The sequence below is a fragment of the Equus quagga genome, unplaced genomic scaffold (genome assembly GCF_021613505.1).
Source record: "Equus quagga isolate Etosha38 unplaced genomic scaffold, UCLA_HA_Equagga_1.0 208638_RagTag, whole genome shotgun sequence".
NCBI lineage: Eukaryota > Metazoa > Chordata > Mammalia > Perissodactyla > Equidae > Equus > Equus quagga.
Genome location: NW_025799058.1, coordinates 1 through 50,930, shown reverse-complemented (window position 1 = coordinate 50,930; position 50,930 = coordinate 1). Strand labels below are relative to the sequence as shown.

The following is a 50,930-nucleotide window of genomic DNA, read 5'->3' as shown; positions in this document are numbered from 1 at the left end:
GAAAATGCTTTTTTTCACCTGAAAAAAGGAAGTTGTAGGACAGTACAGAGTCCAGTAAGTACCACTGCTGAGCATATTGTCTCAATACAAGGAGAATAGATACTCAAATTTACTTTTAAAAACTGAAATCACAGGCCGGCCCCGTGGCCTAGTGGTTGGATCCACGCGATCCGCTTTGGCAGCCTGGGGTGCGTGGGTTCAGATCCTGGGTGTGGACCCACACACCACTCGTCAAGCTGTGCTGTGGCGGCATCCCACATACAAAATGGAGGAAAGATTGGCACAGATGTTACCTCAGGGACAATATTCCTCAAGCACACACAAAAAAAGAGGAAGATTGGCAACAGATGTTAGCTCAGGACCAATCTTCCTCACCAAAAAACAATAAAACAGAAATCACTACAAATGTAAGAAACAAACCAAAGAACCCAAACTGTCAGATGAATGGGACTTCAAATTCCACTCTATATCCACTATACCGGGTCACCTCAGAGAGGTTAGATTAATACAAGAAAAGCAAGACTGAAAGCACACTAGGACAAGAGGCTCCCCCCCAAACTCATACAAATCTTCCTTTGACCGCATTCAATCTCTGGGATGTTTTTTCTTCTTCCACAACTGCAGTAACTTTTGGTCCAGGCTTCAGAGGCACACTGCCAGTCACAACATTACTGCTGAAGAAGATCAACTCATCCACCATGCCACAATCACAACAGAACCCTGTCAGGACTCCCCGCACAGTTTCTAACCTGGTGTCACCTGAGAGATGGGTAAAGTAAAGGTTCCATTAGTTCATCTCAAAAGCAAATGAACATTACCAACAGGCCCTACCTGAGAAAGTTACGGTAGACGGTGATCTATTTCTAGAAACAGAATAGGCTGGGTGTGAGCTACAGATGACCCTGACAACAGAACATAGCGGTGCATGTGCAGGATTCTGGAGGCAGAACGCCGGGTTCAAGTCCTGGATGGACCGTTTCTCTGCACAGCTCTATGGCTCCACACCACAGGCCGTGGAGCGCCGGGGTTAACACTGACTCTGGAGCGAGACTGCGTCAGTTTAATCACAGGTCCTGCACTTACCATCTGTGTAACCCTGCCCACATTGCCTAACCTCTCTGACCCTATTTTCATCGTTAAACAAAAACAGTAACAAGGTCTGCCTCATAGTGTGGTTGTGAGTATTCAGTGACGCATAGAAGTCATCTGCACAGAAGTGTGAGTGCCTACACAGGTTAGAGCGTAAATGTTAGTTGTTATGGTCATATCTGCCTCTGGAGAGTCTTTGAACATTCATTATAACTATCTAACTTCATCATCCTTGCCAACGTCATTAGCAGCACCATCTAAACAGTCCTCCCTCCTTATCCACAGGGGATACGTTCCAAGTGGATGCCTGACGCCGTGGATGCTACCGAACCCTATGTATACCATGTTTGTTCCTATATATACACACCTCTGATAAAGTTCAATATCGAAAATAGGCACAGTAAGAGATTAGCAACAATACGTAATAATAAAGTACAACAATCGTAACAACAGACTGTAACCAAAGTTACTGTAGATCTTAGCAACCTCAGCGTTCGATTTCTTTCCTTATTATTTGGGAACTTTACCTTTTCACTTAAAGGAAGCACTTTATGGCTTCTCTTTGGCACATCTGAATTGCCAGCATCACTCCTCGTGTGCTTTGGGGGCATTATTAGGTAAAATAAGGGTGAGTTGAACACAAGCACTGTGATGCTGCAGCTGTGGATCTGATGACCAAGAGGCTGCAAAGTGACTGCGGAGTAGGCAGCATACACAGCGTGGACCCACTGGATGAGGGGATGATTCGTGTCCAGGGCAGAAGAGAGTGAGATGGCGAGAAATTTCGTCACACTACTCAGAATGGGGTGGCGATTTAAAACTTACGAATTGTTTATTTCTGTAACTTTATATTTAACATTTTCGGACTGCAGTTGGCCGTGGGTAACTGAAATCTCAGAAAGCAAAACCGTGGATAAGAGGGCACTACCGTGAATTCTTAAACATCTCATCACGCAAGACAATAAAGGGCATGGCGATTGAAGTCTGGCCCAAAAGTGCATCTGAGCAACCAGGGGAGTTTTTTTTTGTTTTGTTTTCTTCCTAACAAGAACAACTGATCAGTGATATTTTGGGATGGGAACCCTGGCGCTCAGCCTGCAGAATCCAAGCTTTGAACCACAACACCACAGCAGCCTAGCCACTGACTTGGGTGAATTGACAGGATGGCTGGGAAAAATCTTGATTGTACAATATTACAAACTCTGAAACCAAGGAAATTCTAATAGATTGAAATAAAATGGGTCAAATTTGTTACTTTAAATCATAGCACTGAAAAAAGAGAAATGACAAGCGAGACAACTGCCACTCAGGCACAAGAAAACTTGTCACAAGCTCTTCCATGTGGTCCCAGTGGCACAGGACCCCCCAGTGAGAGACTTCCAGTAAAAGCTAAGCAGCGGCCTTCTGTGGCAAACTTTGCTGAGACTCAGCCAGCTCTGTGGGGGTTCAGACTCGGCTGGCACAGAAGCTGCAGGGAGAGTCGGGCAGCGGGAAGGCCGGGTCTCTGCCGAGAGAATAATGCTCACCAAAGAGGCGTCTCTTCCAGAGGCCCATCCTGAGCACAGTGGGCAGTGACTCCTGTGGGAGGAAGGGCCTCTGGGGCGGGGATTGCCCAGGGCAGGAAACAGCTGCTGGGCCTCAGGGTCTGGGGGAGACTGGCCCCGTGTCCTCTCCTTCCTGCTTGTGTCTCCCTGACTCGGCTGTGAAACGGACTTGACAAGACTCTGGCTGCTCCCCTGGGAGTGTTTTGAGGATTAAATGACACGAATGCCCTTGAGGCCTCGGGCCCAGTGCTTGGCGCAGACAAGGACTCGACACACATCGGAACTGATGCGATTCAGAGCACGGATGCCATCACCCCAGCAAACCTCAGCTTTAACGGATCCCCACCCACAAAACGACGCCTTCAAAGTGTCCCCAGTCATCCACTCAGTGTCAATTCTGGGGCAGGTTTTTAGGATACAGAGGTGAGCAAGTTAAACACACCTCTGCACTCCTAGAGGTGACAGATGGATGACTGTCCACTTGGCTTCAAATACATGCACGTTTGTGACACAAAGTCAAATGCACCCTCAAATCAGGGAGAGGAGCTCTACTGGAAATATGGGGACGAATCCGCTGCAGGAGCTTCTGGGGAAATGCAGGGGAGGGGAAGTGCTCCCGCGGGCTTTTCTGCCACCTCCCTCGCCCCTTTGGACCGATTGGGGACTTTGACGCTTGGGTGGGTGCAGACCCAGCTCTTGGGGACTCAGGGACACCTCCCCCTCTCATGCACAGAAGATGAAGCTATGCCCCGCCACCCGGGCAGGGGTGGGTGAGCCCCCTGGGCAGGGTCCTTGTGTGGGAGACAAGGGAACTGAGAGGGTACCTGATGGGACCCCAGGCTGCCTTGGTCACTCTCCTACCTGGAGTCCATCCTCCTCTGGAAGAAGGCCATAGCCTTGGGCAGAAGACTGAGCATGGTCCCGTCATCACCACAGCCTGGGCACACACCACAGAGACACAGCACGAGGCCTGCCTATGTCGCAGCGGCTGCCTCACCGATGCTCTCAGGACACAGTGGCCTCTCGGGGCCCATGCCTCCTGCTTCTGTTCCACAGCTTCTGAGACCCCACCACCCCAAGGGACGCTGCTGTCACCACAGGAGCTGGCACGTGCCCCATGCTCGGTGTCTCTGAGCCCCTGTCATGCAGGGCCCGCCCCCACTGCCATGCAGCCAATGAGAGTGCAGCCGGTGTGCTCTTGCGGCCACTAAGAGGTGGTGGGCGGGGACCTTTGGTTCTTCCCATCGCTGGCGAGGGCGCAAATATGGTGGCCTTAAGGAAATGGGCTGGGGTCCGGGCCCTGGTGTGTGCTCCAGGGGACAGAGGAGCTCCTCTGTGGGGTCCCTACGAGGATAGGAGCCTGGCATGGAAGCTGTGGCCCCATCCTGCTCCAGGCTGTGCAAGCACAAAATCGGCGCTCACCATTATTCATGGTGCTTGGCTTTAGGACTGACAGCACAGTAGGTGGTCAGTAGTTCCCCCAGGCATGGAGCAGTTGGGGGGGGGTTGTGATCCTGTGGGTATGTGCCATTTTAGGCATTACAGGTACTGTCTGTTATACTCTGACTCCGTTTATGGGGCCCAATGGAAGTTTATCATAGAACTCGTTGATCATCCTTGCTACTGCTCTTTCACTGTTTACCTCATTGTGCCACATAATTTTCTGTATTTAATGCATTTTTTCAATCATTTATTAAATATTTATAGAGTAGTGACTATGAACCAGACACCAATTTAGGCTCTTGGATTGAATCAGCGGGTAAGAGGGAGAATCTTGGCCCTGTGGAGGTAATTTTTTCACCGAGGAGGGAAAGGAAGACAATAAACACAGTAAGTAATAGAATACATGATATGTTGGAAGGTAAGAAATACCGTGGGAAAATATAGCTGGAGCAGGGGGTCCCCGAGTGCTGGGAGGGGGTTGGATTGCATTTTAGAGTAGGGTGGTCCGAGTAGGCCTCGTTGGGAAGCAACAGTTGAGCCGACTCTTGAAGGAGGCGATGGGGTCACCAGGCAGCTATGTGGAGGAGGACCCATCCGGACAGAGGGAGCAGCCTGTGCGCAGATTCCAAGGCAAGAGTGTGCCTGACGAGTTCAAGGAAAAGCTAAGTGGTTGGGGCAGAGGAAGTGAGAGCTAGAGTAGCAGGAAATGTGGTCACAGAGGTAACACGGAGCCACGCTGTGTGGGCCATGTACTGTATCTCCTAAAGTGTCCGGTTTCTCCAGAAAAAGAGAATAGTCAATGACAAAAGTTGAGTGTGTCGTGCAAGTTGCAGAAAGGTGGAGGGAAATGAATTTTGTTCTCCTTTGCACGTTATCATACCTGCATACAATGAGTGTGAAAAAGAAGCAAGGCAATGTGCTAACATTTTGCCAAAGTGGCTCACTTTTGATGGCTTGATTCTCTAAACAAAATGTTTTGTGAGTCCTTCGCTGTCAAATGGCATATTTAAGCAAATCTATTGTGGATTTCTTTCTGTTCTATGACAAATGGGTTGCAATATTCAGTCTTTATCCCTAAATAACAGGGATTCCGTATCTCTCTGTGCTTTGCACTGACTGTTATGACCCTGATTATTCAAAAACAAACAACCAAAGTTCCTCACTTCTGAAACAGCTAAGACAATTATGTTACCGTATATGTTTAAAATATTGAACTGCAATTCTGACTAATAGGAAGTTAAGCTACATCCATTCATTGGTCTCAGACTCCCGTGCTCATCTCTTGACAAGTGATCAAGTTCTTTAGATTTATGCTGGTTCTTTAGATTTTCCAGTCTGTCTGATTCCCTGTTGCTGCAGTAAGAAATCACCACAAACTCTGTGGCTTAACACGACACGAATTCATCCTCTTACAGTTCTGGAGGTCAGAAGTCCAAAGGGGATCTCACTGGGCTAAAATCAAGGTGTCAGGAGCACTGTTTGCCTTCTGGAGGTTCCAGCAAAGAAGTCATGTCCTTGCCTTTTCTGGCTTTTAGGAGCTGCTCGAATCGCTTGGCTCATCGTCCTGCATCACCCCATACTCTGCTTCCATCAGCATTTCTCTGCGTCTGTCTCTGACTCCCTTGCTCCCTCTCTTCCTTTGATAAACTTTGTGACGACATCGGGCCCACTCCCATAATCCAGGATAATCTTCCCAACTCAAGATCCCTAACTTAATCATATTTGCAAAGTCCCTTTTGCCATGTAGGGTAACAGAGTCACAACATCTGGTGGTGCGGACGTGTCCATCTCTTCAGGGTGGGTGTATTATTCTACCCAGTACGCTATGCCAAGACCACATAATAAATTCAGAGAGTAATGTCTTAAAATCCCTTTTAATCCAAAGCCTTTTTGAGATTTCTCAGAGGGCCCATAGGAATCACAAAAATGTTTTCTGTATCCTTTTATAAAAGGAGGGATAATAAAAATATTTAGGTTTGGCATGTTCCCTGTTTCTTAATTAGCTCAACCCTGCTGTAAGAGCTGCATCTGGAGAGTTATCAAATCACATCAGAAGCTTAGCCCTCCCTAGACCAATTCTGCATACGTAAAGTGTTCTTTGTGTAAATGTTTCATGCGCCTTATAGGATAAATATCTGTTCTCTGTGTACATGGATCACATACCTTATAGAACAAATTGGAGGGCCCTTGAGATTAGTTAATGTTCCCACTTTCCATACTATGGACATAACCAGGGGGGAGACAGTGATGTCTTAAGAAATTGCTATGTGTTGTACCCCAACAGAGCGTTGCACCCTCCTCCATTCTGAGACCATGAATTACTGTAAGAAATCAGCCACAACTATAGATCAGCCTCAGCGCAGTGATTTCTGCATTCCTTTGATCGTGATTGTGGGTTTTCTCAAAGCTACAGGCTTCAAGAAATAAAGACATAACCAGGGTCTTATAAAAACTACTATAACAGATACTTTTAACTATGACTCTTTCAAGAGTATACCCAAAGATACAGAGTTCAGAGATTAAAGCTGACAACATGTAGACAAGTGTCAGACAGAGGACTGACAGAGGACACAGGAACAGAGGACTGAATCAGGACTCTATCAATTTCAAAAGCAAATTTGTGAGCCATCCCTGATGGCCTGTCAGTAGCCATGCCGTAGGGGCAGCTCACATAGAAGAACCAGAAGGACTTACAACTAGAATCTACAACTATGTACTGGGCCTCTGGGGAGGAAAAAAAAGAGAGAGGAAAATTGGCAAGAGACATTAGCCTGGGGAAAATCTTTCCCAGCAAATACAATAAAAATAAAATAAAATCTAACCTGTGGCTAACGTGCAGCAGCTGGAAAATTAAAATAGCTCCAACACTTATTTTAAGAAATAATTAAAATATTAAAAGCTAATTTGCCCGTGATTTTATCTCAAAATGAGATTATTCAGGAATAGCCCAAAGAATTGCAATTCGAGATGTGCGTCCCATGGGAAATCACAGGCAACCCAGCAAACACAGGAGGGGAGCTGCCTTTACAGACAAAAAGGGGGAGTAGGGAGGGGCTGTTCTAAAGGAAAATCCAGGGGGGGAAGGTCACAGTTCAGGGCCGCAGCGGCTCCTCACTGGCTGGGCTGTTGTTTGTGGCAGAGAAATCTTCCTTCAGTAGTGAAGCGTGTTTACTTCCTGTCCAAGACGCAAGAGTCCTCTTCTGGTTGCTGTAATTGACAACGTACGCTATGGTGTGAGAGCGCCCCCTACAGGACTTCCCTGTAATGTAAACTCCCATTTAGTTGAGGTTTCTTTGATTAATTTCCAGAACTCTTTTTAGTTGAGAAGTAGGTGACTTCATGAAAGCAGGTGGCTGAAGCTACACAATGAAATAAGCAGTAATTGCATATGACTGAATGAACTGATGAGGGAAATTTCACTGAAGTAATTTGTGTTGTCGTATTTTTTAATGTTTTACTTTCTGGTGGGGATATGAGGAAACCCTTTCCTTTCTTCCCAATTTGTGTCTAACTGTCAATTTAGCAGGCTATGCTTTTGCAACCTAAAATGATTTTTTAAATAACATCTAATGCTCAATGACCTCTCAGAATACCAAAACAAGGCTTTTACTGTGTCTCATGACTTTTCAGGGCAATAAGGTGATTTGCACAAGTTCAATAAAAATATGCCCTCCTTCTTACCAGGATCTAACTGGACACAATGACTGTGAAACTAAGGCAGCCGCTCATTCCATTCCTGAGTATTCACCCAAGTGAAACAGAAGGACATGCCCTCACAAAATCCTGCACACACTCGTTCATAGCAATCTTATTTGTAATAGCCCAAACTGAGGACCACCCAGATACCCATCAACAGGGGAATAGGGAAACAAATCATGGTACATCCATAGAAAGAACACCACTCAGTAACAAGAATCAACTTTCCTTATGTGCAGCATGGATGAATCTCAAAATAATTAGGCAAAAGAGGGGCCGGCCCCATGGTGTAGTGGTTAAGTTCGTCTTTGGCGGCCTGGGTTTGCGGGTTTGGATCCCAGGCAGGGACCTATACCACTCCTCAGCCATGCTGAGGCAGCGACCCACATGCAAAATAGAGGAAGATTGGCCTAGATCTTAGCTCAGGGACAATCTTCCTCAAGAAAAAAAAAACAAGGAAGATTGGCCAGGGATGTTAGCTCAGGGCTAATGTTACTCAGCACAAACAAACAAAGAAAAATAATAATTAGGTAAAATGAAGTACATACTGCAAGATTCTAATTATGTAAAATTCTAGGAAATGGGAACTAATACATAGTGGCAGAAAGTAGGTGGGTGATGGCCTGGGAGAGGGGTGGACTGGAGGAAGGATTTCAAAGGGGCACAAGGAAACGGTTGAGGGTAATGGTTGTTTGTAGGGATGGTTTCACCGGTGTACAGGTATGTCAAAACTGATCTGATGGTAAACTTTTCATACGTGCAGTAAATAAATTAATAATATATGGGAAGGACAATAAAGTACTTGAATTACACCTCAATATTTTTTTTAGAAAAGTCTTTGTGTGATTTCTTTAGACATCAAGTTACCTTTATGCCTAAAAATTATTCAAAATTTCACTACATGCCCAAATTTTCACAAAGACGCGAATGTCTAAAGGGGAGCACACATCGCGATCTCTGTGGTCATAAATCTAGAAAAATTCTCCCCCAAAGTCACACAACTTGCAAGCAAAAGAAGAGTTAGCATGATTTCTTACCTTTTTATTATGCACAATGTATTAAATACAATTAAATTATTAATGGAATGGTAACTCACCTCATGAATGTAGACCATGTACTCAATCAAATGTTCACTGTATTTCTGACTTCTTAAAATTATTTCATCACCTAGGTAAAAAAATGCACATTAATATATGTAAAACTATTACAAAATCTCAAAATCTTGCCACTCTACAATAAAATCTAACACTTTGGAGGAGTGGAATTAGAGTCAAATAGTCCTGGGATCAACTGCTTGAATGCCAATGTGACCAGAGAAACATGCTGAAAACACTTTAAGTGGAATTCTAACCAAGAGGAAGACAAATAAATATTGTGAATTTACTGTTTCCAGATTTGAAACCTGATTGTTCTGTGATGTGATCTCTGCTGTTCTATCAACTCGATTAAAACATGACAAGTAACAAACACACCTTGGATACAAAGATGGTCTATTATCAGGTAATCCTGGGACCTCCAAGATCAAGCCCTTCGCAGTCTTCTTTCAAATGACTCCACTCATACAGAACTGTTTCATTTCCTTTCCTTCTCGAGCCTCCTCAAGCCCCAGCAGGCTTGAAACTCTCTCTTTGTAGTTTAACGTGCTCAAGGGCGGAAAACAAGATTAGCGAAAGTAGAGCAGCGTGTTGATGGCAGGCCGAGTTTATGGAGGAGGCAGTTCTAAAGAAAGAAATGCTGCTTCACCGATATGCTGTACATGACCCCCCAACTCAACCAAACGAGGCCATTTAGGGGCATAGTTTATGAAGCAAATGATTACGTTCATCCATGATGTCATAGTTCAAATGTCTCGGGAACTGTGGTGTACGAGGCCCCTGCCTTGCCTGTGGAAACGCCCCCCACCCCTCAAGCCTGGAGGAGTTTTTTCTCTACCCTTTAAGGACTGGCCACGTCTACTTCAACTATCCATGGCCCCTGGGCGCCATTGTCTCTATTCTTTTGTTATTTCTGGTCTCCAGATCTTATCAGAAGGGGACAGAGCTTGGCTTTTGCAGGCATTTGTGAAAAAGGACAGCCCCATGTGACTTACATGCCTCACAGGATAGTTGTGTGGATGAGATGAGTGACAAGGGTGGAAAGCCTTTGGAAACTTTAGCTTCATACTGACACTCAGCTGTTTTTTAAAAATCATCATCATCATGGCTGCTAGGCAAGGAATGAGGGTACTTCTTTTTCTGGTTAACTGCATCAGTTTCAGTCCTCACTGACCTGTACATTCATGAGAAACGACCTTCCAGTCCTTGCGATCATGATCCTCATCCTCATCCTCGTTATCATAGCCGTCGACATTTACTGAGTCTTTATCGAGTGCCCAGCACATGTTAACTTAGGAAGCAAGTACTCCTATCCTCCCCATTTTACAGGTGAAGAAAGTTAGTCACAATTGGCCTTAGAGTTATTTATTAATGTATTTATAAGAACAGTTTTCTGTCATGGCCTCAGATTATGATCTCAAATCAATCCTCTCGAATATTACGAGAACTTCTAAGCAATCTCTTTCTGAGGACATTTTCCAGGCACTCCCCCATCCATCCTCCACAATGCTTCCTCCCACAGTAAGTCTTCCATCGTGAAAATCCGATACCGTTAATATCCTAGGAGATGAGGGTTTTAAGCAAGCTCAGACTCCTTTGTGCTGGGTCCAGGGAACCTAAATATGTGGCTGCCTCCATCCATCCAGCCTTCCCTGCTGCCAGCTATGATGTTTCACTTGCGTCCAGTCCAGCCACACACTACTTCTAGCCCCTAAAACATCATGCCCTTCCATGTCTCTCGCTTGAGTTCTGCATCGTATTTTCTCTGCATGCAATGTCGCTTACCCCATTAGTCAGCCTCGTTCTCCAAGAACGTCAGAAAGCCCAGGGGAGTTGGCCATGCCCTCCCTTATGCCCCCGATCCCTCTTATTACAACACTGTGCAGCCCTGTGTGTCCTTCTCCTTCCTACCTCATTGGGGATCCAACACCGGCTCTTAGTCCTCCATCCCTTTAACCTCACACTCTGGCAGCCAAGGAAAGCTCCTCACACTGGCATCACTATCACTTACCCAGAGGGAGTGACCACTCTTCCTCAGGTTCAAGGACAAAAGTTTTATAATTGTGGAACCCTTCTCCTTCTGTTTCCTCCTGGGCCTTCTTCCACTTTTCTGCTGTATTTGCAACTTCGCCCTCAGCTTAAATACAAGGCTCAAGTCGAGCATCCTGGTGGAGTGAGTCATTCCCTTTGTCTCTCCCCTCTAAGTAACAACCTGTCGGACATCCGGTGACCAAAAAGGACTCCGTGCACAGCACACCAGATGCCTGAGTGATGCATGCATCTATACATCTGGAGGTGGGTGGACTGGACCTCGGGAGACAGTGGAACTAGGGGAGCAGCCCCCTCCTTCTTCCCTGACAGCAGCGATCCAGGGCATGGATGCTCACAAGGGCACGCATGCCAGCAACCACAGGCTGCAAGGGCAAACATGGCACCTGTGCCTTGGCCTCTGCTATTCCATCACCCACAGTTGGTGGTGGGTCGCTCAGTCGTCCTGAGGCTCCAGGACACAGAGTGGAGTCTGAGACCTGGGTCCTCCCCCTCCCCCGGCAGTGGTCTCGTCTACCGGCAGTGGGAACTACATCCAAGGTGTGAATTTCCCTGGCAGGGGCCCCCTGCACGGAGGTTCCAGAGCAGACCATTAGTGTGCACACTCCAGCGCCAGCAACCAGAGGCTCTGGCCCCCGCCACTCCCAGTGTTAGCAGGTGGCACACATGTCCTGAGGCTTTAGGCCACAGAGTGGTGCCAGTGACCCAGCCTCTTCCTCCCCTGGCAGTGGACTCTCCAGGAGTGGGGACAGCAACCAAATGCAGATTTCACCAGCAGGAGCAGGGTGCCCTGACCTGAGGTCTCAAAGAGCACACCAGCGGGTGTCAGTGACCAGAGACTGCAGGGCCAGCAACAGCACTTGCAGCTTAGCCCCTACTCATCCCCGAGCAGTGGCAGGTGGCAGCTGTGACCTGAGGCTTCAGGAACCACAGCAGAACCTGAGAGCCAGCCCCCAGTGGCGACACTCCTGAAACTGGCTCTACCAGCAGTTGGGGCTGCACACAAGAACCCGGCCCCTGACGGCAATAGCGACACCTGTGAACCCAGCGCCCCTGGCAGTGGTGCTGCCAGCACCCCCAGATAACCCAGGAGCAGCAGCACAGGTAGAGCACAGGGCAGCAGCACATGGATCCGTTGAGAGCCCCGGGGAGAGCAAGAGGGGGAACACAAGAGCCAGGCAACCCGGGAAGCAGCAGAGGTGCTCACAGCCTGGTGACCCTGCTGGCAGCACCTTAGACGGCAGCAACATCCAAAACGGCAAGGCGCTAGCAATGCCAGAGGCACAACTGGCACAAGAAGGGCACTGACGATGCCCGTAGCAGAGGCAGTGGAGGGTGGAAAGTGCAGGCTCTCAAATACGACCAGAAGCAGCTCAGAACCATAGTAACGAAAGCTGTACCCAGCTCAGAAAGGTGCCAACGACCACAAATGCGCCGGCAGGGCATCAAGTCATCCAACACCATGGAGAGCTACAGTCACACAGCAGAACAGAGGCAGAATGACAGCTCTCCAGAAGCCAAACGGGAAGTCACAGAAGAGTAAATCCGACTGACGGACAATTCAAAATAGCCGTCATGAAGGAACTCAACGAGTTACCAGAAAACTGAGAAGGACAGCTCAATGAGCTCAGGAATAAAATAAAATGAAGCTAACGAACAGAAGGAATACGTCACCAAACAGATTGAAGCTCTAAAAAAAACCAAACAGAAATTCTGTGAGAAGTTCCTTTTTTTCTAGAAATTATGCTCCCTCAATTTTATTTTATTGTATTTTTCATCGTGGTAACATTGGATTATAACATTATATAAATTTCAGATGCGCATAATTAGATTTTGATTCTGTGTAGAATACGTCATGGTCACCACCGAAAGACTAATTACAATCCATCCCCACACACATGTGCCTCATCACCCCTTTCACCCACCTCCCTCCCCTCTTCCCCTGTGGTAAGCACCAAACCAATCTCTGTCTCTATGTCATTGTTTGTTGTTGTTTTTATCTTTTATTGTGAGTGAGATCAAACCGTATTTGATTTTCTCCCTCTGACTTATTTTGCTTAGCACCCTCAACGTCCAGCCATATTGTACAAGATGGCCAGATTTCATCATTTCTTGCGGCTGAGTAGCATTCCTTTGTGTATATATACCACATCTTCTTTATCCATTCGCCCCTTGATGGGCACTTAGGTTGCTTCCAAGTCTTGGCTATTGTGAATAATGCTACAATGAACATAGGGGTGCATGTATCTTTATGCTTTGGGGTTTTCATGTTCTTTGGATAAATGCCAGCAGTGGAATAGCTGGATTTCATGGTAGTTCTATTCTTAATTTTTTGAGAAATCTCCATAGTGTTTTCCATAGTGGCTGCACCAGTTTACACTCCCACCAGCGGTGTATGAGAGTTCCCTTCTCTCCACATCCTCTCCCACACTTGCTGTTTCCTGTCTTGTTAATTATAGCCATTCTGATGGGCATGAGGTGATACTCATTGTAGTTTTGATTTGCATTTCCCTGATAGTTAGTGATGTTGAGCATCTTTTCATGTGCCTGTTGTCCATCTGTATATCTTCTTTGGAGAAATGTCTGTTCAGATCTTTTGCCCACTTTTTAGTTGGCTTGTTAGTTTTCTTGTTGTTGAGATGTATGAGCTCTTTATATATTTTGGATATTAACCCCTTATTAATACATGGTTTTATGCTCCCTAAAGTTTAAATTCTATTGAAGAATAGAATGAAGCATGCCGCCACAGTACCCTGGTGAGGAGGAGAAAAGAAGTGCTAAATGGCTATCCCTAATACATCTATGTTCAATGAAATAGGACCAGCGACAGGATAGCACGTACCCTGAGGGAAGCAACTGAGAGCTGAGAAGACTTTCTACCCTCAAAAATGTCTGCCTGATAGATTCAAGGCACTCTCTATCAAAATTCACACATCCTCATTTCAAACTTGCCATAAAGCTACAGTAATCAAGGTAGTGTGGTTCTGACATGAGGAGAGGCATATAGAAGTAACAGAAGCCAGGGCGCAAACACTCCTTGCTGGACGATTTCACTTATGCAAAATGCCCAGAGAGAGCAAATGTGTAGATACAGAAAACAGATTACTGATGACCCAGAGCTGTGGGCATGGAAGGCGATTGACCACGAATGACCAGGTGGGATCGTTCTGGGGTGATGGAAATGTTCTAAAACGAGACTGAGGTGATAGTTGCACAACTCTGTCAATTTACTGAAAGTCGGTGAATGGTACACCTAAATTGGGTGAATTTAATGGTAAGTAAATTATACCTCATTAAAACTCAACCGGCTTCCTGGTCTAGTGGAGAGAGACTAGGCTGGCAGCAAAGAGTATCTCCTTCTCTTTCCCTCTGACCTTGGCCTCCAAATGATGGGGCAAAGTGAAATATTAGGGTAACTGATGACTGCCGTCTCCTGGTGTGGCTGCAGACCAGAGGAGTATGAATAGTATCTGAGTATGCAATTTCAAAGTCATAAAAGAACAATAATCTCCTTTTACCGGCCTGTTTCTCTTCTTTCCCTGAAATTCACAGCTAATATATAAATGGACCAAAGTAACATCTGAATCTGAGAAGGAAGGCATCTCTACTTCTGACAGAGCGAAAAGTGAGACCTAAAAGGAAAAGTCAAATATTTCACACACAATCACGGAGGTACTGTTCCCACCTCTGCAAAAATGGCTGAAATATCAATACGTCAATGTTTTCGTCCCCACATTTTTAAGAGTCTCTGGGACGGGACAGTCTGGAAAGAATTTGCAAGTGCCCATCTCGAATGCTTTCAAAATGAAACAAACAAAAATCGTTTTAACACAGCTCTAAATTGTCCAGAACAAGCCTTTTTTACTCAACATTTTTACTTGAACATCTTTCCTTGTGATAAAAGGCCCCAGTGTATTCACTCACCAAAAAATAACTGATATGTAATAACTACTGGCGTAAGTCAGGAGTTTTCAAACTTTCACTTCAGATTTGGGGTAAATTTTTCAAACAAGATCTTACTTGGCACTCTAATACCATATGAAGCAGTTAAAGGCAGAGCTACTCCGGTTACAACAAGTAGAAAAAAGAGGCTTGGACTTTCAGGCACCTCAGCAAGCCAAGCATTTGAAAATAACGATCTTCAAGCTGTTAATTAACTGAATCCTTTTTTTTGAAACATTGGCACCTGAGCTAACATCTGTTGCCAATCTTTTTGTTGTTGTTGTTATTGTTCTTCTTCATCCTAAAGCCCCCCAGTACATAGTTGTATATTATAGTTGTGGGTCCTTCTAGTTGTGGCCTGTGGGACGCCACCTCAACATGGCCTGACGAGCGGTACCATGTCCGCACCGAGGATCCGGACCTGTGAAACCCTGGAAGTCACTGAAGTGGAGCTCACAAACTTAACCACTCGGCCACGGGGCCGGGCACTACCTGAATTCTTAACACAGTGTTTTTAATACTGATGGATGAAGATAAGAAATTATCCCCCCAAGTTCATTCTCAAAATAAGAAAATAGCTCCTCAAGCTTCCTCTGCTTGGGTCCTGCTCTCTCATTTAACTGACAGCCTGCGTTTCTCTGAAAAGGTTCACAAGTCTCAAACTCCAGATTCCGGGGGATCCTGAGAAATGACAACGGCAGAAATCTACCACATCTCTGAGACCAGCAGGATAAAGGAGACCACTGGGTACTACAGTCAACTTAAATACACTGACAGGAATTTGAGGAAAGTGAGAAACTGGGAGGAGAGAGGATCGGAAAGTGAAGAGCATTACAAAATCAAAGAGTGAAATCTGAGAAAATTTACTCGCAGTGGCCCAGGATCACAGACTGTCTACACCTCAATCAAGTAATGGGAAGAAACGAATGTGACTTTTGTCTCCCTTTTTTTTTCTTCTAACTCTTCTTTCTGGTTTACCTGTGACTAGGAAACAGAGAGAAAGTGTTTTTTCCAGTCTCCTGAGGCGTGAATTGTCACCTTCCATTTGGGAGACAGTGGAGAGAACTATACAAACAGCTCGCCTGCTCAGTGAAACGGATGTGTTTGCTCACGGCTTAGGATTGCTGATTCAGGTGCCGACACAGGGAGGGTGGTCAATAAATATTCTCCAGGGGCATAAGTGAGCATGTTTTCAGAAGGAGAGAGCAAAGACTGAGATGTTGTCTACCGGCACCTGATGGTCTCCTAGGGGTGGTACAATGGTCAGATCACCAACGTCCACATCTTTGCTGGATAGCGTCAGAAATTTTATATTTTATGTCTAATCTGAGGGAACAAACATGAGGTTCTTGGGTTCATGAAATGGATTGTCAAGAAGCAGCAGTCTCTTCTTTCTGGGAAGGCCCTATACAGCGACTATGTACTCATATTCAAAGGGAAATAACTGCCAATGGGGAATAAACACTTGTGGTTGTTCATCCGCGGATTCTCTTTCCCTCTCCGTAAGCCAAATGACAATCAGGAAGCTGCTCAGTGTGCCACTCACTCAAGCAGAAACATGGCAGTTCTTTAAAGGTTCACTCGCAACCCCTGTGGACCCTCCCTTGCCTGGCAAGGCAATGAGAGATCCTGACCTCCTTTTCTAGGCTCCATACTGACCGTCGCCCTTAAAGTTAGCAGGGACTATTGCTATTTATTGAGTGCTTGCACTAGGCCATAATTGTTACTGTTTGACATACTTCATCTCATCTGATGCTCACAACCACCATATGAGGTAAGAACTATTCTTTCCGTGTCTACATTTAAGAAATGAAGAAACTGAGGCTCAGGGAAGTTTTAAAACTTACCAAGGTCACACTACTAATTATCATTCAAACTGCAGAGCTGCCCTCTAAGCCAGTGGTTCCTTTCTGATGACAGATTTATCCTTCAGCCTGGAGCTGAGCACAGGTCCACAGTCCTAAATGAAACCACTGGGGCAAGGTGTGTCATGGTGTTCAGAATTTTCCAATAGCAGAAAAGTACTGCAGTAACACCCTCAGTGGGACATGGGGCACTATCCCATAATGAAACCCTTCAATATCAATGCAGAATGCATGAATATTCTCACACTAAATGGGATCAGTAAACTTTACAGGTATCCTCACGTCCTTTCTGATCAGGTTTCGCTCCTCGATTGTCACAACAAACTTAAGAAAAACGATCTGGTTTTGAAGAGCTTTTTCTGCTTCATGACTGCATGTGAGGAAATGTGGACATTTTTGAGATTAAACTCCAAGGAAGGATATGCATCGTCTCTACATTCCCAGCCACTGTTCTGAGTGTGTCACTGCTAGATTTCATCTGAAAAAAAAAATAAATAAAATGGATTTAAAAGTAAAACTTCATCCTTAATGCCTACTTTGTAAAAATGTTATTATTAATGAGTAAACATATCTTCAAATAACCTTCAAGCAACCAAAAAACTTTTCTGTTGTTCTGAACACAAGCTACAGTAAAACGTCTTATGTCTGATCACTGAGGACGAAGCGTTTGGCATTTCAGGTATGCCACATTTATTGAGGTTTGCTATGTGCCGGGCACTATGTCAGATGGGTTACAAAGACGAGCAAGAGGAAACCCCTTCCCTCTGGCTGGCTGTAGGGAACATGAAGGGCTGTGGCAAGAGATGAAGGCCAGGATCAGATTTTGTTCTTCTGGTCCCTAGAGATGTGGGCGCTTGTATAAGCCAGTCGCACTGTGATTTGACAGGGAAGAAGCAGCCCGGGGGAGTCGAAGGCCCATCCTAACATCAAGATTGTCACACTGCCGTGACACTTGGCACAGAGGGCTGCCTTATTCTCTACACTTTAAGAGCAATCCCTAGGCCAGGGCCTGGCATATATGGACACCTGATAAACTATACATCGGTGAATATACACTGGACATGGGCACTCAATTATACCTGGAAATCATACTCTACTTCTGTCAGACATATGCTTTCCCACAATCTGAGACTATTCTCAAAAATATAACTAGACTAGTTTAAATTACACAAGTTTTAATCACACAAGTTTCTATACTCATTAATGGAAAATTAGGAAACACAGATAAGCAGGACTTGCCTCTTATTTCTCTGAGAAACTGAAGGCCACCAGACAGGAGCTCCTAGATCAACCTCCTGTCGCCTGCCCTGGCTTTCTCTGCCTTCACTCCTAAAACAGTAAAGGGATGACCAAGCCCCAACCCAAGGCTCACTCTCCCCCTGGGCACATGGTACCATTCCCTCTGGCCTCCTTGAGGACTTTCCTCCTACAGCTATTGTTTCTCTTCCTCCTCTATCAACACTTTTTCTCTCTCTCCAGTGACTCAACATAGAAATACACTTTGTTCTCCCATCTTTTAAAATAAAATAACAGGATAAATAAATCTTCCTTGAGCTAATCTCCCCTTCAGTCTCATTTCCTTGTTACTCTCTGAATGGAAAAAATATTGACGAATATTTCCATATTTTGAAAGAAGACTATTTCAATCACTTCCTTATCTCCAGTTCCCTCCTCAACCTCCGATCAGGCTTTTAACCCAGCATGCTCCTGCAATGGCTCTCAGGATTACCAGTGATCTCCAGGCCACCATGTCCACTGAGCCATTTTCTATGCTTTCCCCACTCAACCTCTAGCGCTTGACCCACTTAATTCCTCCCTGCTTCTTGAAGCGCTTTCTTTGCTTGTCTTCTGTGTCACCATCTTCTCCCGGAGAGGCTCCTTCTCAGCCTCCTTTGCTGGAGCGTCCCCCATTGGCTACACACGACAGTGCTCCATGGCGCAGTCCCTGAACGTCTTCTCTATGCACACATCAGTCTCAAGGCTCTAAATTTCATCTAAATGCTAATGACTCCAATTTTCATAAGGACACAGAGATACAGACATGGTTGTCCCACAGGTAGCTCATGCCTAACGTTTCCAAAATTTAACATGTCCTGAATTTCCTGCAAAACTCTGCTTTCCACCCCAATCTTCTCCATCTCAGAAAATGGCAACTTTGTTCACCCAGTGACTAACACAAAACCCATGGCATAACCCCTTAATTCTCCATCACAGCTCTCACCCAACGCATCAGAAAATCCTATCAACACCTTCAAAGTGCATCTGTAATCCAATCATGTTTCACTCTCTCCAGTCCTCCCCCTCTGGTGCAAAGCACTTTCATTTGACAGCTACAATATTATGAAAGACTTCTGGCTCACCTGACTCTCTCTTTGCTCACTGGCATCCATTTTCCACATGGCAGCCAATTATTTTTAAGACACGTGAAACTTGTCTCTCTGGCTTGCAATCTTCTAATGGGCTCTCCTCTGCACTTCAGGAAATTCCATGCTCCCTGCCTCAATCCACAGGTCTCTATGAAACGCCTTCCTCTGAGCCCTGATCATCTGCTGCTCTCCCTCTGTCTCCCCACGCTCCAGCATCTCAGACCTCTTTCTGTCCCTTAAACACATTCCCTTTCAGCCTCCCTACGATCTAACTCTGATGTCAAAACTACATCCTGCCTGTACCCAGAGCCCTAACTTAAGACACCGGAGAAAATGCCGTCCGAGTGGACGGAGGAGCAGCAGATGGAGGGCTGTTCTGGGGAGGGAGCTGCAGTGGGATAAAAATGGGCACCACCTGGAGCTCAAGCTTTCAGATTCCCTGACAAGTGATTTCTGCACACCCGAGCAAGGATGCTTTGCTGTTCATGTTGGGTAGGTTTGTGGAAAATCTGACATTGGCAGGTTGACACACGATTGGAAGGGAAAGCAATGGAGACACATAACTCTCTCCAGATGCCCACCTGCAAAAGGAAAGGGGCAACTGAAGGAAAAAGGAATCTTGTAGGCTGGGAGTTGTTTATTGGGCTAAGAGTTGGGAAATTTAAATACTGATGGGTAATAGCACTTAAAGAGAAAGAACCTAAAGACTTTCGAAAAGAGGAGATAATCAGTAGTGTGCAAAAGGTGTCTGAGAAATAAAGGGAATGGGATGTGAAACACAGGTGAGTTTGGTTGGCCTTAGGAAAAGGCCACTTCCATTCTACCAAGAGGGGAGGAGGAGATGACAGGTGAGGATACGGTATCCTGGCAGGTTTTGTTGTTAAAACAAACAAACAAAAACCTAAAAATTAATAGCTGTGGAAGGAAATGAAAAGCTACTCCACCCATCCAGCCTCACCTTCCCCAGACAGACAGGCCTAAAATGGTTTTTAATCATTTATAATCTTCATAGAATACATAATTCTCACTTTTTTAAATGCACTTTATTTTTTAGAGCAGTTTTAGGTTCACAGCAAAATTGAGCAGAAGGTACAGGTTTCCCATACGCCCTGTGCTCCCCAGACATGTACAGTCTCCCACACTATCAACATCCAGCACCAGAGTAGTACGTTTGTCACAACTGAAGAACCTCCATTGTCCCATCATTATCACTCAGAGCCATAGCTTACATTACCGTTCACTTTGGTGTCATCTATCCCATGAGTCTGCACAAATGTGTAATGACATGTATCCACCATTATAGTATCATTCAGAGCAGTTTCACTGCCCTAAAAATCCTTCGCGCCCCACAATAGTTATTTTAAACTGCAAAGGAGCACAAAGAATGAAAGAAACTTTCCCCAAAACTTAGATGAAGCCAATATAAAAATGATTCCAAAAACTGACAAAGCAAGCATAAAGAGAGACAACTGTAGACCAACTCCATTTAAGAAGATGCAAAGAAAGCTAAATAAAAAATAAGCAAACAAATCCAGCAGTACATTAGAAGAATTACACATCGTGACCAGATAGGGATCATTCCCTCAGAGCGATACTGGCTCAACACTAGGAAACTGGTTCACATTGTCCCCATCTTAATTGCTCAAAGGTAAAACTACATGAAAATATTGATGATGTTGAAAAACACTTGAAAAATCTGTCGTCCCTGATTTTTACAAAATCAGTCCTTTCCCAACAAGGTATTTCCAAACAGATGTCAGTATCATGCATTCCCAAGGAAACAAGAACCAGAGAAGGGCTATAACGAGCCTGGCTTATATTTCAAGATGCTCATCTTTTATACTTTAACATTTCTGAAATACAGATGATAACCATAAGCTGTGCATTAAAATTGATGGTTGCCTTAGAAATTAGGAGATTCTGTTCTGAAAGGGTCAATCAGTATGAGATGGGCAGAAAGACTGTATTTTCTAGATTTTAAAATCTGCTTTTTAAGGTTCTGAAATCATAATATTTCTTATTGTACTTGTCAAAAATTGGCAATGGTTTATTTTTCAGTTGTAAAGGATATCTCTAAAAGAATTAATCAGAATGTGTGTATACATTACTACAATACTGATAAGAGAGAAAAAAAGAAGAAAATAGTACAATTTAGCTAACTTCCACACCTTTCGGATGCAAAGTCAATAAATACTGGTTAATATTGCAAAGCCAACAAAAGATGTAAGCATATTAGGCACCTTATCCAGGTGCCACCGGAAGAGCTAAAAATAGAAATCAGGAAAAGATCATGACTGAGGAATGTCAGTTGCGATGGAGGGCACGAAGGAAGACTTTACCTGTCATTTCATACCCTTCTAGAATTTAAATTCTTCATGTATGGTTTTTATGTATATATATATATATATATCTTTTCAAATTTAAAGTAAGTTGATATTAAATATTCAGTTGACACTTAAGTGATACCTAAATGACATTAATCAAGCACATCTCAACCATTTAAGAAAAGCAGCAGGAAGAGTTTAGTAAGTTTACTATCTACCAAGTTATATAACAGAATGAATGTTTTATTAGTTAGGAAGAAAGTTAGTTTGAAGACACAGGGCAAATTACATAGTTAATGAACATAAACATAAAATTCTTGGAAATAAGCTCACGAAGAAATGTGCACAAGCTACTAGAAGTAAACTGCAAACCAGTTCAGAAGCACGCAAGAGGAGGGACGTGCTTTGTTGGGGAAAGACTGTTGTCAGTTGATCAGTTCTCCCTAAATTAAATCTATAAGCCCAAGGTCATCCCAGGAGGAAACTCTTGATCGCTTTTCTTGTGATTGTTGCTGTTGGGAGACTGGAGAGGCCTTCATGATGATTCTAAACTTTATCCAGAAAAGCCAACTTGTCAGAATGGGTAGGAAAATTCCAAAAACAAACAAACAAACAAACAAACAAATAAGTAAATAAATAAAAGTTTAACAGTGAAACTGAGCTACCAAACCCTGGAATGTGTTCAGTAACTCAAAACTTTTGATCACACCACCAAGGTAAGACAACACAATCAATGGGACAAAATAGGAAGTCCCGTTAGATTCAAATGCTTGTGGTGATGTGGTGCAACAGAGAGATGCCATTTCAAGCCAGTGGGGAAACGTGGATTATTGAGTTAATGGTATGGAAACAACTGGGCGGCCATTAGCAAAATAAGTTCTGGATCCTTCTCTCAGTTGTTACAATTAAATAAACTCCATGCACACTGAATCATTAGACATGAAGAAGTAAGCATCCCTCGGAGGAAAATCTAAACGAATATTTGTGAAAATCACAAAGGAGAATAAGCCTCTCTAAGGAATCTTACTAAACCCAAAAGCCACACAGACAAGATGGACATATGCAAACTATAGAAAAATTACACACCCTAAAACAACTGCCTTGGAGGAAATGTTTCTAAAACCTTCACAGGATAATTTTCCTAATAAAACCCTAATTAACCTAACAAATAGTTACAATGTCCCTAATATATGAGTAGCTCTAAGAAAAGAAAAGTGGCTCTATTTTCACTAACATTTGAAGAAATGCAAAAGAAAATTGGGAGACTGCTTTTCACGTCTCAGATTGGCAACGATTTCAGATGGATGATATTCCTGTTCTTGCCGACACAGGCAAACAGGCAGTTTCACAGCCAGCTGCTGAGAGCATCAGTTAGTACAATACAGCTAAAGGAATATTGGATGATAGTCACTAAAATGGTAACTATCTGGACTGTGCTGATGGTGGAAGGACTCTGTAAACTTACTAGAAAAGAGTCATTGAATTGTACTCTTAAGACGGGAGAATGTTATTGCATGTCAATATACCTCACTAAAGCTGATTTTAAAAAGGCTTAAAGTGTATGTGCTTTGACCTAGCAATTCCACTTCTGTGAATGCACACTGTGGAACTGAAGTTCTTACGTGAAAAAGGACATTGCAGGATAATAGAATATAGTAATTCGGGGCCGGCCCGGTGGCGCAGTGGTTAAGTTTGCATGTTGCGCTTCAGTGGCCTGGGGTTCCCAGGTTTGGATCCCGGGTGTGGACCTATGCACCGCATGTAAGTCCTGCTGTAGCAGGCGTCCGACATGCAAAGTAGAGGAAGATCGGCACGGATGTCAGCTCTGGTTCAGCCTTCCTCAGCAAAAAGAGGAGGATTGGCAGCAGATGTTAGCTCAGGGATAACCTTCCTCAAAATAAATAAATAAATAAATAGAATACAGTAATTATCATTGTTTGTCATATATGCTAGATGCTGGAAGAATAGATTCACAATGTACAGTTTGATTAATGGAAAAGACTACAAAGATAAGGACAAAAACACCCACACTCTCAGGCAAGTGAGACTTCAAATCCACTTTACATCCACCACATGAGGTCGCCTCAAAGAGACTGCATGGATACAAGAAAAGCAAGCCCACCAGGAAGAAAACTGTCCCCAGATTCATGCAAATCTTGCTTTGATGGCTTTCAATCCATGGTGTGGTACACAATGATGGAAATCTAGAAATCAATTGGGCTGGATGTGGGATACAGGTGACACTGACGGTAGAGCATAGTGGGTAAGTGTTCAGGATTCTAGAGGCAGAATGTTCAGGTTTAAATTCTGGTTCCACCGTTTCTCTGGATAGCACAGCGGCTCCATGCCCAAGACGGCGCAGTGCCATTGTTAAGAGCACTGAGTCTCCAGCCAGACCGCCTAGTTCGGAACCACAGCTCTTCCACTTTCCATCTCTGTAACCCTGGGCACATTTCTTAACCTCTCTGAACCTGTCTTCATCTGTGAAATCAGGACACTTCGATGTCTGCTTAAAACGTTTGCTGCATTGACTGACACACACAGGTAAACCGCTGAGAACTGCGAGTGCCCCCCACAGGTTAGAGTGGAAATGTTCCTCGTCACTGTTATCATCGTATCTGCATCTGGGGAGTCTTAAGCATCCATTCTTGTCATATACAGCTTTATTATCATCATAAACAGGAGCAGCAGCAGCATCTGGCGATTCTTAAACATCTCACCAGACAAAGTGCCAAAAGAGATCAGGGGAGTTGAGTGTAGCCCAAAGTGCACCCAGGTCACACAGGACAGTTATGCGTCTGAACAAGCAGCAGCTAAAAAGGGAGAGTTTGGGATCTGAACCCAGGCAGTTGGCCTGCAGAGGCCTCACGCTGAATCTCAGCACCACAGCTGCCTCCTTAAAGACATGGGTGAATAGCCAGGATGGCTAGGAGAAATCCTGCTTATGTTGCAGTACAGAATCAGAACCTAAGGAAATCCTGCCAAAGCGAAAAAAACGGGCCAAGTCTGTCAGTTGAAATCAGATCACAGGAGAAAGGAGAAGGGACAAAGGAGACAACTGTCACTCAGGCACTTGAAAACTTGCCAGAGACTCTTCCGCGTGGCCCCCTTCGTAAAAGCAGGGCTAATTAACACACGCACGGTGAGAGATTTCACCTGAAACCTGAAGAGCCTTCCAGGATGAAGGCGTGCTAAGACTGGGCCACCTCTACAGGGGTTCAAACTCTGCTGGCAGAGAAGCCGCAGAAAAGTTCAAGCACCAGCAAGGCTGGCTATAATGTTGACCGAAAAGGCACCTCTCCCAGAGTACTATCCTGAATTCGCTGTGACTTTACTCTAGTGGCAGGACCTGCCTCCAGAAGCTGAAGAGCATGGAGGTTAAGAACAGAAACACTGGACCTGACTGCCTGGGTGTGCATTCTGCTGGGACACAAAGTTGCTGTGTGCCCTCATTCACCCGTCCACGTCTCCCTGACTGGCTTCAAAAGGGATCAATACTACTACCACCTTCTTCACGGATTGTGTGTGTGTGCACGTGAGAGAGAGAGAGAAGGCGGGGGGGAGAGAAAGGGAGAGAGAGAAGATGCAGGTCCATAAGGCCCTTGGCCCTTGACACGTGCACGGACTCAACACACATCAGGCGTTAGTGCTATTTAGAGGAGGGATAGAAGCCCCCAAAACACCCTTGTCCAGTTTCGCTGGACTCTCACCGACTAAACACACGCTTTCACAAGTATCCACTGAGTGCCAGACTCTGGGGCAGGTTTTTAGGATCCAAAGGTGAGCCAGTTAAATTTTTGGCTGCTGCCTGCTGCCAGGCAACACATATACAACTCTTGCACCTGACGTCAAAAGACCTGCCCATTTCAGACACAAAACCCAAGTGACCCTTAAGTCAAGGGGATCCATTACTACTGGGGATGTAAAAGGAGTCTGTTGCACAGTTGCATGGCGTCTGCACAAGGCAAATTCCAAGAGCATCTGGGGAAGTGCAGGGGTGGGCACAGCTCCCCAGGGGCCTTCTCTGTCGACACCATCGCCACTTGGGCCAGGAGAGTGTGGATGCTGGCCAGTGCAGGCCCAGCTCTTGTGTACCCAGTGACTAGGGAATGCTCCCCCACCATCACAAGATGGCGCCATCCCCCCTCCTGGTCCGTTCCTCCAGGCCCAGGCCCTGGTGTGCAGAGGGGACAAAGTGGGTACCTTCCTGGAGCCCCAGCTGCTGTGGGCACTCCTCTGCAGAGTCTGCCCTCTGGGAGAAGTCCACAACCCTGGTCATGCGGTGGAACATGGTCCTCCTGACAGGGCTGGACTGGGCACAAGTAGGATGAGGTGTGAGGAGCGAGGCCTGCCTTGGTCACAGCTTCCACCTTCCTACTGCCCTCCACCCACAGTGGCCGCTCAGGAGCTGCCCCTCCTACTTCTTTGCCTCTGCCTCCTTGAGGGTCAACCACTAGTCAGAATCCTCACAGGAGCCTCAACTGCCACCTGAGAAGCCTGCAGTCTCCCAGAGCCCCTGTGTGTGCCCTAGCACATGCAGCTGCCCCCCCCCCCCCCCCGCCTCCGGCCTGCCAATGGGGATGCAGCGTGTGTAATGATGGTCAATGGTACGTGTTGGGTGGGCGGCTGGGATGTCTCAGCCCCTCTCACCAATGGTGAGGGAGGAAACATGGTGGCCACCTGGAAACCACTTCCAGTAGAGGCTCTTATATGCTCCTTGTGGAGTAGAGTGGGGATCCCCAGGATGACCAAGTTTCAGGCCTGGAAGCTGGGGCAAAAACCTGACTTGAGGCCAGAGGCTAGACTAGACTCTGCTTTCTGGGGTTGCAGCCCCCACACATCCCTGACTCAGGCGTCTTTTTCCTCTCCCCGTTTCCTTCTTCCCCGCTCAGAGACTTCAGTGGTCAGCTCGGAGCCAGGGCTTTTGTGCAGTGCTAGATGCTACCGCAGATATTGTGGAAAAGCCAAGCTGTCACATACACTGTGGCCTCAAAACAGAGTCTGGGCCAGATCTGTCTGGAAGCTCAGGCCTATTGTGACTTTATATTAAAGCATTCCTTGTAGTCCCGAGTTAAGTATGACTCATCTGAACAGTGTCAAAGTCTAAGATTTCAACACCATGGGACTTCAGTGGTGGGGCAGAGGAAGTGAGAGCTAGAGTAGCAGGAAATGTGCTCAGAGAGGTAACAGGGAGCCAGGCCGTGCAGGGCCTCGTAGGCCACTAGAAATTCTTTGGCTTTTGCTGTACGTGAGATCTGAGGTCCCCGAAGGCTTGGCTTCTTAGAGGAGTGACAAGTTCTGAATTGCGTGTTGCTAGGAGCCCTGTGGCTGCTTGGTGGTGAGGAGGCTGGAGTTGGCCTCGGGGTGAAGCAGAGAGACCAGCTAAGAGGGCGCTGCCCAGAAATCCTGGTGACAGATGGTGGGCCCTGTGGGTGAAGCCTGTGTGCCCTTGTTGTCCTGCAGAGGGAACAATCAGGACGAGGAGGAGAACCAGGTGAGAGCAGTGCTGGGGCACTGAGGGAGGTCCACAGGGAGTGGGGGGCGCGGGGGCCCAGCGCAGTGGGCTGGAAGTGCTCCCGGGCTCAGGCCATCGCTGGCCGTTGTGAGTGCATCGGGGCAGCAATAGGTCACGACGGGAGTGTAGAGACCACGGCCTGTCCTTTCTCAGGTGTCAGCGTGAAGAAAATGAGAGCGCTGGGGAGAACGAAGGCAGGCTGTTTCCTTCAGGTATGTATTAGTAATCGCTGACAACTGTGGAGTGTGCACTCTGTGCTGGGGACTGTGCTGAGCACTTCACGTTCTGTACACGAGGAATCTGAGGCCAAAGGAGGTGGAGAACTCGCCTGAGTGCCCTAAGCCAAGGAGAGGCAGCAGTGGGATGTGGGCCTGAGCAGCCTGGCTCCTTCTTCGCTGCCCAGAAGCACAGGGTGGCGCTCAGTGGACAGAGCCTTGTGACCTGCTGTGTGGAGACACCCATCTTTCTGCTCCTTCCTCCCTTCACTCCAGAAACACTCCCAGAAAGAGGTATAGATCCTGGAGAGAGGCATTGCTTGATAGATCAGGAGGAATTCTGGGATGTGTGTGTGTGGCTGCAGGAGCTAGCTTTTCCTGGGCTTCTGCTCCTTGTAAGCTGAGATTCTCTACATTTACCTCTCACTCCAATGTTTGGGTCAGTGGTTTGCCTTGTGACATCATTTCTGTAATGTTTTTGTAAAGCATTGTTGATTTTTAGTTTGTTCATCTTTTTCTTGTTATGAGGATGAGAGTAATGACTTTCAAGCACCTTACTTGCTGGGGAGGAAACCTGGTTTTATGTTTGTGTAGGAGAATGTGCTGGTTTTTAGGAGATATATACTGAAAAACTTAGGAATAAAGTGTCATGAGATGGGAAAATGGCTTTGAAATGTTCAGCACAATGTTCACGGCAATATGTTAATGATTGTTGAGTCTAGATGGTGAATATTTGGGTGTTCATGGTACTATTTGTTCAATTTCTCTGTATATTTGAGGTTTTACATATCATTTTGAATTTTAAAATTGAGAGGAAAATAGGAATCTAATCAGTGCAGGAGCATGGAAGTTACTATTTCCCTAAGGGAAATTGTCAGCCTAGTGAGGTTTGACATCCTTGTCTGACAAGGCGAAAGCATCCAGAGCCATACAACATGGGGATTCCAGCCCTACCAGCAATAGTCTGGGCCTCTGGGTTGTTACAGCCTAATGGTTTGTAAGAACAGGAAGTAGACTTAATCTTGGGTGGAATTATAGCTGAGTTTCAAAGGCCCTGGGTCGTGTAGTGGACCTCAAGTTTTGAACTTGGTTTTCTTAGATCCTATGTAGTAATGACCCCAGGCATCTGGCAGAAGCAAAAGAAAATTCTCTCTGGAGGAAAGTGGTTGCATTCTAGGTCTCAAATTATTCTTATAAATATATTTTTAAACACAATGGACAGCAAGAGTACAAGGATAAGTAGACACAGAAAGAAACAAGACTCTGTGAATGCAAACCAGCCAAAACAGAATCACTTTGCCCAGTTTGAGAGGCACTTGCCAACAGGTTTTGTTTTAGTCCATTCAGGCTGTTCTAACAGAATATCATATAGTGGGTGGCTTATAAACAACACAAATTTATTTCTCATAGTTCTAGAGGCTGGGAAGTCCAAGATCAAGATGCCAGCACATTCAGTGTCTGGTGAGAGCCCACTTCCTGGTTCATACACAGAGGTCTTCTTGCTGTGTCTTCACTTGACAGAAGAGGAGAATTCTGGTCTCTTAAGCTCCCTATAAAGGCACTAATCTCGTTCATGAGGGCTCCACCCTCATGACCAAGTCACCTCCCAAAGGCCCCCACCTCCTAATACCAGCACATTAGGGGTTAGGATTTCAACATATGATTTTGAGGAGGACACAAACATTCTGTCCATAACAAGTTTGTTTTGTTTACTCTGTGGAGGACTTTTGCCACTGACTTTCTAGTTTCCTATTGTGGTCTGCTGCTCCACAGCAAGTAGTTTGCATAATCAGAGAAGGAATTACTTTGATGATTAAAGGCTGCTAAAACTGCAGATTTTTTTCTTTTTTGGAAGAAGATTAGCCCTGAGCTAACTACCGCCAGTCCTCCTCTTTTTGCTGAGGAAGCCTGGCCCTGAGCTAACATCCGTGCCCATCTTCCTCTACTTTACATGTGGGATGCCTACCACAGCATGGCGTGCCAACTGGTGCCATGTCTGCACCCGGGATCCGAACCCCGGGCCGCTCAGAAGCAGAACGTGCGCACTTAACCGCTGCGCCACCGGGTCGGCCCCAAAAATGCAGATTTTAAGTGGGTAAACATCAGGTGTATCTGAGCGGGTCATATTCCAGACCTAGCGAAATCCACTATTAAACAAATTATAAAGAAGGCAGAGGAGAAAAAGACATTAGGTAATAAACTTTGAATTGCATATTAATTATATGTTGATCATACATAATATTTACGACACCTAGAAAGCATCTCCAAAAGGCTTATGCTGTAATCACTGAATAGTACTGATTTTCTTAGTGCTTCCATCTGCAAGAAACATATCTCCAATACAAAATAAGATAAGCCTGTTTTAAAATTTTAAGTTATAGTTTAAGAAATATTATACTTACCAAAGGAACATTAATTTTTCCCTTTGTGTTAAATATGAAAAGATTTAGTCTTTTACCTAAAAAGAATTAATTTTATCAAAATGATTAATTCCAACCTTCATTTTAAAAGAAATATATGAGCCAACTAAGAGTGTAAAAAATCTAAATAATAAATGGTCAAGAAATTCTCTAAAGAACTGTTTTAATGAAATACATGTTTAATTAACATTTCGCTTTTTTTGAGCTTTCCAGGGTAGAAAAAGGAACAACAGTATGGAGACTAGCTGAGTTGGGAATTTAAAGCAGACAATGAGAACAATTATTGGATTTTAGAAATTGCATTGTGAATATAAAATTTTATCAACCCTTTGCTCTCGCCCTTTTAGGTATATTGAAAAAATGCTAAATAGAAAGAAGGAGGAAGCTTCAAAAGGCCTTTCAAATTTTTAATTGAGTATGAAAAAACATATCAATAAGAACTCTGCACTCAGTTTATTCTGTGACAATTCATTTCTGCTTCATGGAGATTTCTGACCAAATAGAGGAACTCTGTCTTTTGGGATTTCTTTTGGACTATAATCTAGTTTCGTTATTTCTTGTTGAAATTTATAAATGTGGGGTTTTTGTGCTATTTTGTATCCAATGGTTAATGATAATGTCCTGTTATATTATATATGGTTATACCAAAATGTTACTGGAAGATAAATCATGACAAGATTTTAAAAAATCAATTAAGAAATGAGAGGAGGAAAACATATTAGATGAAGATGACAAAAAGATAGAATGATTCTATAACAAGTAACTTATTCCAGGAAAGGTACAAGACCCATATGTGACAAGGGAGACAGAATTCTATTCACTTATTTCTACATTCATTTAACCAGTTTTTCTAGAGATCCAATCCCAAGTCAGGCGCTGTGATAAGTGCCTTACAACTCAGTGAAGCAAAAGCAAACATGGGTCCTGCTCTCCTGCAGCTGGCAGTCAATAGGAGTGCAAAGTTATTGACCACACGTTGATTCCAATGGGTGTAGAATTGCATACCCTGATACTTCTGCTTCCAACAAACTTGGAGTAACAGAGACTGGAGTTAATCTTTTCCATAAAACAATAAAAAATCCAGGTACAATATATAAAGTAATTATTTTCAGATATTTGTTAGACAGTATAGAACAGTGCGCCCTAACAGAGGGGAAACAAATAAGGTGAACCCCAGTTTGCCACATATTACTGGCATGAGAGGATTTCCAAACTGCAGTGTCAAGACGGGCAACCAAGTAGAGCCCAGTATTTCCTTTGAGGTGAGGAGACGGACCTGGGAGTCTAGGGAGGACGAAGAGACTAGAATACGTAGGGCAGAGCACTGGAGAGGAGACGGCTACATGGAGAGGCAGAGCTTTGACGATGTGCCGAGGGTTCCTGTTGAGTTTTCAGTTGAGCACTGAGTAGGACGTGCATGTGAGACAGTTAAGTGTGGTTGGTAAAATAACCACCCAAAAGGAACAGTAGTAACGATCCACAGGTCTCACACTGGCAGGAGGTGTTATTAGGGCTTCCAAGGGGAGTCCTGGGGGCTGGTTCAGCTGAGAAAGAGGGTGTGGGAAGGCCCCTGGAAGGGAATGAAGGCTAGTGTTTCAGGGGGACTTCCACACTCTACTGAATCCTCAGCTCTATGCTCCAGTGTCCTTCACTGAATCCCAGTAGCAAACCTGATCCCTATTTCTCAGTCACTGGATGCTCAAAGGAGTGCAGTTTGTGTTGAGCCAAGAGAAAATCCTGGGGTATTTGGAAAACTGCTTACCAGGCACCCTGGTAGGCCCTGTTCTAGAGATTTTATTATGAACCTGCCGGAGACTTGTGTCTTCCTACAAGGCCGTGGTCTGTATGTGAGGAAGGATTCAGGCTCACATTCCACCAACAAGCAGTGGAGTGAACCTGAGAAAGTATACTGCTTGCTGACTCCAGAATTGCTGAAGTGCATTATGATAGCAAATGCGCAGTTTGAATTCAGGGCCATCTAATATCCAACCTTTGACCACAGTTCACTTACCAATGGTCATACAGCTCCAAGGTCACACAGACAAGATTGAAACCCAGACAGAAGTCACCAGAAAATTTTTGTCTGCAGGAAAATGAAACCCTATTCATGATTTGGTATTGGCTAACCTGAGAACTCCAGGCTCAGTTCCTGCTGCCATCAGCCAGTCATTTAGGTTGACTCACACCTAGTATTCAGTCTCTGAAACTTTTTTTTTGGTGAGGAAGATTGTCCCTGAGCTAACATTCCTCTATTTTGTATGTGGGACGCCACCAAAGCATGGCTTGATGAGCGATGTATATGTCTGCCCCCAGGATCCAAACCCATATACCCTGTGCTGCCAAAGTGGAGTGCACAAACTTAATCACTATGCCATCGGGCCAGCCCCTGAAACTTTTGCAATGGTTCCGCTTTCCATTACACAGCTGCCAGAGTCAATCTGTTCAGGCGAGTTTGGGGGAAGACCAGCAGGAGGGTTCACGAGAGCTGTAGGAGGTCCTTTCCTAAGGCTGCCCTGGCATACTAGGGGCTTTGGGTCTACGCAATGGCTCATGTCTGGGAATTGTGAGTGAGAATAATCCCAGGGCAAGGTACACTTATGTCCTTGTACAGTTAACTTATAATTTGCACCTGGCTATATTGGGCTGGCAGGGAAACATGGGACCAGTAGCGTTAGGTCCCTGTCGAGATACAGTGGGTTAGCACTTCCATATATTATTTTGGAGTGGGGATTCAACCCATAATACCTGTTTTAATTTATATAGGGCTGTATTAACTATTTTGTGTGGGATGGAAGGTCCAAGGGGTGCCATTTTGTAAAGCCAATTGTGCCAAAGACTTAATTTTAATGTGTGATTCATTGAATCGGAACATCCATGCCCATTATAGCATATTTTAGGCTAATGGGCATTTGACTATGGGGGAATTTATACAAGGCAACAGTTCTGACAGTGAGGCACATATGTTTGTCCTCTTATTTCATGTTTAGTAACTCTCTCCTAAGTGTATAATAGGTATCTTTTTAAATTTTAATGAAGATCCTGAGGTATAAGTGTATTTGTTCCCTAAGCCCAGTACTGATTAAGGCCATGAAAGTTTGCCGGTTGGTGGATTTAAACAGAAGCCAAAGTTAATTCAGAACCCGTGTTGTAGAAGAGAGAAAGCCGATTAGCATAATCTATTCAGCTTGTTGTATAAGCTCTTTTAGTAAATTTTGGATTTCCAGTTGGGTAAAACTGTGAACCTCTTGTTTGGTTTTTGTCCCCCTCATCCAGGTTTTTGTTTTTCCAGGAGTTACTGGATATACTTTCAGGCTGCTCTCTATGCTGCTCAACCCAAAATCTGGTTTAGATACCAAGACTGACAATGCCATACGTGCACTGAGGCAGTATTAACAGGACTATTACTCACATACTGAGGCTTTCTGAGGAGAGCAGGGCAGTCTCCCCAGGTTGGTCGGAAAATGGCTTGAGAGAACTGGGAAAGGAGATTGGCTTTGGGGCTTTATTGTGTGTAGGAGATGGAGCTGGGGTGAGGGATTTTACTTCGACTGGGTGGGGCTGGCATGGTTTGAACTTCTGGCCTGCATCAAAGGCAGGAAGCTTTCTTATCAGCTTACCCACATGTAGGGAAGAAGGAAGAGGGGTAGCAGGGCTTGAAATCTGTCAGCAAACATCAAAACTGGAGTAAAGCACTTTATTATAGACTTTGCCTTGACAAATTATGGGTAGGAACAATTGTAACCTTCAGTTTACAGATAAAGAAATGTGGCTAAGATAAATCAATACACACGGCCCACATACTCACAGCTTGTGTCAGCACTGGGGTTTGGACACACATTTACTTTGTGTCAGTGCTTGTGTTACTAACCCAACAGGGTAAACTGGGAAAATGTGCTCTAACAACAAGTTGATTTCCAAAGTAAGAGAGCAGAATGTTTTTATTATGTCAGGATCCTTATAAATTAATGATAAATGTCATACCAGTTATATGCAGTATATAATTACCCTTTAAATTTCAGGGTGTTGCTGCTGGTATAGTCACTCTTGCTCCAATTGGACATGAAACTCACCTTTACATCAGTGCCCCGTGCTGCATTAATAGAAATGTATTTTCTTGCCTGAGGACACACACATACCTCTCTGCCACCAACAACACTGTGGGCAGAGGCTGCAGGTCAGTGTGTCTGTAGACTATGCAATCTCATGGTTTTGTCCCTGCTTAGGGTAACGACTCCCTGAGCACCACCAGTATCACTAGCAGCAGCACCTCGAGCCCAGATGCCCAGACTGGCGCCCATCTGGGTCACAGGCAGACCTCGGGATCCCCAGTCCCTGTGAGAACTGGAATTGAGCTCAGGCATGGCTGCAAGGGTAGTTGTCCTACTTCTCTGGGCATATGGAGCAGGCTGAATAATTCAGCTAAAGTTCTCAAGACCAGATTCTGGCAGAACTTCCAGGGACACAAATGGAACATCCTCTTTTGAGTGAACACAAGTAATTGCACAGCCGAGGGCCTGACCATCAGCCATGGTGTGGAGACCAGCTTGAGACTCAGGAGCCCTGCCCCTTCTGATACTGTGAGGATCACGAGCTTTGCCTTAGCCCAAGACCTCTTCTTTGGAAATGGGACGGAGAGGAGGGAGCTGTGCCACTGGGGAGGTGAACTCCGAAGGGATTGAATATGTATCCAACTGAGACTGCTGAAACCAGAGAGGTTGGCTGAGATGACCACAATGATGAATGCTAAGGTCATCTGAGCACTACCTGCCTGCTAGACGCTGTTCTGAGTGCTTTAGCAGTATCTTCTCATTTAATCCTCACAAACTCCTAAGGGAAGGAAGTATTGTTGTCATCCCCACTTTACAAAGGGGGAACCTTTGGATCAGGGAGGTTAAAAGACTTGCCCAGGGTCACACAGAACTGAGAGTGGAAATCAAACCACCTGTCTCTTGAGCCTGTGTTCCTAACCACTTCTGCATGTTATGTATTTTTACCACTTTGGACAAATGACAGTTCTCACCCTCCCATTACCCAGCAGGGTTGGAGTTCATTAGTTCAATTAGTTTGCTGATGGCAGATAAAGATGCCACATTATCTTGGTTTATCAGGATGTTTTCTCTCCCATCCTACTGAGCAGACACTGTTCCTGCAGGAGCAGCAACTGACCTGGAAGGGAAGGCAACGAGGGAAAGGAAAAGTTCCATCTCTCCTCCTCCCACTCTTTCCCTGAGTCCCAGGGCCTGATTGGTTAAGCACCAAGAGAAGTGATGACAACTCACAATGTCGTTCAGAACCTAGTAATCACATCCCTTCACAGGATCCGAGCATGGCCACAACCATGTGGGTTACTCCATGTTCAGAGCTGAATACGGTGAGTGAGAGGTGCTGGAAGAGGGGGCACATACTACCTATGTTTGGGTACCATCTCCACAGCTGTTCCCTGGATAGGATACTCAGCTAGCTTGGCCTCAGAGCTCTTCCTTGGCTCGAGCAAAATCCCTCCACTCCAACTTCTCCTGTGGGAGGAGTTACCAAAATGTCCTCACAGTGTTTTCTGTGTTTCAACAGGTCCACTGGGCGACGGACAGTGATTGTGGCCTCAAGATCCAATCACTCAGAGAGAGGTGCGAGGGAACTCAGCTCCCGGTAGGAGTTTCTGCTCTTTCCCCATCTCTGCATCCAGCCTTGGCCACAGTTCTGAGATTACTACATTTATAATACACAGTACACATAAACGGGGTGTTTAATTGTAGAAATTTCTGCTGAGTGGTCGTACTTCTCATGCCGTATTACCTTGCGAGTCTCTGATATGGAACAACTATAGAGTTAACATTGAAGTGTGACCCGTGTGTGTATTGTCTAGAGGTAGGACATGGATTCTGACGGGATGTCAGAGGGATAATGGCGAGGACAGGGCTTTGTGTGCTTTATGGAGCTGTTCCCCTGAGGAACTAAAATGACTGTTATGAGGAGATGTGACTTGGCCCCGCGCTGGCTGCCCCCTCAGTCCCACATAACCACTGAGGAAATTGAGGCACAGGTGCCTGTAAGAGGGACCCAGGCCACACGCCCTTCCTTGGATGGCAGGGAAGGCTCAGTCACCCAGGTTTCCTCCCATCCCATAGAGAACCATGGAAAGACACTGAGATATGTGTTCAGTGTTCAACCAAATGGAAGGACGAAGATTTTTTCCTTGCCTTCCACAAGGATCAAGAGGAGGCATCCTGAAGGGGTGGGGGCTGGGGCGCTGAAGCCAGACAAATTGGGTTCATATCCAGGTTCTGCCACATACCAGCTATGTGACCTGGGGCCAGTTACATACTTTTCCTGTGCCTCAGTTCCCTGTCCTGGATAAGTGGGCGTGGCAGTGGCCCCAACAAGCTGTTAGAGGTCCACTGAGCTGCAGGATGTAAAGTTCTTGGGGAAGTGCCTGGAGGCAGAACCCCTGAGCAGAGGTCTGGTATTGCTGGTGGTGTTACTTTGTTGTTACTATATGTACTCCTGGGAAGAAGGGGAGGCCTAGGGAGCCTAAGAGACTGGAGAAGAGGTGTCATCACCTCCTCTTTCCCTCCCGAATGAGAACCTCTTACAGTCACAGACAGGGCAGAGACCCTGCCCTGGCTACGTCTGCTCTCTTGCTTGGAACTCCACTTATAGGCTGGTTCACTTTTCGTTTGTTTGGGGCTTTGGGTACCTTTCTTCTGAGCTCCCTTCCCTGGAGGACAGAGGCTGTGCCTGGGTCAACCTGCCTTGGTGTTTGTACCTCTCTGTGTTTCAAATCTATGCTTCTGAGGAATCTTGGTTTATTGAGAGAATTTGACAGAATTGACTTACACATATTTTTACATTCTTGTTTTAGAAAATAGAAGTAAGAATTACATTTATAGAGATCAACTGATAATCCCCCTTCCTTTGCTAGACTCCACCATCTTACACCCCTACACCAGAAGAGATGCCTTAGCAGTTTTTGTAAAGTTTTCCGATCTTATTCTTTGCATTTACTTTTATCGCTATGGATGACTCTGTGAAGAAAGACAAATGGGATGATAAGATACATACTGGTTTCAAGTTTCTTTCTTCAGTTACCATTTCTTAGAGGTCATTTCCATGTCAGTACATAGAGAACCCCTTCATCTCTTTCAATAGCTGCATTTTATGTCATATTATTCATATATTTGTAATTCATTTAAATAAGGAAATTGGAAAAAATGCCTTTTTCTTCTTAAGTGAATGTCTCTTTAGAATAACCAAGTCAATCACCGAAATATTTTACAAAAAAGTAAGATTGGACACAAGTGAAACATACAAAAGAAGATATTATATACTTCTTTAAGAATAAAATGTGAAATAATAGAAATAATAAATTTAGTTCACACTGTCCACAAAACAGTTGTGAATTTCTTTTTTAAAAATAGAGGGAAAAATGCATGAAACCTTTTTATGAGTTTCCTGTTTTGACACTAAAAATACCAATTCATCCTGGATAGGAAAATTAATTATTGTAATCTTATGAATGCTTCCCAAAATAAATCTCCGAATTCAGGCATGAACCTTAACAGGATTTTGCCATGAAGTAAAATGAGCTGATTATTCAATAAAACAGAGGAGAACATATGTAAGAGTAGCCATGATAGTGACATTGCCCTCCAACGTAGGAAAATCTAAACTATCGATTTAGCAATTAAAATAGGAGTGGAAAATACATTAATGGAACAGAGCAGAGATTCTCAACACAGACTCATGCAAATAACAGAATGAAAGAAATGATAAAGTTGGCATTTCAAGTCCACTGATGTGCAAAAGCAACCTCTTATATCAATGCTGGAAACAGATGTGATTATGTTGGGGAGGTAGCAGGGGGAAGAGTGGCCTGGATACACTGGATTAAGTGAGGTTCATCTTCTTTTTCAGGCTTTTTCAGTTGTGCCCTCTTCCTGAATCCATCTGTGGTGTCAACCAGTCATGGATGCAGGAGACTCTGAACTTAAGCCCAGCAGCACCACACCAAGCATCAGGAAGAAGACAGATGAATACCTAAAACCCACCGTGGTTTCCAAAAACGTGGTGAGCTTTTTACTCGGTAGGCAGCTGGGAAGGCACAGAAGTGATGTGGATCTGTCAAAGTGGCTGTGGATGCTGACAAGAGACATGCCAGGGTGGAGGTGGCCTTTGCCAAAAAATCATGTGACTTACCTGCTTATGCCTGCCAATAATTTTGGAAAATGCAAAAAAAGAAATGTTTAAAATAAACTTCTGCCTTATCTCAGCTGTTAAAATAAAAGCTGTGTATTCAGTCCTTTTTGTCTGATGTGTTTTTATGGCCATACATCTTTCCTGGGCTGCCCTGGAGAGGGGAGCCCATTCCTTCTGACATTCTGTGCAAGAGCTCTCAGACTCTGGGAGCTGGTGAGATCACACCTCATATCAGATTTCTTCCACCTTAGTCTGAAGAACAGGAAGGGGATAGTTATGAAGTATTAGGTCGCTCCAAGATGCCAGACTCCTCTCCCTAGTCGCTTTGGAGAGACCTACACTGTGTTCCCCTCTAAAATCTAGTCGCTTCCCCTGGTGAGGAGACATTGAGAACAGACCCTGAGTGGGTGGGAGGTTTAAGATGCCTGCCTTTTTATTATTCTGATGCTCATGAGAGTGTCATTTAGAAACTGCAGCACTGTGTCTTGGCTATTCTATTTAATATTAAATAATCAGAGCACAAAGCATTTTATTTTTTTCTTTTTCTTTTTTTTATGAGGAAGATTCGCCCTGAGCTAACATCTGTTGCCAATCTTCCTCTTTTTGCTTGAGGAAGGTTGTTGTTGAGCTAACGTCTGTGCCGATATTCCTCTATATCATGTGGGATCCTGCCACAGCACGGTTTGATGAGTGCTGCTAAGACTGCACCCGAGTTCTGAACCTGCAAACCCCAGACCACGGAAGTGGAGCATGCAAGCTTAACCACTACTCGACCAGGTCAGCCCCAAGGCATTTTAATGCGGGAACATCATACCTTCAGGGCCTTCTAAAGGGAATCTCTTCTCACTGTCCCCAAACAAGTGGAATCCCCAGGGCCCCTTATTTGAGCCACGTGAAATAAACCAGTTCAGGTCACAGCTGACTGAAGAGAAGTCATCTGTCTGAAGCGAAGCCAGCCCTTCTCCACAAGACTTGTGCGAGGGCGCCCACAAAGAAGGCTCCCCAAAGGCATGTGCTGGGAAAGTCAGGTCTCACTGGGAGAAACTGGAAATGGGAACTGTAGGAAATGGGGCATTCAGAAGTGAGGGCTAAGCTGAGAGGAGGACAGGGAGAGCTAAGGGGAAAGGGGATGTGAGAAAGCCTAGATGATGAGTAAGCTTACATGTGATCAAGGGGGAAAAGTTCAAACCATCACATACTCCAAGCACGACCCTTATTTGTTCTGTACAGGGAGATCCAAAGGGAAACTCCAGGTGCATTTCTATCCCTGCTCCTCCCTTCTCCATCCTCTGTGTCCTCACAGCTTGTAGAGCATTTCTACAACACCCTTCCTGTCTCTCCTCCTCCAGCCATGTCTCAGGGGCTGTTGTTCTCTCTCCCCTTAGCCCAATGTCTCCTAGCTCTTTATTATGCACAACAATTGACATAATTATGCAGAACACTTTTCACCCTCCTCCCTGTTCCTGTCCCCTTGGCTGTGCACACTCTGCTGTGTCATTGTCAAATATAGCCGCTAGTCTCTTCTTAGTGGCTCAGGTGTGGCCGTGGGATGGAGAGGAGGGTCTTCACACCCCTGTGTGGGTGACTATAACCTACTGCTCATGAGCAAACAGAGGCTGTGAGCTGAGGAAAGGGAATACCTGAGGCTGGAGACCAGAAGGTAGGGCAAGAAGGAGACACACCAGGAAGCAGAGACCGATCATAGCCAACCTCCTACAGTCCGCTGGCATCCAACAGAAGACGTAACATGTAGACCATAAAGCTTCACGTACCAACATGGGTAAAGCTCACAATCAACATAGTGAGTGAAAAAAGAAGCAGCAGGGAGGAATGTAGCCAAGGGTAACTGAAACGTGCCAAGTAGTCTTCAACGTGGACGTATGTAGTAAAGATGCCTCAAGGAGCGCAGCAGGATGTTCAGGTGGAGTTCTCACTCATCTCAGACTTGGCTGACCCCCCAGAACAATTGGCTACGACTACCCCCCATCTCACAGGGGTCCCTGACCATCCAGGGAGGACTGGGAAGGAAGGCAATCACACACACTCATGTGAGTTCTGGCCACCCACCCACAGGAGGGCGTGGACTAACACGGGAGAGTCTGGGTGGGTTGAAGGCCATGGAGGCTCTTCACAGAGGCTCGGTGGTGAGCTGAGCTTACAGGAGGAAAATGCCCTTCACCTATTAGAGGGCTGAGGTCTCAAAGTGTCAACTTGGAGGGTGTGATTTGTCTCTTTCGCAGTCAGAATCGCATGTAAGAAATTCAAATGGGGAGAGGCTAACTGGGGAGGGGGTGGGGGGAGAGAGAGAGAAATTTGGCTATGGTTCTCCTAAGGGGACTTTTCTCAAAAGGTATGATTGGAGACTGGATTTGGCCTTAACAGAGTGAAATTCTTGGTGCACGTGTACCTCAGGGACCAGAGGCTGTGGAGAGGGCCTCACACCGTGTCCACAAAATACTCTCTCCTTCCACTCTTTAATTTCTGCCTCCTGCCTCTTGTTGGCCAAATCTACATGCTATCCAGAGGACAAGGAAGCCCAACATCCCCTACTCAGTCCAAATCCTCTTCACTACTAGCTTCTTTTGCCAACTTCCATAACTAGTCAACAAATCCCCTCATTCCCACTGCCTCAAGGGCCCTTGGATTTTTTATTTCTCAGCCTGAGGAAAAAACAAGTGTCTGAGGTAATCACTTTATCGTGTTTAAGGAATACAAGGGAAGAATGGCTGGAACAGAATGAGGGAATGGGGTTCAGAGTTTGGGAGGATATGTGCTGGAAATGATGAAGCCTTTTAGTCCTCTTGGATAGAATGTGGGGGTGATGTTCTGAGTATTTGGGAGAAGGTTGAACCTGTGTTTCACCTGCTCTCATATGATCCAGAAAGTCCAGTCCACATCCAAGTCCTGAGCACCCACACACATATGCTCCTGCATGTAATTGTGAAATATAGACATGCATACATCACACATATGCACAGCTCAATGATATATCACAAAGAAAATCCTGAAACTATCATCCAGACAAAGAAATGCAACTTTCCAGCAAACTCAAAACCCTACATCTGGCCCCAGTTATTCACAATATTCTTCCTCCCTCTCAAATTTGCTATTTGTTTGTTTTCCCACCTAAGCTTGCATCCCTAAATACTACAGAGATGCTCTGCTTGTTGAGAAAACAAAACATTTTTGTTATTGTGACATATGATACTCTGAAAAAAGCTCAAAGAGAAATGGAATGAAATCCCACCCAAGAAAGAACACTGGCACCAGCTGGGCTCCTTCCCATCTATTCCTCCCTTCCTCCTACCCAGTGATAACTAACTGCCATCCTGGCTTCAGACACCAGAGTTTTACCAGTTTTTAAGCTTTATTTAAATGAAGTGATACAGATATTTTCCTTTTGGTCTGCTTTCTTTACTCAACATCATGTTTGTGAGAGTCATTCACATTGTTGCATGAAGTTTGGTTGATTTGATTTTTGTTGCTGTATAGGATTTTTTTGTACAAATAGAGCACCATGGATTTATCCATCCTGATGCTGATGCTCATTTGGGTGTTTCCAGTGTTGCATTTTACAAATAATGCAGCTATAAAACTCCCTGTAGGGGCTGGCCCCGTGGCCGAGTGGTTAAGTTCACGTGCTCTGCTGTAGGTGGCCCAGTGTTTCATTGGTTTGAATCCTGGGCACGGACATGGCACTGCTCATCAAACCATGCTGAGGCGGTGTCCCACATGCCACAACTAGAAGGACCCACAATGAAGAATGTACAACTATGTACCAGGGGGCTTTGGGGAGAAAAAGGAAAAAATAAAATCTTTCAAAATCCCTGTAGCACGTGTTCTGGTGAAAGTATATATGTATTCCTGTTGGGTATATACCTAGTCATGGAATTGCAGATCAAGTTGGCAGGTCTTCTAGACCTATGTGTGACAATACGAAAGTAGTCAACAGTCTAGACAGGAGGGCTCGGAGGAAAATGTGTTCTTCCAAGTCCCAGTGGTTTAACTCACACTGGATGTCTCTGTCATTGGTAGCTATCCCACTAGTGAATTCCCACTTCGGTCAGTTTTGTTTATTAAAAGGCTTTGACTAAATGTTATGTTTCTGACAAACATTCACCTCTGTTGAACATTAAAAGTGCCTTTAGAAACAGTGAGGGTGATGCTCAGATAGGACATGGCTGAAGCACACACACAACGTATAACACACAGATGCACACAATGCATAACACACAGATGAACAAGGATTACACAAAATATCTTCCTGCGGGCATCCTACACTGTCTGATAGTTCATAATTAAATTCAGGCCTTTGGGTTGAGCACATACTCTACTAAAGGGGTGTGATTGCTGTGTTTCACACTCAATCACATGCCAATGTCATTAGATGATTAGAGACTTCCTCTAATTAGATAGCTGGGAACAACTCGCAAAAGTTCTTGCCCTGGGACACAATGCTAGTAAGTTGCAGGGGCACAATTGCAACCCAAGTGTATGTGATCTATAGCCTGTGGGCTCTTAACCTCACAGCACTCTAGAATGGCGTGAAATTTATTTGTATGTGAGGGAAGGTAAACAGATATTCATCAGGGGGATATTGAAAATGGAGATTATTAGGAAAAATTAACTTTATTCTTGCCATAAAAACTGAAACACTTTTCACATTTTGCTTTATTTTCATCTAGTCTTTCCTTTGCAGATTTATATATGTATAAACTTATATATATGCATACTGTGTATGAAATTTATTTTCATTTCTTTTTCTAACCTTATAAGCATTACACTATGTTAATATTATGTAACCTGAATTTTTTCATTTCTTTTGAAGATGTGTGCTCTTTCTGATTATAAAACTGGTGACTTTTATACTGAAAAGAGCTTGTAATTTCATAAAGACATAAAGTAGACAATTAAAAATGAACACTAATGTCACTCATCCAGAGTGAACCACTTCGATTTTTATTTTTGTTTGCTTTTTACTTTTAAAAAACATTTATAAACATTTTTATATGTTCCCTTCCAGTCAGTTTTCTATACACATGTATACATTTTTTCCTATTACAAAACAGGGATCATACGAAAATTCTCAATTGTACCTTTTTTATGCTGAAGACAGTCTTGAAGAAGCCCACCTGTAGGTAGCAGGAGATGGAGAAGGGTTTGTTAGAGAGTAAGCAGAGGCCATGAGAGGTAAATATTGGGGACAGTAAGTGCGGAAAGAATTTCAAGAAGTCACCAAATGCTTCTGAGAGGTCAGATGTGATGGAGAAGTAAGCAGCAGTGGCATTTAATAATGAGATGTTCATTTGCGTCATTTGAGTGCAGGCCAGTACAATGAGGGGATCAGATCCAGGCTCCGAGGGTTAAGGAGTCCGGGACAGTGAGGAAGGAGAGGGAGCAAGGACGGGGTGCGTTTCCCATCCGTTTGGTTGGGGAGTGTAAGGAGAGAGGAAGGACTGTGCCATTTAGAGGATTTTTCGAGGTTGAGAATCTCTGAGAGGTGAAGGATCGACTGCTGAGTGAGAGAGTGATTGATGTTCAGGAAGGAGGATCATTGATGCAAGACTCAGAGCAAGTGGGACGCAGAGAGATCAAGGGCAGGCACACGGAGCAGAGGGAGCAAGCAGTTATTCGGGTGGGGACTGGGAGCGTTTGGGGAAAGGTGTGCCCAACGGAGCTGTTCCTCCCAGAGAGAATGTTCCTTCCCCTTCCTGCTATCTGCTTCCTTACGTCTCTCAGGTTCTGCATAAGACAGGTGGGCTCAGAATCATCACTGAGGTCTGGGGCAGTGTGGACTCAGCAGCTGAGGCAGCCTGAAGTCACTGTCCACCTGGAGAGCTGGGTCAGAAGATGGAGGCAGAGACAAATATCCCGTGTCTCTGTTTAGCCTTATTTCAGGTCAGTGGGTATGATTTTACCTGAGGCATTTGCTTTGAGTCTTTACCAAACACTGTGGAATCGCATTACCACTGATCTAGACATTCTCAGACATCACCGGAAGTTCCTGTCCGCGGAGGCGGGCCCAGGGCAGGGGCAGGCGCGGCCATGGGCGGTACCTGGAGCCTGCGCGGGCTCCGCCCACAAGCCGGTGGCTGCTAGTGCGCAGGCGCCAGATGGAGTGCACGCATGGGACAGGGAGGACGCAGAGGCGGGCCTAATGCCCCTCGAGGAGGCGGGGTCACAGACTGAGGGGCGGGGCCGGAACCAGAGGGGCGGGGCCGAGGTCCCAAGGCTAGTCTTGGGCGAAAGTCAGGGACCAAGGGAGGAGCCCAGGACGCCTGGCTCTATATGTTGAGGGTGGAGCCCGTTTCCGGTGGAGAGGGGAGAGTTCCAGTGCTCTGGAGCTGAAGAGTGTGCCTGGTGCGTGCCCTTCCTAGTTCCTCAGAGGACCCTTGGCCTCTGGATGCCCCTTGTGTGAGGTTGTGAGAACACATTTTCCTGCTTATTCATGCATCTCTCAGCCAGACATTGTTGGCACCCAGGCCACACATATCTGCCACATTAATAGGAAAGCCCAAAATATTAGCCAACATAATCCAGAGCTGCATCTTCAAAGAATGATGACTATGGCCAGGAAATGTAAAGAAGGTTCAATGTTAAGAACTCTCTTAATTTGCTATTTTAAGAGACCAAAAGAGGATAATCATACAGTCATCTCCATAGATGTTAAAAAGATAAAAAGAGGGGTTATATGATTTTACAACAGGAATTTGCTTTTAGTCTACTATCAACACCAAAATCAAATTACCACTCTGATCATTACATCACTTTCTCTAACATCATAATCACTTATATGCACATAATGCACCACTTGATTAGGGCGATGACACTCACTTCAATTTCTTTAATAATTCATGTGTTTTATGAGGTAATGCTGCAGGTCAACCCCTCTAGTTGCCCACGACAGCTCGGCCCAGAGACGCTGTGGCTCCTGTTGTTCCCATTTAAAATACGTAATTGAATAATGACTTTAGAGTTGGAATTTTAAGTAGAGCTCTTACTAGGTTTATCTATTGTTTATATATTGGAACACTTACGGGAAACTTAGTTTCTCTGATTTCATAGGTTTACTCTGTTAAATAGAATTATTTATTATTTGTGAAGGGTTTATTTATTAAGACTTTGTGTTTTCTTCCTCCCAAATCTCCTTTCCCTCTCTTCCTTATTTTGGTAAATGGCAATTCTTTCCTTCCTATTCTTCAAGCCAAACACCTTTGTGTCCTCCTTGACTCCTCTGTTTCCTTCATGCCCCACATTAACTCCATCAGCAAATCCTCAGCTCTATGTTCAACAAGAACCTGAATGTGACCAGGTCATTGCACCTCCACTGTTACTGCACTTGTCAAACCCTCCATTACCACTCTCCTGGATTATTCTAATAGGCTCCTAACTAGGCTTTCTACTTCTTCCTTACTCTACGCAGTCACTTCTTGTACACATCTTTTGTTGAACATCTGTACACATTTCTGTCAGCTAAAGAACTTGCTGGGTCACAAGTCAAGGTGATGTCCAAAGACTACAAAAGCATGAGTTGAAACCCTCCAAAAATGTACCCTCCTTCTGTCCCCTAGCGCAAGCTCCTTGCCTAAGGAGAGGGAGTGAGAGCACTCTGTTCCTTCTTCTCCATCACTTGGGAGAAGGGGCTGTGAAGAAAGGGACATGGTGCCCTCTTTTTCCTGTGGGTCTCAGGATCCCTCTAGCTGGGAAGAAAAAAGATTTTTAAAAAGTTTGTTTTCTGTCGTACAAAGAAACAGAAGGAAACTTGAACTTTAAATTATCCCATCTGTCACTTTCCATTGATTGAGTCTTGCTCATTAAGATAAATTCCAAGCTAGAATATAATTTTTTATGTTTTGCCTTTTGAGCTCTCCAGAATGTATGCCTTTCAGCTACCTCGGTTTCTTTCTTTTTTTTTCATTCTTTCTTTCTTTTGCTCTCCCCCCCCCCCCCCCCATATTGCCAGCTGCCAAGGAGGAATGGGGCACTCTATCTCATGGTGTTTCCCTTCTTATTTGAGTTCTTCTGCAGTTCAACACCTGACATCCACCTGCAGAGATGCCCAAGCAAAGTCAGACACCCCCTTTTCTCTCTCTTGCGTGCCGTGTTGGTACAAGAAGGGTGTGCGGCTTCTCTGGGACAGAAGAGAACCCAAATTGAGCTCTACTGTTAACTAGCTGTGGGATCCTGGAGGAGTCATTTACCCTGATTCTTAGCTTCCACGTCTGTTGAAGGGGAGATGCTCATGAAGAGGACAGGATGGCTAGGTGAGCTTGCTTTACAACTTTTGGCTGGTTCTCACTAACTCCCTTCTTCTGACTTAGTTTCCCTTCTCTCCCAGCATGCCGTTGTTCTGCTGAGTGAGTTATTTCAGCCATCTCAACATCTAATGCTGATGTGATGTGGACATTCCTGGTAACTAGCAGATAACAGGCGCTCAACAAACATGAGTTCTTCCCTCCCTCCCCTCTGTTCTCAACAAAGCAGCTGGCGCTGGATGTTCAACCGCGGCCCTTTGTTCTTCCCCCTGCCCTTCATTGCCAGGATGAGAGTGAAGGGACAAAGCAGAAAGCACTTAGCCAATACTAGAATGTGGTCAGGACATAGACCGTATTTGGATGTCGACAATGGTGCTCTGTATGAAGACGTGCCTTGTGGCTCCAACTATGCCAAGAGCATACTTCCTTTCTCTAGCTGGGTAGCAATCTCCCCTCTGTCCCAAGGATGAAGTTTAATCCTGATGAGATCTGAAGCTTCTTCCAGTTGTGGAAATTAATAAAAGAAACCTTAACTAATTTGGAGTTGGGAAGGCCCATAGGGGAGCTCTCATGCCCTATCACACACTGTCATTTACACCAAAAAGGAAAAGACTGATGCTTGCTTCTTGGACAGGAAGTAAAACCACTGAAGGAAGATTTCTCTTCCCACCTGCAACAGCTCAGCCAATGAGAAAAACCACAGCTCAGCCAATGAACTGCTACTTTCCCCCAGTGAATTTTCATTTGAAACGGCCCCTCCCTACTCCCCCTTTTTCTCTATAAAAGCAGCTCCCCTTCTTTCTTTTCCAGATTTGACTATGGTTTGCCATAGCATGTACATCCCGAATTGCAATTCTTTTGGTTATTCCTGAATAAACTCATTTTTAGATATAATAACTGGCAAATTTGCTTTTTAAATTAACACAGCTTCACTACAAGGTGATTCTTTAATGGGTGGAACTGCCTGATCATCCTTAGGTATACAATAATGCTATTCAAAATGGAACGTCTTTTTTGGTTGATTACATTTTAAATGCACTGTTGCTGGTAGAAGTAAAATCGATTTTTATGTTGATTTTGTATCCAGTACCCTTGTTAAACTCTCTTACGAATTCCAATGGCTAATATCTGGTTCTTTTATGGTTTCTAAGTAAAAAAATCACATCATCTGTGAAGAATGACAGCTTTGTAACCTCTTTTCTCATCGTCAAACTTGTATTGATTTATCTTGCCTGAGTAGTCTAATTAAGAGCTTTAGTCTCAGGGATTTTTTTTTGCCTGAAAGGAAGTGCTTTCAACATTTCCCATGAGGCAGGATGTTTCTTGTAGGGTTTTTTCCCCAAAATACCTCTAATCAGGTTAAGGACTGTTTCTTCTATTTCTAGTGTGCTGAGAGATTTTTCTCTTTTATTAATTACCAATTTTATCTAATTTCTTTCTAGTAAAATGATCTATGATTTTCCCATTCATCATTTCATGTGATAAATTACATTATTTGAATTTCTAACATGAAACCATGACCTGTTACTAACTTTTTATGCCATTTGATTTGATTTGCTTACGTTTCATTTAGGACATCTGCATCTATGTTCATGGTTGAGAAAAGCATGTAATCGTTCTATTTTCTTCTGTCCCTGTCAGGTTTTGGTATCAAGCTTATGCTGGCCTCATCAATGAGGTGAGGAGTGCTCCCTCCTACTCTACTTCCTGAAAGAGATTATGTCTATTGGAATCAACCAATCCTTCACTGTTTGGCAGAACTTACTTATAAAACCATCTGAGCTTGTTTACTTTATCAGAAATTTTTTAACTAACTGACTCAATGATTAGAAGACTATTAAAGCTTTCTGTTTATTTCTTGACCTATTTGATAAATTAGATTTTTCTAGGGAAGTGTTTATTTTATCTGAATAAATATATTCATCCAGCAAAAATGAATTGAATAGCCACTATATGTTATTAGACATTGTCCTAGGTGCTGGGGATAAAATGGTGTACAAGATGGACACAGTCCCTGATCATCGGAATATCATTACAGCGAGGAATACAAACCAAAAGCTAGTGGTTGGGAGATGAGAGGCGATAGAAATTAAACAAGATAGGCCATGAGTTTATAAATGTTCAAACTGGGTGATTGGTACACGGTGGTTCATTATACTTTATATATGTTTGAAGTTTTCCATGATAAAATGTAAAAAAAAAGTATATACATATACATATATTTATATATAAAGAACTGAAAAGAATATACAAAATGGTCATATGTCAGACATCTTAGAGTAGCAACTTTACATATGATTGTTTTCAAATTCCTAAACTTCCTATATACCATATTTCATCTCTTCTAAGATACACATTTTCCCTCCACATTTTAACATCTTTGAAATAAGGATAGATTTTACAATCAATGGCATCATAATTTAAATGATAGTTTTTTAGTCTTTCTTAGTGATATGTAAAACAATGGCATGTCTTATAATTAATGGTATTGAGATTTGATGAAATATGATATTATGTTCTTTTTAACTTAAAAATATTTATTGAAAAATATATTTTTTAAAATGCTTTTTTTTGGTCAAAAATCTAACCAACGGAGTCAATGAAAGAGTTAAATAAAGACACCTATTTTCTTCATAATAAATGCTCAAAGTTATCCCAATTTAAGAACCATGACTGAATATCTATTGTATATGACTACTATATATTTCCTTTTTAACAAAAACAACAAAATAAATGATTCAGCTCCTACTATGAGTCATGTACCAATCTCGGCACTGGAGAATCAGCAGTAACACAAGCAGGCAAAAATCTCTGTCCTCAAGAAGCTTACACTCTATATATTCTTCATAATATTTAAAAATGGTAAGGATAATACATTCTATGTAATAAGAGGAATAGCTATTTGTAAATTAGTTCTCTTATTTACAACTCACATTTATTGCTGAGTCATTCAGGAAAAGTTTACATTCAAACCAAATTAAACACATAATTGTGATAGCAATGTCAAAACAAATAATATCTAAAAGTTTACAATCTCTAAAATAATTGTAACATGAGTGTGTGCGTGTATGTGTATGAGTGTGAGTTTGTGTTAGTGTGGCTTAGTAACTAAAGTAAAGGTAATATGAAACTAAATAGTCATTAATTAAAAATTTTTAAGATTTTGACAGAATAAAGATTACTAACACAGGTGAGTGCCCTGACTCAGAGTTCTAGCCAACCCACTAAGGAGGATCTGGCATGGTCTGGTGGTTACTGGACCCTTCTTCTCCTTAGGACTCTTTCTTGCTAGGAGAAGGGAGTGGGGATGGTGGTGGTAGAGTGGCAAGAAACCACTGCAGTCTGGGATGGAGAAATGTGTTCCTCATGGCCTGGGGATTTGAAGGAAATGGGTGGGAGAGAGGTGGTATAGACAATATACATGAATGCCCTCTGATGCCTTCAGGGAAAGACCCAGCCAGGAATGGAATTCCCTTGTCATTGCTTTGGCTGGTGAAACTGTACGTCTGATGTAAACGTGCCAAACAAACAGCACTCCATAAGAAGTGGCCCACGAAGACGTTCAGCTAGGCCTGGCCTGCTCACCCACCAGGCGCAGGGAAGAGGCCAGGACTAGAGACAGTCCATCTGCATCTGGCAGTCCTTGTGATTGAAACTTTCTCATTCAAGGGCTGCCCTCGCTGCACTGAGGCTATTCCTTGATATAGTTGCTAATGAATGCACTGAAAAAAATCATAGAACAGAATTAACCAGATGGGTTAAAACCTGGAGATCTTGGGCGTGTTCACAATTATGTTCTTAAAATGATTTTATTACACTGTTGAAGCATCAATAATCATCCAAATTAAATCAGCAAAATGTTTTATTGCAAACCTAAGATGCAAGGTAATAAGCTTATCTTTGAAAGATCCTCATTTACTTGAAAATAATTCATTCTGAAGAAAAATTGCTTTACTTTAGAAATTTCCGACAAGTTAAACGAGGAAATAAATACTAAAAATTCTTCTAACTGCTTGCATGGGGGAGTCTGTCTACAATTTAACTCTGCTAATAGAACACAACATAATACCTCTACCCCCAGGAGTGTTTCTGGACTGAGGGGAGGAAGGAGCAGAAGGATGCGTGTCTCCACACAGCAGGTCACCAGGCTCTGGCCACTGAGCACCACCCTGTGCTTCTGGGCAGCGAAGAAGGAGCCAGGCTGCTCAGGCCCACATCCCACTGCTGCCTCTCCTTGGCTTAGGGCACTCAGGCGAGTTCTCCACCTCCTTTGGCCTCAGATTCCTCGTGTACAGAACGTGAAGTGCTCAGCACAGTCCCCAGCACAGAGTGCACACTCCACAGTTGTCAGCGATTACTAATACATACCTGAAGGAAACAGCCTGCCTTCGTTCTCCCCAGCGCTCTCATTTTCTTCACGCTGACACCTGAGAAAGGACAGGCCGTGGTCTCTACACTCCCGTCGTGACCTATTGCTGCCCCGATGCACTCACAACGGCCAGCGATGGCCTGAGCCCGGGAGCACTTCCAGCCCACTGCGCTGGGCCCCCGCGCCCCCCACTCCCTGTGGACCTCCCTCAGTGCCCCAGCACTGCTCTCACCTGGTTCTCCTCCTCGTCCTGATTGTTCCCTCTGCAGGACAACAAGGGCACACAGGCTTCACCCACAGGGCCCACCATCTGTCACCAGGATTTCTGGGCAGCGCCCTCTTAGCTGGTCTCTCTGCTTCACCCCGAGGCCAACTCCAGCCTCCTCACCACCAAGCAGCCACAGGGCTCCTAGCAACACGCAATTCAGAACTTGTCACTCCTCTAAGAAGCCAAGCCTTCGGGGACTTCAGATCTCACGTACAGCAAAAGCCAAAGAATTTCTAGTGGCCTACGAGGCCCTGCACGGCCTGGCTCCCTGTTACCTCTCTGA

The 50,930-nt window shown here is 44.6% G+C and overlaps 2 long non-coding RNA genes across 2 annotated transcripts; one reads left to right on the top strand and one right to left on the bottom strand.

Moving 5' to 3' along the window:
• Positions 1 to 26,593: 26,593 nt before the first annotated feature.
• Positions 26,594 to 37,611, top strand: LOC124233645 (uncharacterized). The gene is made up of 4 exons (XR_006887112.1): positions 26,594 to 26,906; positions 27,081 to 27,139; positions 35,131 to 35,208; positions 37,474 to 37,611. It is a non-coding gene; the product is annotated as an uncharacterized LOC124233645 (long non-coding RNA).
• An 11,097-nt stretch (positions 37,612 to 48,708) lies between these two features.
• Positions 48,709 to 50,916, bottom strand: LOC124233644 (uncharacterized). The gene is made up of 3 exons (XR_006887111.1): positions 50,612 to 50,916; positions 50,379 to 50,437; positions 48,709 to 49,732 (listed from the first exon to the last, which is right to left on the bottom strand). It is a non-coding gene; the product is annotated as an uncharacterized LOC124233644 (long non-coding RNA).
• Between the last annotated feature and the right edge of the window lie 14 nt (positions 50,917 to 50,930).